This window comes from Corella eumyota, chromosome 4, assembly GCF_963082875.1.
Source record: "Corella eumyota chromosome 4, kaCorEumy4.1, whole genome shotgun sequence".
Classification (NCBI taxonomy): Eukaryota; Metazoa; Chordata; class Ascidiacea; order Phlebobranchia; family Corellidae; genus Corella; species Corella eumyota.
The window spans coordinates 3,012,331-3,076,860 of NC_137493.1; the positions used below are offsets into that span (position 1 = coordinate 3,012,331).

The window sequence follows — 64,530 nt, forward strand, 5'->3', positions numbered from 1 at the left end:
TATTTTTTTTACGCAACATTATTTTATTTCATTTTTTTTTCTTAAGTTGTCATATTTATTTTATCTATATACCTGTCGTTATTTTCAATTTTATTCACTATAAATTTTTTACGATATTGTGTGTATTTTTAAACCTAATTATATTGGCAGCAAAACAGAGTTAACAATAACCATAGAACTCGACTTTGCTACCCGCAAATATAGTTTAACAGTAAGCGAAATAAATCAAAAGAATTAACCACCTTTATTAAACTCACAACAAAAGAATTTCTGCGTTTGAAATAAAGGAAAAAAAATCACGAATATGCATTTAGGCGACTGAAAGCTATGTATATGTACACAGAGGTCGTAAATTGTGAAGTGATCAAACAATGTCGATTCACGAATTATTAAAGGGATGTTTGCTTTACAGACGACTTAGAAAGTTAAATCTGTAACTCGAAAACGTTTAAACATACCGTGGCGAGGTGACTGTAACAACAAACGTTATTAGACATATCATATAAAACTAATAGATAAAAGTTCACACAAGTAATATTTTTTTAGTGTTAATTTAACGAAGGTTTAGACTTAAAATATAAGATTGTTTTTTTCCTTGTAAAAGTTACAACTACAGACTCAGTTTCCAAGTAAAATTGCGATTTATATTTTTTAAGAACTTTGGCAGGCTTAATTTTAGACAAATTTTAAAAAGTTAGTATGACGTGAATTCTTTGCGATAGGGAGGCAAGAATGACGTCAAACATTTTTCTGCCGGAAATTACGTCATTGCGAACCTAAGTTGTGAATACTTTTTAATTGTGTAGAAATAGATGGATATAAAAATGTGGATTAAATAAAATTGTAATATCTAATAATTTAAAAATGAATCACAAACATAAAAACTCAATTTTGGAGTTAAAAAGCGGCGATGATGACGTCACTAGAAAATCAGATGACGTCACGAGCCTTTTTTCGACGGACGACGATGAACGAAAATCTGAAGATATCATATTGGATCCAGAGCACTTAGCTAACGCTACTGATCCTAATAGTGTATTGACCAACCCAGCTATTTTAAGTCATTTACAGTTGCTACACGACCGAGCAAGACGGAGGTAAATAATCATTAATTTTAAATTCGATAACTTCAGTTGCTTTTAAGTTGTGTTTTAGCGATGTTTGAGAACTTGTGTTCATTGATTGTTTTTTTTTTCAAATTAAATAAAGGCAACATGTATCGTGGTTAGACCACTTGATTTCACTACATGAGGTTCATGGTTCGAACCCTACTGCTCTCATGCTGTAGGTGAGGCGCTTTAAACAGTAAGTGAGAAGCTTTAAGCAGTAAGAACTTCTACTAAGCCAACACTTAATCAGCAGCTTGAAAATCAGACAATTATAATCAATAATATCCCAAACTGCCAAAGGCAACTTAAGACTGGGTCAGGGTAACTAATGTTACTCTATATTTAGGTTGTGAAAAAAACGCACTGAGTTTACGGTTTACACGGCATTTTCACTGGTTAAATATTTTTGTTTGAACTTTTTCAAGAAAACACCGGCGCTCAATGGACGATGACGTCAACGAAAGAAGAAAACAACTTAGAACAAAGGTTGATATATTTAACAGAAGAAGTCAAATAGGAGCGTTTAGAGTTAAACTTTTAGAGGTAAATTGTTAACATAGTACATAATAATTTTTTTTAATAATTGCTTATCCCCAACGTTGGAAAGTCGAATGCACGACCTAAACATAGAGTAACATCAGTTACCTTGACCCAGTCTTAAGTTGCCTTTGGCAGTTTGGAATAATATAGATTATAATTGCCCGATATTTAAACTGTCGATTAGTTGTATAAAAGTCATACCGTTTATAGCGCTTTACTCAAGGGCGCTACAGCATAAATGCTCTGAAAATCAAACCTGGGACCTCATGTAGTAAAGCCAAGTGTACTGATCACTACACCACGCTGCCGGTCCCAATATTTTCACATATCAAAAAGTGCAATTATCATTACAATCATAAGTATATTTCTTCAATTGTTTATTATTTCTTATTTAGGACTCGGACGAATTGGTATATTCCGGACCGGTCAGGTTTTATTACGTTTCACCAACAACCAAACACGAAAGTTTCCGCTTGGTGACGCTAAACGACCGTGATTCTGTGAGAAAAGTGCTTCCAATTTTACGCCAAAAATTCTCGATAGCAGAGACTACAAAATGTACGATTCGGGAAATAATAAATGGGGGTAAGTCAAAAAAATTTTTGCTAAAAATGCAGTTTGATTAAGTCCATTTTAAAACGCGATTAATATTTTGAAATTTAAAATACTGATAAAAAGTAGAAAGTCTGATAGTGTGGTATACCGGTTACGGCGTCGGATTACGAGCCGTAAGGTTTCAGGTTCGAGCCGCACCAATGCCACACTATTTGGGTCTGAGCCCGGCGTTTACGAATAGCACAAATACGCCCAAATATCACACCCTTACCCGATAAAAATATCAAAAATCTCTCCTCATAGGGGATAAAAAAAATATTTCTAAGTAGAATAATTGATTAGTATTGTGAAAAGGAAATTGCGATTTACCATTTCTCCTTTAGTAATATGTTGTATTAAATGGGCGATTTATGCTTTCTTGCTAATTTGGAACACATTTTGGTACCAGCTTGTCCGCTAGCAAATCGTGTTTAATTGTTTCCAAGTTTAGCAAACTGGCAATCTAATTTCTAGTTTGGCTCGGTCGATTTGAATTCTTACAAAATGTAATTGCTATGCCACAACGATCCAACAACTAGTAATCAAAATGCCTTAAAAAAATTTAAATAAATAGCTAACATGTTTTTGCGCTATTTTGGGTTTAAGTAAATAATTTGTCTTAACAGGACTTGTGGTTGTTAAATCTAACGATCTTGTTTTTGGTTTGGTTGATTATTTTAATTATGACGTAAAAGTCAATGTGTTCAACGAAGTGAATCTTTTATTTCCTGAGTGACGTCATTCTTAATTTGGAAATATTTGGTTGTAACAGTTTAAGGTGTGCCATTGTACAAAATACTTTGGTTTATCAGAAAAAAATTGCGCCACAAACATTAATCTGAAAACCTGGTTCTTAAATTCATTAAAAAAGGTGTTTTAGGCATCACGTTAATACGATTTATGTTCGGATAACTAGAGCAAAAATAAAATAATATTATTAAATTATCATTATTTTTTTTTTTTTAAATATATTTAAAAATTTACTATTTCAATTCTTTTACCTTTTTAAAAAAGCTACCGGTTAATAGTAATTCTAAACAAACGCTTCTAACTACAAATAATCAACTAAAAAGCATTTGTCTTAGCAGCGAAGCCCACTTCACATAAATACTTACGTACTGGTCGTCAATAAAAACACTAATTACGTTAAACTCCTTCTAAGTACGCGTGTGTTTAGTGAAGCGTAATTACGTTAAATGAAATATATCTAGTTAACTTTTTCCCTATTTGGCAATCGTAGCCGGTTATAGAAAATAGTTTTACGTTTTTTTGTCTAGCTAAAGTTACTATGAGTGATTTAATTAAAATAATAAACTAAATTTATATTGTTAATATTGATTTAAACGTTAAGGGTACAGGACTAAAATGACTGTAGTACAATAAATGTAGCTATAGAACGCTGATAACAAAGCGATATTATTGTTATTTTAAGAGAATGTTACGGAAAATTCAATCACGGATATCTATTAATACAATTATAAGAACCATTTTTACCCATCCAAATATTGAAATAAAAAATTGTTTGGCTGTCCAGAAGTTTAAGTACAGATGTAAACCTAAAAAAAAACTTATACAGTCTAAAATTCATTGTTTTTAGCTAGTATTGTGATCTATTATTATTCTGTTAGAGATTGGTATAAGTTTTAAGACCAGTTAGATCGTACTAGCTTAGTCATTAGCACCCTTTCAACAACTAAAATGTCGCTCAGCGCGCGCACATATTTTAAACAGATCGAGATTTAGTTCACATAATAATAAACCAGCACATAATCCTTACAAAGCTCTCATTATCGAATTACACGGAAAGGGCATACCTTTATACCCATACGTTTCACCACGTATTTAGTTTTGCTTTACGCCGTGGTTAAATCTATAGAAATTATGATTTATTTACGAGGGTTTTTAAACGTGGCATCATGTTTAAAATTTGAACTTCAGAAAGGGGAAATTTTGCATAATATGTCGTAATTTTGATAAGCTATTGATTAGTTTAAATCGCATTTAAAATTTTACCTCGAGGCTATGGACCTTTGTTGGTGTTTCAGATCACTTTAATATTTGTTTAAAACATGTGCAAGTATATTGGTTATAATTTTAGTATAGGTCTTTATTATAGAATAATCAGGAAAAAATATATCATAACATAACTTGAAGAAGAAGTATTTAAACTTGAACAAGAATAGGATGTAAGAAGTATTTAAACTTGAACAACAAATAGGATGTAGGTATAGTTGAATACGTTGTTATTTCCTGTAGAGGGCAGTTTTGTATGGTAGTCGAAAATTTGATTGTTTCTCATTATTGCTCAAAAATTTTTCTAGCCTACAATTTTCAAAATTTCCGCCCTCAAAGCTGGCATTTCCTATCAGAATGTATTGTTTGTAACAGAATAGTTTGTTCTGTAGTTTTTAACTGTTTTTTGGAACGTACAAATTTCATAAGAGAAATTTCTTTTGTTTATTGGTTTAATTCAAATAAAACGAAAGTGTTTAACACATTTGTGCATTAAAACAAAAGTAATAGACAGGTTATACGATTTATGATTCAGTAATAAAAATAATAACCTTTGTGTGTAAAAAGGGACCAGCCAATCATTAAGAATAACGTAAACTCATGTACTAGTCTGATTTGTATAATGTTAGGGTTTTATTAAGATATTGAGTCAAAATATATGTTAAAAGCTTTTGTACAGTTAGCCAGTAACCATCAATTATTTTTTTAATTTTATGTGTTAGCGGTCTGCAAATTACATAATTGCCACCTTTTCAACTTAATGCAGATATAGTCAAACAAGAGTATTTAAAAGTATAATCCACCTTTTTTAAAAATACAGACATTTAAAATTAAGTAAAATATAATGTCATGTTATAAGGAAAAGGCTAATCAAGTTATTAAGTTTACATCTAGTTTACTTAGAAACTTCTAAAAGCTTTCCAATAAAATATTGTTTATGTTTTATGCAGTGTTATAAATTGATCCCAAATGTCAATTAAACATTTGATATAAACTGTAGTTAGGTTAACTTATTATGAATGAGAGCACTTATCGCTCGTTTGAATCGGTGGATAATGATATTTATTTTCGTCATGCTCCGTCGCCATGTCCGTCAAGCGAATACGGGTGGATCCCCCGAGGTGAGAAACACTAACGTAACATTCTTAACGTATATATTGGTTTATATAAATATTCATGTACTAAAAAACTAACGAATAGAGTTTTTTCTAAAGTGATACTGATGATTTGGCAATCCTGTTTACACATCCCTTATGTAAACCAATTTTGCTTAAAGTTTATGAAGCATTTTTCATGATACTTTAATTTTTTAAAGGTAAATTTATGGTATGTCAGGTAATTACCACGACCTTAAAATCAATATATCATACATTACCAAAAAATTACAATTACACCTTCTCTCAGGCGCTGTAATTTTTTCACACAAGTAACCAAGTGTTGCATGTTATTTAACGTTTATATTAAACCCACAAATCAAGATTTATCGAGCAAACGTATCATTAGACGGATTAGTCGAGCTTACTAATTAATAGTTACGCTACATTGAACGTATCAAGTACCATACCTGGCTTGGGCACACCTGATATTCTAAACTTATAAATTTATTTGTTCTATTTGATTTTTTGTCGTTGTAAGATACAGCCGTTCTTTTGATATGTTAGTTTTATGGTTTAGGTAAGTTGCTGAAACATTAAAGATTGTGCTGTAAATATAAAAGTTATGGTAAAATAGTCGCATTTAAAATTGACATTGTAAGAGTGTACAGGTTTAAAATGTTAAATTAGAGTGTACTACTTAAAGTTTTAAGAATTGTTTAGCTTTATATATAAGTACAAATTACGAATTTTGTGAAAAAGTTTATCACAATTAAGGAAATAGTAAATTTATGTTGTTAAAAGCATTATCTTGTTAAATTCTTTGTGTTTATATGTACAGGGTTCTGCGTGGAACGAAGTTTTTTAAGACTGGCTCTAGTGTTTTTAGCAAATGCTAAACCAATATTTTTAAGGGCCGTGTTAACGAATCGTTTAAAATTTATTTTTTTAAGACGAAATTTTATTGGACCCCGACGATCGACCATTAGAGATAGCAGTCAACGCCAAATCACCTTTGACCTTTCACCTTATCACCGGAAGTGACCGAAATACTGAACTTCTACAGACTCTTAAGCACGAGGAATTTACGCCAAAGCAAAGAAAAAAGCTCATGGAAAAGTAATTTCAAAACAAATTTTAAAACTTTGTTCTTACAATATTTATTTAAAGCTAGACCTGTACTTTTTTAGCCCATCAAAGGTTTTCTTAATATTTAACAATTCATAATATTTGAAAATGGCAAACAAGAATTTTATTTAAAGGTTCAATCTCAGCAACGAAGAGAACAATAGCCCTGTGACGTCATCGCCAAGCACGCCGCGGAGGCAAACTAGTTTAAGCGATGGAAGCAACAATGAAAGTGTAATAATAAAAACAGACAAAAGAACTTCGACGCCAATTAGAGCAAATTCCAAATCAAATGGTAGGCAGATTTTTTATCAACAACACAATGACATTAATTTAACAACTATTAAGTTTGAATTTCCTTGTTTTAGGAGCCTTAAAGACAAATACAGAAACACAAAAGCCGCCCAATACAGGAATAAAGAAAACACCGTCGTTTCTAAAACTTCGACGGCCTTCTGAAACAAAATCAGTTAACCTCCTTGAGACATCTAGCGGTAAGGAAGAACCACATCGTCGTGGCCGCATGCGCAGTCTCAAGCATAAAAATAAAAACTCGTCACAACAACGGGAACCTAGGTCAGCGTCAGCGCGAAGACTGTTTTTTAGTTTAAGAAAATATCGGCCTCGATCTTCGTCACGTGACCGAGCCACAAAAAGCGCTTCGCAAATTCAAACCCCGTCGAACGCGGAGCCAACTACACCGAAGACCGAACTGTCATCTGATGCAAATTTACCTGGGATTTTAAAGATATTCGGTGACGCGGTGACACCAGGAGCCAACTATAAAAGTGTCATGGCAACAACTCAGTCAAGCGCACGCGAACTAATTAAAACTGCTCTGGAAAGATATGGTTTACCTCGACAGCAGGCAAAGTTTTATGCTTTATGTGAAGTGGTTGGGCAGTTTAAAAATAAGGAAGAAAAACCGAACTTGAAGGGATTAAAAATAAGAGCCAGAAAAAATAAAGGTAGGGTTCAATGTTATACCTAAACAAAACAAACCAACCTGAAGATAATAATCATGCAATTTGACCATGTTAATAATATCTAAAACTGGCAAAAACAACTCAGTATTAAGTAAAAGTACAAACGTTACCTTATACAAGCAAAAAAAATCTAAAAAGACATATCTTGTAGGACCTTATAATATTTATATTCATGATATAACATTTTTTATTTCTAAACAGATAAAAATGAAACTAAAACGAAAGAAAACTTAATGGGCGAAGAAGGCGGTGAATTTGTTGAAGATTATGTTCGACCTCTGAACGACCACGAAAAACCTCTCATTTTACAATCTTACTGGAAACCGATGGAGGGACATTGTAGAAGATTCGAAATTCGTCGAAGATCAAAGGTAAATTTGATACCAAAAAAATGCAGTTTTAGTGTTCAAATCTTTATCTAGAATAGCTGTCAGATTAACATTTTATTATTTTAAATAGAATTTTTTAGCTTGTAATTTTTACCACCTTGAAAAAGATTTTATAATACAAATTAAATCTAAATGTAATCATTTTTTTTAGGTTTTTACGAAGGTAGAAAAAGATCACTCTACCCGGGATATAAACTTACAAGCAAGAAGACTCGTAATGCAGAAATCCAGGTTATTTTTATGAACTGCTCAATAAATCATTTTTAAATTTTACCATACTGTTCATTATTAATGCTGTTTAATTGTCTTTAGAACAAATTTGTCCACGATTGATGTTGAAACAACCAATCAGCCACAAACTGAAAGCGAAGATTCTGATGACGACATAAAGAATGACATTACACCATTTAAAAATCGTCGTCCGGAACCAGAGGAAGTTGTAGAGCAAAAATCACCACCAATCTCTGATCCTAAGAACACAAGCTCGCCCGATGTTGAATTAAATGAAAAAGTAAAAGAAACTGAAACCTTGTCGAACCCCTACCTCATTACGTTACAAGGCAACAGTGGAGTCGGTGGTAGAGAGGGTGAACTTGTGTATTATTTAACTAAAGATGAAACACTGATAGGCAGCGAAGCCACTGACATCAAGTTGCAATCGTTTGACATTTTACCTCATCATTGCGTCATCAGACGAAGAGTCGAGATCCTTTTCTCCGAAACGGACGACTACCAACCAGTTCGACAATGGTCCGTCACCGTGTCACCTCTTAGCGCGGAAGCTGACGTCACAGTCAATGGTGTAAAAGTGACGTCAGAGCACGTGTTACAACAAGGAGAAATGTTGTCGATAGGAAGCCGTTATATGTTTATGTACAAAGATCCCTCATCCAACGTAAACCTATCCAGTGTTATAAACTTTTCAAAAAAATTCACTAGTGACGTCACAAGTTCTCCGAGTAATGACGTCACAGAGCCACTACCTCCAAAAAAGAAATCGGTGATCGAAACCGATCTTAACTACCTGTTCGAATTCGAAGACCAACTGTTGGAAGAAATATTAGGTGCAGTAAATAACGAAAGATGTGAAGAGTATGTGCTAGCTCCTGCAACTTTATTGTGCAAATCTATTATTCATTCGTGTCTCAACTTCAAACTTGAGCAGAAAAATGACTTTTTGTTGAAAATCGCAAGCAGTTTACAAACCCTGGTGCTTGTAAGTATTGTTAAGATTATCTTTTGATTTGGAACACGATGTAAATTTTTAAGATAAATATTTGGCCTTAGTTATTTTGTTTATAAATAAAACCATCTGTAACAGAATAAATTGTAAAGTTTTATTGTTTACAGAATGGTAAAATTATTTTTTTTTGTTTAACAGAATTCCACAAGAAATGTTTCTGTCCAAGAAATACAATCGTAAGTGTTAATAAAATGTGCTATGTTCATTGAAATGTAAAAAACTTAACATACAATAAACACGTTAATGTTTTTAGATCACCTGATCCAAACGAACCAATGCATAAAATCTTACCTTCACTAAGGCCTGTTGTATATTGGATGTCTAATTCGTTGGAGATTTTTGAATTTTTACAAAAAGACTTAGAACCGCTTTTGCAAGAAAGGTTAAAAATAGAAAGAGAAAAGTAAGAAAAATAATTTTAGTATAACATTTTTTTAGTTTTTTGATAGTCTAAAAATTTCATTTTATAAACATTTTTCTATGTTTTCCTAATAGATGCGAAGTGGAAGAACAATTGTTAAACGAGGCTGAGTCGTTTGTTGTAAACGAAGAAATTTTAGCGTTATTAGAAGAAGTTGTAATGTACGCGTTCCAGCAGATAGTTTACTACCTAACAAAGGTAAGTCAAATATTACTTGCGCAAAAATTACAAAACTAAAGTTGAAAATTTTACTTTAGACCTTGTATGGCTCGCTTCCCTCCATTCTGGATTCAAATCCATTTAATGAAGAATCAACTGGACATAACTCTGTGTCTCAAGTGACTAATGTGTATGAGTGTGCACGTGAGATGACCTTAACCTATGACGTCAACCATGATATAGTGGATCAGCTTTTCGCTTATTTATTTTTCTTCACAAATGTCTCGTTGTTTAACACGTTAATGGAAAACGGTAAGTTTATCGACAAGCCAACTTTTTAAAAATTTATTTCAAGTGCTATTAACTATCTTAAATAATGAAATATTATTTATTTTGCCATAGATTCAGTTGGGAAATATTTTAACTGGGAGATGGGGGTCAGAGTGCGGGGAAACTTAGAAGAAGTTGAATCTTGGGCAAATGAATGTGGATTCTCCGATCAATGTTCCAACTTTCTTGCTAAGATATCTGCCCTTGCTAACTTACTAGCAACACCTAGAACCCAAATCATGAAGGTAAAATAAATTTGAAAATTTAACTTAATAAATACCATTGTTAGTTTGGTACAGATTTTAACTTGAACTTGTTTTTAGGCGAATTGGGCTAGCCTGCGTGAAATGTTCCCTCAGCTTTGCCCTTCTCAGTTGAATCATGTGATCAGAGGGTATAAGACGAATCGACCTAAACCGCAAGCTTGGAACCCAACTGCTGACGAAGAGGAAGAAGCATTCGATAAAAGTAAATTGTATTTAAAAAAATACTTAATCAAAATAAAATACGTTTTAATTTCAGTAGCAACTTATATCATTATCACAAGTGTGGTACAATGTTTATAGATCTTGATTAAGTATTAACCACGCCTTCTTTAATCATTTACCATGTATTCTTTAAATTTACAATCCCTTTTTACAAAATCTTGTTTAATTTTAAAACACATGTTTTTTATTAAAGGTACTTTGATGGAGAGTTACGATAACCACCCTCCGTTGATGTTACCCGTCACTGGATCTCGCATCGACTTCCAAAATCCACCAAATAGCACGTGGTACGATGACGTAACTGCTCTTGTCATTAAAGCAGGCAATGTGAAAAATGACGTCACCAATCTCGGTGACGTAGGGATACGTGAGCAACCCGACGGGAGGGAAATACCCAACGTTGACACATCAGCGAACTGCACTGTACGTAAAAACACCCTCAACAACCAAAGTCCCAAAAAGAACAAACCCCGCGATGACGTCACTAGGGTGAAACAACTAAACGTGGCTTCATCTGGTGGCGAAGGCAGACTTGTTTCTTCATCATCGTGTTCGTCCGCGTCATCAGAACCTGAAGGCTACGTCATCAAAAAGCACTGCAGTCCGCACCAGCAAAGAAAAAACAGTGACGTCATCAATGATTTAAATCCTTCGCAGGCGATCAATAACATTGTGAACGCGCTGGAATCGAAATCAAAAGAAAGCGATCTAACAAAAGATTGCGATGACCTTATGTTACTTCCGGTTAGCGAAACAGCTTCTGTAGCTTCACAACTTTCATCAAGCAAAGGTAAATGGATACTGCACTTAAAAATATCAAGAAATAACACCTTACTGTAAATATACAAATTATTTTTTACCCATGACCACTGATACGTTTTTGTATTTAATTATAAGGTGTGTTATATTGTACGTGTTTGAGCTATCTGTAAACGCTGAGCTTAAGGGCGAATAGTGTGACATTGGTGCGGCTTAAACTCTCAACCTTTTGGCTCGTAGTCCGATACCATGACAACTGCTTAGCCACACTACCGTAAGAACACAAACCTGATTGTTTTTTGTTTGTAGTTAGTTCAAGACCGCCCTCTGCCCAATCCAGCACCACGTCGCTTGGTGGCGGGCAAGGGATGCCAAAGGAGGTTTTTATTGTCGACATCAAAAAAGGAAAGCATGGGCTTGGTGTTGGGTTCGTTGACGGGGTTGTAACGTCACTAGGGGTACCCGGGATTTATGTCAGGTCACTTGTGCCCGACGGACCGGGTGTTAAGGTTAGTAATTTTTTTAATGTAATTTTTGAACCTGTTTAACTATTTTCAAATAAACTAGTCGATAGCCTGTGGTCGGGATTTTAATTGTTGTAATATGGTCACAACTCTTAACTAATATTTACCTATAATAATTTACCCACGCACCATAAACCGCAGTTTTATATCCCTTGTAGGATATACATTGTACTATATATCGTCTACTTAGCTCTATATACATAGATGTTAACGTTGTTGTTGAACTTATAGCATGTTCACACTAAACACCATGACGTGATCAGATGCTGGCTTCAAGAAGGTAGATTACAACTCGGGGACCGTATACTAGCTGCCAATGGAGTCAGCCTTATACAGATGCAATATCACGAGTATGTACAAATATATAGAGATAATTATTAAAAGTTTATGAATTTTTAATTTAAATTTCTAATTTTAGGGCGATGCGAACTGTTCGTCAGGCTGGTGACAATATTCGCCTTCTAGTTGGACGATGTGGCTCTGATGTGGCCATGAAGATTACGTCATCAAGTTGCTGACGTCATATTTTTATTTTTATACTTAGTTTCATATTGCAGTATTCAACATATTTTATCACATGATCGTCGATTAAATAATTTAATTTTGTAAGTTCATCCGTTTCAGTATTGTCTGTGCCTTTTAAAGTACTGTTGTTATTATCAAAATCCTAATGATTTGTGTAAAAAACTTCTACCTTTTCCTTTTTTATTAATACATTTTGTTATAGGAAAATCAATCCTTTTTGCTTTACAAAATCGTATTAATTAGCTAATCTAATTGGATGTTACATTTGTAATGGAAGGATTACGTATCCACGTGTTAGTTATTAAGTCATGTTGTAATACTGAAAACATTATGATTGCCGAATTAGTTTTACAATATTAGCAGTTAAAGAGTAGAAAAGATTACAATATACATTGTTGTTGGATATACAACTTTTTAACAAATATATCTCGTAAAATTATCGTGGAAAAGCGAATAGTAAAGCGATACGTCATCAGCATTTGTCGTTTGCAAATTGACATTTAAATTTACGAGAAAAGTCGCATAAAAATGTATATGCATTGAGATAGGTGACGATGACAATGAAAAATGTCAATTGCCTTCGCATATAGCTCCAGGGTGCGCTTCATAGTGTTTTAGCCATGACCACAATTAGTTTACACTTTTTTTATTTAAAGACCAGCGTTTTTAAGTATACCAAAAAAAGCGAATTTATGAAAAAATGTGCAAGAAAAGGTTTTCCTAATACAATGGGCTAGAATTGGCGTTAGAAATTTTTTTTAAATTGAGCAAATACAAATTTAGGCTTTGCGAATAATAAAAGTAATGTTTACTAACAAACATAACTTAATTTACACACCAATTTTTGGTACCCAAGTTTCTAAATAACGGCTATGTTGTATTAAGAAGTTGTCTTAAATTGGCAAAAAACAGAAAAGTATTTGGTTAATTCAGGCAACTAGAGTATAACTTAAGCGTTTACATTTTTAGGTTAATAACAAAAATTTAAATGAAATAAAAATTTTATTTGTTTGTGATAAAATAGCAAAGACATAAAGTAGCCTAAACTGAATAAATTAATATTCTTAAATACCAACATGAAAAATACCCTTAACTGTTTGTTAAACATTAGGTTACTGTTGATATACTAGGCTTAAATAAACAAGCACAATATAGGTACAGCCTTTTTAGTTATTTACATACAGTTTAAAAATCGCAAGACTTTTTAGTTTTATTTTTTAAATCGTGATTAGTTTAAATAGAGTTTCGTTTTCTTAAACTAATTTACGAACAGATTAAAGTTTAATTAACATTGGGAAAAACTTAATACCCACAATAGACTAAAACAAACTTATAAAATTTTAACCCACAATCGCTTTACACTTTCAAAAATTGTAAGCACCTGGTATATAAGAAAATTCCAATTACTAAGAAACTATAGTTCATAACCAAAAATAAATAAAAAGGTCATATATTAAGCATCATATCTATTAGTGTATTAAAGTCGTGATATCAACACGTTTTTAATTATTTTTTTTCCATTTATTAGTTGCCCACGGCGCATTGTGCTATAACTGCTTAGTTTATGAGTAGGATGGTAATATATTGCGTTGTTAATTCGTTAATACCTAATAAGAATTATTTTCAAAAAGTAATCGGCATTTTTGCAGTTTTTTTGTTACGAAAAATTTAGTCAGTAAAATTCTAGAAACAAATTGAATTTTTTTAGGTTGTGTAAGTGGATAATTGTAGCGAATCACTCTGGTCGAAATCGTATGATATAATTAGAAAATTTCAACGTCAAATCAATTATTTTCAGTAGGCGGAAAGTGGAATTTATAATTAGAATAGTTTAGTGACTAATGAAAAAAAACGGTGATAGGGAATGAATTTTTAAAATGTGTGGGATGGTTTTAAAATACATAAAAGTTAATTTTAGAAACTTTACTGATGTGTATTAACATACAACCTAAACAAAGCGTCGGCGGCCCCCAGGAATTTACAAAATTCGTTAATTTTATAGAAAAAACTGGGTGGGTACAGCTAACTCGTTTTACATTCTTACGATAAAAAAAATTAGTTGTGCGAATTAGAAAAAATAATAAAAAGAAGAAAAAACAGCTTAAGTGATATTTAAACTGCAAATGCAAGCAATGTATGTTAGTTGTTATATTAAAACAAACAATTATAAAACAAGTTATTAACTTACAATAGTTGGCGATTTTTTATTTAAAACTAATATTTTAAAGAGAATTGTTTTTTTAGATGCATTAACGCTTATTTATATTAAGCCCGAATTGATGTTTTGTCAATTTTGTAACCAACTTGTACCAAAGTATTCAGAAAAATGTGGGCTTAATAGCGGCAAAAATGTCTGAAGTGTTTAACTCAATGCCCGGAGGCAAAGACAATTTGTAATTTAACGTAGTAATATGTAGGTAGCTCGCTGGATATTGACAATTTAAGCTGTCGTATTTAGAGAGACCGTGATTTTGATATATTGAATACAAATTAAATTGTTATTTTTTGTTACTTACGTTATTTACTTAGGAACAAATGTGTTTTTGGTTTAAAGAAAACTAGAAAAGTTTAGGAAAATATTGTCTTACAGAAGATTGTTTTAATATTAGGTTAACACAGTTTTTTTGTTTATTTTGTAGATAATATTTGTAGTAAATATGCTCGCATCATGGGTACCCACAGCGGTCATTTCTGCTTCAATGTTTGTCTGTGTTACTCTGTTTATGACGTCATGTCTGGCTTGCAAGAGATTTTTTAGGAAAAAAAGTAAGTTAAAATTATTTTTTTGCTAACAAAAATAGGCACTAATTTGGTTTACTGTAATTGATTTCGTTACTTTAGGTATAAAGGAGTATGTTTGATAATTTTTTTAAGTGTTTTTTTTTTTATTTATTTTTGTCTTAGAAAACCTTGACGAAGAAGAGGAAAAAGTGGATGGAGTGGTTTTAACGAAAATCACGGACGACAAAACGGAAACAAATGGTCTTACTAACATAGCATATGAGAACGAAAAAAGCGAGGAAAAGGAAGCAGAAGAGGACATACCGGAGCAAGAGGAGGACATCCCAAAATCCTCCGACATTGAGTCCGAGAGCAATGACATTACTCCGGATGAGTCGGAGAGCAGGTTGGAAGTTGCCTCGAAGGAGGACCCCCGAAAGTCAAGAAACTTAACTCCGTTGGATGTGTGTGAGCTTTCCGCGGAAAGTTGTCAAAAGGAGAAACTGGAAGAGGACTCCAGTTTAAAAGAAGATCAATGTGAAGCAGAGGTAATTTAATCTACTTTTCCATTAATTTCTGATACTAACGATTCAGTAAAACCAACTTGCAAATATTATACTGCATTTTACAGCGGTCTAATTTAAATTAGTTTTGTTTGATCTTCCAAAATAATCTTATCGCAGTTTATCTTAATTCTAATTCGAGCCAGTTTTGCAATATAATAAAGGATTGACCCTAAGTGAAATCCGACAAAGTTACAAGCCTGTAAAGTTTATTTATACAGTGGACTAATATCAAAGAACTGCTATTGATATTATCTCAGATAAGTCTCCGCGATGCAAAATATTTGGACATAATTGAAAATGCACAAAAAAGCTTTGTATCCACTTATTCTAGTGAGTTGCGAACGTTTACATGTAAAAAGATCGGTCGTGCGGCATGCTAGCGGTCTAAGATTACATTTTCGCCTTATCGCATAAAAATCAAAATCTTTTATTTCATTCACAAATCGCTGTCGGTTGAAATTAATGCGAATTTTGCGTTAAAATTCGACACCTAAATATGTAGTAAATGCGCATAGACACCTATTCCATTACAGTTTAAACTCAAAATGCTTTATTACATTTACTAATTTAGGACAATCAAGATGACCAAAAAGAGGACAAACAAGAAGAACAAATTGGCGGTGACAAAAATACGGACAAAACTGAACAAGGCGGGACAAATGAATTTGGTAAAGTAAAAAATTAAAGCACTTTTGACAAATTAATTAAAATAAAATTAATATTAACAAATTTATCTTACTTATGCAGACGAAGGTTCGGTAAAGACACCAGTAAATCAAAAGCGTTTTAAAGACTTTAGCACGTCAATAAGAAGTAATGATATCGACGATCTCTCCTTTGTTGTAAATGATATTTCCTTGCGACCTGCTTCTGCTAATGAGGAAAATTCAGCGCCTCCTATTAAGGCGGATTTTTCAAAATTTGACGACGTTTGTTTACAAGGAGGCTGGCGACAAGTTGTTAAAGTTACCGATCTACTTGAACTTGGTTTAATCGACACTACTACTGCAGATGAAATATCAGAAGTACTAAAAACCTCCGACGATACAAATAACGAGTTGGCATTACCAGATCAAGTTAAGCCTTACATATTTGGCAAAAGTCCTCTAGCTGGAATACTTTTATCTGAATCCGGGGAGAAAAGGTCAATTTTTCGCTCCGCTAAAGACGGAATTATTAGAAGGGGCACAGCTATTAGCTTGCTAGAAGCACAGGCCGCAACTGGAAATATCATTGACCCCATAACCGGTCGCAAAATGTCAGTCACAGAGGCATTCCAGCTTGGTTTACTTGACAAAGTTTATGAAACTGTTGTGTCAAGAGCCGAACGCGCTGTTGTCGGATACAAAACCAGAGTGACGGAAAATACTTTGTCGCTAGGTGAGGCTATGGAGAAAGGTTTGGTAATGGAGTCTCATGGTTACAGACTGTTAGAAGCTCAGCTTGCAACCGGGGGAATAATCGACCATAAAACTAACCTTCGACTTCCACTTAACCTGGCAATAGACAGAGGGTTACTTGGAAGCAAAATGGGTGACCAGCTGAAGACGGCTTGTGACGAAAGCGCCAATGCAGAAAAACCGGACGATTTAAAAACATTTTGTGACCCAAACACAGAAGAAAATGTAACATACAGTGAGCTTTTGCGGCGTAGTGTAGTCGACACCGACACAGGGATGCGACTATACCCCCTTGAGAAGATAGGAAGAAGAAGATACAGTTATGGGAGTTACTCCGGAAGATCAAGTTTGGCGTCTTCAAGAGCAAGCAGTAAGGAAAGTATTCCTGCTGCTGTCGCTGCTGCAACTAGCTCCTAACTTTTGTTTTAATTTTCGTATAACTATTACAACAAAAGGTACACAACATTGCCAAACTTGTTTTTATTATATCTGTAAGCTTGTAACAGGACTCCGGACGTGCCTTAATAATTATCCTGTTTCATACTTTTTATCTTACATTACAGCTTAGATGTACGTTTACTTGCAAAGTTTAATGTTGTTTTATATATTATTGATTATAGAGTTATATGATGCAAACAATTAATATTAGTTTTTAAAGCCTTTTTTACTATTATATTTGTGTTATTACTCATTTATTATTCTATCGCCAAATAAATATATGTAAGTAAAAATAATATATCAATGTCACTTTAAATATTATTAGGGCAATGAACAAACAAAAAATCGTAGGCAATTTTTTCTCTAAAATAAAGTCATGCTATTTCGCAATGAAAGGTTTGTTAATACACTTTAACGTGTTACTTCACACCATCACAAGCGTAACAAAATAAATTTTACACTTGACTTCGCAAATTTAATAAAACGCTAAAGTTTCACAAATTTAGAAAAAAAAAATTAATAAAATTGCTGGTAAACATTTAAAACATGCCAATACATGAGCACACTAGCATTTGTTTGCTATTCGTGAGAGTATTCAGGTTTAAAGGTTTTTGTTAGATTTTAATTTTTGCAAGCACAAAAAAAACAGATTAAAAGTCAAAAAGATTAATCGTATCAGGCAATGGCCTTACAACAGCTCAGGGCTTTAATAATTAAACTATACCAATCCTAAAGTGCGGAAATTATTAAAAATCATATGACGTTTGCAGATAAACGCAATCGACCTAGTTTTTTAATTGTTGCAGCAGTTTCCACAATAAAAGTTTACAACATACCGGCTTAAGTACACGACTATCCACGTTACATAAGGCTATAAAATTAGGTTAATGACACCACCCCGCTATAACAAATTATATTTTTTATATAAGAATACAGCAATATGTTACTAAGTGAACGTAATTAATGATGTGCACCGATCAACAGCAAATTATGATTCTATTCTGCACCTAACTGAACCTAGCAGCGCATGCGCTTTCAGGTGCTTACCGAACCATAACTTAAAAACAAAAACACAAGACCGAGTCATAAAACAGCTGATTTTGTGTTTACCAAAGTAAGGGCACAATTTCGTAATTTCGGCAGCGCATTGCAGTGTTTGTTAAGTAGGAGTAAATGATACGAATTATGTGGTTTGACGACGAGTGACTACCTAAAATCAAGTGAATTTCAAATAAAAATAGTTAGTTTGTAATAATAAATCACGCAAACGTACGAGATTAAAAAGGTGTTCTGTTTTATTAAGTAATTATTGACATTTTAAGATCAATATTTTGTTGCAATGCTTTTTTTTTTAAATCAAAATTACATAAACGCTCAAAAACGTAGAAGGTAAAAAGATAGTCACCTCGCTACAATATTTGAACAAAGAAACTCAAACGTCATGGGTTTTTAGTTTGTCATCGCGGCGAAATTTTAGTGCCGGTTTATTGAACAAATGTTGCAATTTTATAGTGTGAAATTGAAATACGGTTGCTAGGTTATTTCCCGGTGAAAAGTCAAGGTAATTTCGCAATAGATAGCGAAGGTTTTGCAAGCAGGTAAGGGCAAAAACAAGTCGTGTAGATATAGTTGTTGTTCGAATTTTGCGGCGACCAAAAACACCGAGACGAGTTCGGTTAAATTTTTGTTTGCTTCGATTACACACTCTAGCAAGAAGAACTCTGAAGTTTATTATCCGTGCAAACGCGAAGCTGTTCTGAAATAATGAAATTCAGACTGCACAAAGTGCAAACGTGGCTAAGGGAGAGGCATTTAAACAATCATTAATCTAAATAGATAGATCAATCAGATTGATATTAACAGAATAACTTTTTTAAATAGATTTAATTTTTTTGCAGGACATGGAAATAGGTATTAGATAACTAGAAGCTGATAAGAACAACAACAACAACAACGCCTAAACATGCCTAGGTAAGTTAACTTTCATAAATTTGTAAAAAGAATCTTACATAAATGGGCACTTTTATCAAATTTGAAATATTTTGCAGCGCGGATGATATAGAATCAAGTCCGATTATAAAAAGGCAGAGCTCTGTAAAGACAAACGGCAAAGATGCCCAGGACAGCAATGGAAAAAGACCGAAGTTGCGAGACCCACAACCTGTGGTTGTTAACAAAAAAACGTAAGATCAATCAATAAGTGTGCGTTTAATAACATATTTTTTGCGGGTGGTCTGTTATTGAACAAGTTTGTATTTTTTTAATAGATTAAATGTAAATTAAGTTATCTCCTTCGTGTTGTTTATTGTTTTTTAACGGACTTTGGTTCCGTTTGCTAGAAGTTCAAACACGGAACCTTAGTTAAACAGCAGGTTAAATATTCACAGCGCGACGCCCACAAATATTGTGCAATCAGCACTTTACAGCTCACATGTTCGCAATAACAACTAAAGAATTGGTTCCTATTGTAACAAAACAACAAAAGGCATACATAAAAATGCAGAATTTTCTTGTAAACAAGTTAACCTTAATTCTACAAATGTAATTTTATTAAAAATTTTGTTTATACATATCAAAGTAATGAACACATTAGTTTGAATATGTTATTTATTGTTGTTGTTAAGGTAAAAACCCAATTTCCCTTTTATTATATTACGCTTAAGTGTGTTTACATTTTAAACGTTCATTTCCTTCATTAACTATTAACACATTCTAGGTAACGTTATAGCAATAGCTGATTATATATACTTATGTAAAGAACCGGGACATTTTGCGTAACTTTCTTAAGAAGTACAATATTGTTAATTCCTTTATCTTTACAGTTATGTTGAGGCACCTGATGGTGGATGGGGCTGGGTGGTTGTTGGAGCTGTTTGGTTATGCAACGTTTTAGTCCTTGGAATGCTCAAATCGTTTGGAGTTTTATTTCCTGCATTTCGCAACTATTTTCAAGGCAGTGCGAGCGCCATCTCGTGGATCAATTCGATTTCGCTATCGATGCGTGCAACAGCAGGTAAGTCGTATTTAATGCTAGTCAGCAAACTTTTTAATTGAACAAACGACATACCGAACTCAAAAAGTTACCATGTGTCATTTTGTAAGTATTTGTTAAGCAAATATTTAATTTCAAGCGAAATTTTGTTTACAGCGCCGCTATCTGCTGCATTGAGCAACCGCTTTGGTGAACGAAGAGTTGTAGCTGTTGGTGGTTTTCTTACGTCACTCGGTTTAATTATTAGCGTGTTCGCGACTTCACCTTATTATCTTTATGGCACGATGGGGTGCATAGCAGGTAATTTTACGAGATAAAATTTGTTTATTGCGTAATGTCGCTGGCCCAAATTGTGATTCTAAATGAATATGTACAATTTTTTAGGTATTGGTTTTGCATTTGCGTCGTTGCCGGCGCTTACTATGATTGGCAGATATTTCAAAGTTCGTCGTTCGCTCGCAAACGGACTTTCGCGGTCGGGAGGTGGCGCCACGTTCTTTATTGCCCCACTTTTGCAATTTCTCGTGGATAAATACGACTGGCAAGGGTGTTTACTTATAATAGCCGGCCTGGAGTTGCATATAATTGCATGCGCATTACTGTTTCGACCTATCCACCTAAAAGAAGAATTGGAGTTTGATAAACAAAAAACTTTTCATCGACACAAAATGAATACATTGCCACAACAAAGCAATGGCGAAAACGGTGTCTATAAACCCACGGGAATAGTAGCCAAGCGGGCTATATCTGAACGACAAAGAGTTAAGCAACTACAACGAGAAGTTGAATTGAGGGTTAAAGAGTATGGCGTTACCGAATCACTTATCGTAGATCATTTTCCTACAATAGAACCTGTTTATCAACCGAAAAAGAAGAGGTTTCTGGATTTTTCGCTCTTAAAAAATCCGCTTTGGATTGTTATAACAAGCAATCTAGTCTTAACACAGTTTGGCTACTCTATAACACTAGTTCACATTGTTGCCCGAGCTAAATACCTTGACATAGGCGAATATGAATCAGCTATACTATTGTCAATTATTGGTCTCTGCGAAGTTGTCGCTATATTAGTAACTGGACCGATTGCTGACAAAGGCTACATTCGAAGGATCCACCTACACAAAATCTACATCACGATAATGGCAGTAGCAACCTTTTTTAGTCTGTTCGCGACAACTTTTCTTGCAATGTGTATATATTGTGTTGTTTTCGGCTGTGGGTCTGGCGGTTGGCAAGGCAATATTCTTCCAGTAACTGTTGATACGCTGGGGGTTCGTAAACTAAGAAGTGCTTACGGGTTTTGTCTCTTCTTTAGTGGTGCATGCGGTCAAATGATTGGACCTCCAGTCGCAGGTAAAGTTTTCGGTTATACAATAATGTCAGAATTTCCAAGTTTTTCTATCATTTTTGTGGTTTTAAATATTTTTTGTTCAGGTTACTAGTTATTGTGTAACATAACTGTTTTTATTAATACAGGGCTTTTATTCGACACATACGGATCCTATACCTCAAGTTTCATCTTGGTTACAGTTTGTTTGTGTGTCTCTTCCATCATCTTGTGGCTGGAAATTCCAGCCGCAAAATACGTCAAAAACAAAAATAAGGAAAAACTGGACAAAGAAAAGGGGGACGAAAAAGATTATGACATTTTATTGCAAGAAATGAACGGCATAATGTAGCTTTTGAATTTAAAGTTACCAAAAGCTTATAGAAGCGCAGTGCGAGAATGTACCATATTGGTATTCGATTATCCTTATGGCTTATATTCGCTCCAAGCGTTATTATGTGTTATATTTGCAATTCAGAGTATGTTATTGTTTTTTTTTGTTAAATGTTACAAACATATTCGATTTTGTTTTATAAATAAATGTACTACAATCAACAATATCCCCATTTAGTGTATGCTAAATAAATAACTTTTTAGAACTATAAAACCTACAGTTTTTTTAAACGATGCCTTTTCTTACAAAATATGTTCCCACCCTAGTATAACGTGTTACAATTCTTAAAAGTGACGTAATCTGCTGGTAACAGCAGCTGATGCATGCGCTACTTAACACAGGATTTTAAAAACTGTCATATCATTAAGAACATAATAGATAAACCTACTTTCTAGTGTACAGAATAAGTAATTAAAATCAGTTGTTATTACTTGAATAATGTACAGCGATTCATAGAGATATTATTTAAATTTACATTGTACGTTTAGGCATGCAGCCATTTTTAAAGACAATTGTTTAAAAGTGAAATTAGTATAGTACATAGAAACAACAATTTATCTTATTTCAAAACTAGACAGGCTAGGAAAAATTTTGCCAATAACTTTGGCAAAATCATTGTTTTTACATAAATATACTACACAGTCATTAGACACAACTTTAAGTTTTGCAGTATTTAGGCTACGCATATATTACCCAAAAGTTTAAAAATGTAATAAATAAGTAACTTACAGATTTTCGTTCTGCTTTTGATCTAAATAGTCGACTTCAGCATTCTCAAGACTTCGTTTTTGATTCTTTAACGTTACTTTTATAAAGTATATTTCTAATTCTTGTTTGATTGTTGCCAATAATCTGCCAATAATTTAGGCAAACTTATTGTTTTAAATAAACAAACTATACAGTTTTTAGACACAATTTTTAATAGGTTATATATAAAATTCAGAATATGTAGTCAATAAACTAAAGTTTAGTAATATAATAAAGTAACTTACACATTTTCGTTCCGCCTTTTGATCTAAAGGGTCGATTTCAGCATTCTCAGGACTTGTCGTTTTGAAACCTTTAATTTAACTTTCATAATAGTATATTACCAACTCTTGTTTAATTGCTACTAGCTCTACTAGTCTGTTTTAAAATAACGAACATCTGGTTTTGAAAAAATACAGGATAAAACACAAAAACGCCTGCCTAAGGTTTAAAATTCGCTACTAAAATGCTGATTTTTAACTTCGCGCGCTTTTTGTCTGCATTCCATCTCTAAGCATTGTTACGTCACTACACACGTGGATACTAAAAAACATTAAACATTGTGAACTAAATAATGCATTATGAGTTGTTAGTTCAATTGGTCCCAGCTAGATGATTAATTTCGTTTCAATTGTCACTTATAGATTATTTCTACATATTACAAATAAGTTATGTCTGAATTACGAAATGCAATCAGTTTGGGAATTAACGACGAGGAAGGAGCTATCCACCAGGAATGGGTTTTAATGTGGGGACTTAACAATTTAAGACAAGAAAATCTTCTTTGCGATGTTACTCTTATTGTGAATGGTAAAAAGTTACAACCTTGCCACAGGTTAGAAAATATCTGCTTCCTATTATGTTACAATATCTCATTATTCACTTGAAAATTATATTTTTCATAGTCAAGTTACATTACATGTTTAGTTTTAGTATACTATAGTTGTTTAAGTACTGGGTGTCTTAAGAATGTATATTTCCATTATTAACCCTGCCTTAACTGTATGAATTTGTTTGTCCTTACTGGATAAATAAATACATATTCCATTACTCTGCTTGCCTTAACTTTAGGTATCGCGTTAATATTAAGAAATATATACATTTCACTGTACTCTGTTAGCCTAGTATATATATTTAACATTTTTAACCTTTTAACAGGGCTGTGTTAGCTTCAAGCTCGCCCTACTTTCGTTCTATGTTCACTTTAAACGTGGTTGAACAAAACCAGGCAGAAGTCGAAATTAACGGGATCGACTTTGAAACGCTTAAGATAATAGTGGATTACCTATATAGTGGAAAAATTGATATCAACGTAGAAAACGTACAAGATTTGCTGACAGGCTGTAGTGTTTTACAAGTAAGTGTTTTTTATATGGTGAGATGGTATTATAATGATACAGTTAGTTTAAAACTAATTATTAAATTATATTTGCAACTAGATTCCGGGCCTTTATGGCAAGTCTCGTCGCTTTATGCAGCGACATCTGTCAATCAAAAATGCCGTCTCGGTTTACATTTTCGCCAAAAGACTTTGCTGCGTTGAGCTCCAAAACGATGCATTCTCGCTAATTGTACAGAGATTTAATGACGTCATAGCATCAGATGATTTTTTGCAATTGGAGAAGGACGACCTTATCGATTTTCTTTCGGCTGATGAACTATCGGTAAAAACACGATTTTACTGACCTTGAAATATTTAATATTTATGTAAAAAATTCTTACTTTTTTTATATTAAGATTGAAAAGGAAGAAACTGTATATGAGGCAACCTTATCGTGGCTGGCTCATGATATTGGTCAACGTGGTTTAGTAGTAGGAGAAATATTCTCCCATGTTCGGCTTCCATTGTTAGATGACAAGTATCTGAACGATTGCATTGCTAAGGTATTTAATTCGTTTAAATATGCTAAACCGTATCAATTAATTGTTGCATTTAAACAGCTACTTTTTATATTTGGAAAAATATTGTTATCTGTACAGGAAGAAGCTTTGATGGCCTTTCCTAAACTCAAAGCTCAAGTGGTATCTACCCAAAAGTATAAACGAGAAAAAGAACTGCAAAAAAACAATATTTCTGATGCAAAAGAAACCCCAGTAGCTAAAGATTTAGATGAAAATCAAAGTGTGGAAGATTTTGTTGAGTTTCCATTTTACTTAGTAAACGTTGGTGAAAGGGAAGTCCGGATACCTCTTAATACACGACCAAGAGCCGGCATGGTGGCCAAGAGCATTCTTCTTTTTACAAACGGTCGAAGAACAATCCTATTTGATCCAATCAAAAATATTTATTTTTGCGGAGTTGACACGCCAAAAAGTGACTCCAGTGACAATAATTTGTCATTTAATAAATCAGGAATAGATTCCGCGATGCCCGAAATGAAAAATCCAGAAGTTTATGCAACCCAAAACGGAACTGTATACTTAATAGGAGGTACTTTATAATTTATTTAGATTTTTATATACAGTATTTAAACTGTTAGGTCCTCTTTAAAATAACTTCCTATGCTTGTTTAGGTTTAGAGGTTATTCGTACAACACCAGACGCTATCCTTCGTTCCAAAGTTTTTGTTTTGGACATTGAACACTTAAAATGGAATGCAAAAGCTTCACTTTGTGAACCAAGGTGTATGACTGGAATTGGTGAGCTCGATGGTTATGTTTATGTAACAGGTATGCACACAAACCCTTGTTATTGCCGTATCCAACAACTATCTATAGCTATTTTAATTTTAATATAAAAAGTAAAGGTTTTAAGGGCTAATGCTATGGCATTGGTGCGGCTCGAACTCGAAGCCTTCATAGCTCGTTGTCTGTTGTCATTACCGCTATATCACACTATCGGGCCATTATAAATTTTTTAAACAATTTTATTGCTGATTAGGTGGTAAAGCACTTTCTAGCGGCAATGTTTTATCGTGTGTTCACAAATACGATGATGACGCAGATAAGTGGATCGAAACACAACCTATGTTGGTTTCTTTATATGGACATGTTTGCGCATCAACTACAGATAAACTATTTGTTTTTGGGGGAAAACTCGCATCTAAGGTACAGTATATTTTTTGAATGTTATAGATTGTAATTGCCTAATGATTAAACTGCAGATAGTGTTGGCTTAGCAAAAGTTCATACCGTTTTTAGCGCCTCACTTAAGGGCGCTACATCATGAGAGGGTAGGGATCAAACCAAGAACCTCATTTAGTAAAGCCAAAGGTTCTAACCACTACCTCATGCTGCCAGTTGTGAAAACAAAAAAATTGTTTAATTTTTAGGAGATTGTGAGCACAGTTTACTTTTTGGAAACATCCTCAAATCAATGGACAGAGGGGAAGAATGTAAATACCCCTCGTTTTTTATCATCTGCAACAACTCTTCGTACTCCTTTGTCGTCTAGAAAAGCCTCTTACTTGGAAACTATTTACATTGTCGGTGGAGTGAGCGACCTGGGCCTTATTGCAAGTGTTGAGGTAACGCAATGGAAATGAACGAATGATGTTTTAGCACAATAAAATAACGGTTCGGCTAAGAAAAATTCAACAAACATTGTTTTAAACACAGAATTACAATTCTTTTACGAACGAGAGTCGAAATGTAAAGCCAGAATTTCCAGAGGGAAGATGTGCTCAAACACTTACAACAGTCAATGGCAACCTAAGTTTAATAGGAGGTCACGTGACCGAGAGGTATGTGTACGAAATCAATTGGGTAAAATAGCCTCTTAGTTAGGCAGCCACAGCTTATCTTGCTTTTCTAGCATTTTTTTAATTTGTTTATCCTCGATGTGGAAAGGTTGACTTTACGACCTAAACATATAGTAATATTTTTTTAACCCGACCCAGTCTCGACTTGCCTTCGACAGTTTAGAATATTATATATTTTAATTGCACGTTAATTAAGCTCCCAATTTTATATTGGCATAAGAAAAGTGGGGATTAAACCCAGGACCTAATGTAATGAAGCCAAGTTTTACTACACGAAGTTGTCGGTAAATCTTCTGCTGTTCTGATTTTATTGCTATAACAAATATTTTTACAGAGGTGAAGATGGCAGATTTGAATCGAAGCAACGACATGACGTTTACTCTTTAGAAACAAATAACATAAACGGAGACATTCATACAGCGTGGAGAAGAGTGACCAATCAAATACGAGGACTTGAGGGTTTTCAATGCGCATGCGCAGGTTTTAGAGTCGACCAAACTAGAATTGGAGGGTCTTGCAAATAGAACATTTTACGTTAGTTTGCGAACTGTTTTTTCAATGGAAGTATTTTAAACGATTTTATAGTTACATGCAATTTATAATGGTATATTTTTTACTGAATTATTCTTACTGTTCTATGGTAAATCTTAAACCTAAAACGCTATAAATCTATTTAAATACAACAATAATGTCTCTTGAAATGTCTATGACTAATTCAAGCAATTTAAACACCAAAATCTTATTATATACATTTAAAAATTTAATATATTTTTAAATTTAACTAAAACAATTTAGAGCAATTGTAAGGTAGTTGATAAATTAAGAATATGTAGAATTAAGACAACACTAATTAAATTTAATTAAAATTATTTTGAATTTTACTTAAAAAACACTAAGCTTGATTAATAGAAAAATTACAAAAAAACAAAAATTTACAATGCATATATTAACGTTATTTACAAATCTAATCTAGCAGGATTAAAAAAAACAAAACATTTATAAACTTTTCCTATTATTATATACTGCAGTAACTTTTAAAGCATTATTGAGTTTTTGTACAAATTTATACACTTACATAATAAAAACAAACGTTGGCTAAAATCTCATTTAATGTTTTCCGTTTGCATTGATATCATTACTTTTGGGAATTGGTCGATTAGAGTCGAGCAAATGTTTTATGTCATCCACAGATTTCTGTAGTTCTTGGCCGAACTCGAATGCTGTGATTGTAGGTCCACTGTTAAAGCAACTGATCAGGCAATTGACTAAAAAAAATGTCAGCTATTTTTTTTTTGTATATATCTTTATCCTTGATGTGGGAAGGTTGAATGCGCGACCAAACATAGAGTAACATCAGTTACTCCGACCCAGTATCAAGTTGCCTTTAGTAGTTTAGGATATTATAGAGATGATAATTGCCAGTAATTATGCTGCTGATTAAGTGCTGGCTCAACAGGAGTTTATACGGTTAATAGCGCCTTACTCAAGGGCACTACAGCATGAGAGCAGCGGGAATTAAATCCTTGACCTTATTGTGGTGAAACGACCTTATTGTGGTGTAAGTATTCTTACAACTACACCACGCTGCCGGTGAACCAAAAAAACAAAATTTGTAAAAAAATAAATTTTAATGTCTCAGGTTTAAAGATCAATGCAATATCCAAGTACCAACAAAAAAGGTATAAAAAATTCACTAACCCTTATTTTCACACATAAAGTAGCTAACTCCATATCCATCCACCCTTTGTGCACCAAACCCTCCCCCAATAGGATCAGTTGTGGCACATTTACCCAACACTGGATCATAACGTAAAGGAGATTGCGAGGTAGAGAGGTGATCAGGTTCAGAAAGACACTTAAATATTAAAACAAAAATTTAAAAACAACAAAATTGTTAAAAAAAACACCTACTATATATTTTATTTTTATTAATTTTTAAATAATGTTACATTTTAAATTATAAACAACAATAAAAATCTGTAAAATTTGTATAATGGAGCTTATTGAACAATATACATATGTATGTTCAATTAATAGCCCTTTAAAATACACAAAACTATCGTTTGCGGTGCACGGGCAAATTATTTCTGCCAAATATCAGTTAAGAGTTGCAATCATATTTTAACAATTGAAATCCTGATTTTAGGGCTGATTATTGACTAGTGTATATAATGTACTAAATAGATAAACAAATAGAATTTACCTTAAATTTAAATATGTCCGGTAGTTTTCCAGTAAACTTGCCAGCCAAATAAAGCCCCAAAAGATGACGATCAACTGCTTTACCATCCATCACTTCAAACTTGTAATTAGTTTGATATTTGATTCCAGTTTTCAAATGGGATATTTTTACTACATCTTTTACTCCAGAATCATAAAAACTCTACAAAAGATTTTTTTTAAATTTAATTTCCAATTTTTAACACCAAGATGATTTAAATGACATTTACCTTTACAAAATCTATTGAGCTCTGAGAAACAGGTCGAATTGTCTCAGTTCTACCTTTCTTGAACAACCTTGATAAAAAAAATTTTTTATATAAAACTGACAACAGTTTAACAAATTTTAGTCAAGATTGTTTATTTTTGGCAACTCGTTAAAAATTTAAATAAATTGTTAATTTTTAAATGAGCACCTTGTTGCCCCAGTTTCATAAGTTTTAGGGATGCCTTTGTGTAGTCTGTAGTAAGTAAGTTGTAATGCCATCTGCATGTAACCATCTGGACTTACTCGGTTTTCTTTCATAAATTTTTTGCCTTTGTTAAGAAAGTAAACGCAAGTATCTATATCATCAGCCTTTTAACAAAAAAAAAATTATATTTCAAATAAAAAAAACTTTTATTTATAAAAAAAAACACTTTTATATATCAAATAAAAAAAACTTTTACATATCAAAAAAAAAATTTTGTGCATTTTAAACATGTTAAAATTTCCCATTAATTTTAATACCAACAAAACAAAATTTAAAATACTTACTAATATTTTCCAATCTTTTTCCGCTTTTTCAATATCACTTTTAAATTGGTCAATTTTCCAGGTTAATAGATCAGGTTTAGGTACTTGAGTATGCTGATTGTAACCACGATGTGTTGCATTTCCATTTGAATCAAACATTTTGTAGTGAAAAGCATATTCCCACATCCTTCCTGCAATCTGTAATTTAAAAAGTAAATATAGATTTTTTTATAATTATTAATAAAATATAAATAACCTATTCAAGCAGTTAGGGCACCAAACATTTACAGTTTTCTAAATGATAAAGTTACAAGTTTAGTATATATGCTTTTTTTAACTTTATGAGTTTTTTAATTTAAATACAATTAGAAAACAATCTTTAGTCATCTATAAATTGTGGCAAATAATATGACGTTTACAAATAAAAAGCCATCTTTAATAATTTAAATATATACAGAAGAACGTAAACACTAACTTTTTAAAACATGTTTAAACAAATATTTTTATAAAATTTAATCATGGACAATATAAATTGTTAAAAAGAAATACAAAGTTTAAACATACAGTTGCTTCAGCAGTAGTATGTTCAACATTGTAGCCATGAGCTCCATTTTTCTTTATAACTAGAGTCATTGATTTATCAAACCAGCGGTTATATCCATTTCCAGTCAAATATTCATGAAATTCTTCACTATTATTCTGCACAAAATCGTAGTCAATTAAAATCTTATTATAAAAATGAAAAAAGATAGGCCTATCCTATAGCCTGTATATAAGTAAGCATTTACTTTTGGAGAGTCCTCATCTAATGCAACACAAAACACAGCGGTTTCAACAATCTTCATACTTCTTGCATTTCCCTCATCTTTTATCATTTCTTCCCGAATCTGCATAATCATTAAATGTTTAATTAAACCTTAAATTTTTTTACATTTATTTATCCTTGATGTCGGAAAATCGACTTTACGACCCAAACATAAAGTAACATCTGTTAACCTGACCCAATCTTGAGTTGACCTTGTCAGCTTGGGACATTATATGATTTTATTGCCCAGTAATTAAGCTGCTGATTAAGTATTGGCTCAGCAGAAGTTTATACCATTTATAGCACCTTACAGGGTGCTACAGCATAAGAGCAGTCGGTGTCAAACCCAGGACCTTATGTAGTGAAAAAAACACAAGTGTATCACATTCAAGCTAACTGATTTACTGGTTTAAATATAACATATTGGATTTAAAAACTTACTTTGGCCCATTCTGTCCTGTTCATTGTGGTAAAAATGGCAGGAGTTGGGCAAGATGACGGATTTAACTCCGAATCTTTGACGATTAGTTCCAGTTGATCCTGGATTTCTCTGGGAGTCAGCAAGGATTCTTTTCCATTTTCTTCAGTGGAAAACAGGTCGAGTTTGTACATTTTACCTTTTCTAAACACACAAAAATATATTCAAAAATTTTAGAATTTAAACTTTTAAAGATATTGACAAAAATAATACAATTTTGTGTTTTATCTTTATTTAAATTTAGTTTTCAAGTCAAAATTAAAATAGCATGTTTTAAATAAATTTTTTTTTGGGTGAGGTATCATAAAAAACACTCACTTAAACACAACAATGTGTTTTCCCCCAGGATATCTCTTTAATTCATCAATTTCAACACCAGGAACTCGAGTTGTCGAACAAACATATTTGTAACGTTCACAACATAATGGAATAAAACCTTGAATCATCATGTTTCGAAGCTAAATAAAATTAAGTTCTAATTAAAAAAAAATAAATACACAATATTACAAATTTTTTAAGTGCATAATGAACCCTTGGATCTTTTAATAAAAATAAGTTTAAATTTTTAAAATAAAATGTTAAGGCCATATTAAAATATTAGTATGTTATAATTTACACTACATACATTTCCAGCTTCAAGTAAAGCCTTGTATTCCATAAAGCACTGAGTAATACCGGCAGCTTGACCTAGCTGATGATTGTCAGATTTACTGTAGACAAAGTCAGCATCTCCAAGACAAGCAAAATTCGAGTGCACTAAAATTATATAAAAACAAATCAAAATATATCAGACAAAATCATCAAATTGTATTAAATTTCCTTAAATAATATAGTTGGGCAAAGATCAATAAAAAATAAAGTAAACATTTAAAATACCTGGGATTGGGGAGCGGCCAGCTAAGTAAACATATTTGTCCCATAATTCGTCTAACCAGTTATCTTCAGTATCGTATCTAACATAAAAGTATTATGAATTTAACAGCGAACCAGAACAATTATATGTTTTATATTACTCTGTAAGGCAGGATGTTTAAACAAAGGTTAGGGTAACAATGCCATATGTTATAACAACTATAAATAATTTATAACAACAACAAAAATTAATCATTGCATTGTTAGATAAATGAATTTTGCAACATTTATTATTAAATACCGTATTGTAAATTATAAGTTAAAGTTTAAATTAAAAATAATTTTAAAAAAAATAATATTTTGAACTTTAAATACAATAATTAATGTACTTTGCACTAGAATTTAACCAACTTACACAAATATTTTTACAAAATATATATTGTGGTTATCTAGTAGTAGTTAAAAGTCCAAAGACCAATCTTTATCAAACATAAAAAACATTAAAGTTTACATATAGCCAATAAACAAACAGTTGTGACCTTCATTTAAACAAAACATATAAACTATATAGGTTATAAAAACCTTGAAAAAACATTAAAGGGGGCGGGTGTATTAACATGCTTTTCTCAAAGTGATTTAATAAATATTCATTGATTTTTTGACCTTCAGAGTAAGCATGAAGGGTAAAATACCAAACAATCCCTCAAACCAAACAATTCGTACACAACATGTTAGGCCTATAGTTATTACTGAACATTTAAAAATAATATATATATATGATATAATATAATATTCAAAAAAAAAAACCTTTGCTGTAGTATTTTTTGCAAAGCAGGTCCTTCATTAGATTGAAATTCTTTCATTGCTTCTTCAAAGGACAAAAATTCTTTAGGGCTCAAAAGAGGTTTGACCATTTTCAAAGTCCTGATAAATTTAACTGAAGTTAATATACAAATATACATCAATTCATTAAAAAAATGTGTTGATATGTTAATGTGATAATTTAATATTTAGGTACAGTATCACACTAACAAAACACTATTTAAAAGGGGTATTAGGCCTTTTTGAGTGCAAATGGTTTACTTTTTACAAGTGTCTTCCAATCTTGGTAATGGAAATCGGGGCAAATAATCCTGAAGTTCGAACAATTTGTTTTTCTTTGGCATCAGTGTAGAAAGTAACAGGCCCCATGCTTTAGATTTTTTGCTCTTTGGATTGAACAGCCACCCTCTATAAGTAAATACATTCAATTTTAAGGTGTGAAGTCTAATACACATATAAATGTCCACTACATCAGTACAGATATACACGATAACATCCTTTATAAAAAAGAATTTAGTAATAATTTATTTTTGGACAACTTCAAATGTACAAAAAATGGTTTTGAAATTATGACACTTTATTTGACCTTAATACTTTAATAAGTTATTTTTTGTTACCTGTATGTAAGCAAGGACTTTATCAATCTCCATCTTATCCATTGCGCCAACCCATACCCAGAAACTCCAACCAGTAAACCAAGTAGTGCAGCTGCAAGTTTATTGTCACCAATAACATCGCTTCTTGAAAAATAACTGGACAACAATTTTTCTATATTCGTGTTGCAAACACCAAATAAAACTGCAGTCGTTACACCCGTTATTCCAAACGGTAGCAATTTTTCCATGTTTTTTGTTTTTATTTAACCCACACTCTTTTTTGATTCTAAATCACAACACACAGAGGTATGTTACCTGACTGTAAGGTGAATAGGCGTCGCAGATATAAATGTTTAGTTTAAATTAACGCCGAAAACGTTAAGTCCAAAGTCCATAAGGGATAGAAGGGGGCGTTTTCGTACGACTCTTTTGTTAAATTTAGCTAGCTAACCGTCTAGTTACAAATCAAACGTAATCTTTGTAACTTTACGCTGCACTTCCTTTTATTTAAATCAGTTTTGTTGAAGCACTCGCACTACATAAGGTTATAAAAATTTATTTATTCTACTAAATTAACACGTAGATAAATTTTTATGGTTGGCTACTAAATAGAACAAGGCGGGCAGTTACTTGCAACAGGCTTATTTTAATGCGCTATTTCCTTCCTTATATAGAACTACCAAGTATCTTATGGAATATCTGAGAACACGTGGCGTATACTTTACAACTGCATTAGCTTGAGGGCATATTAACTGCCTGCTAGTTTCAAATTTTTATTTTTGTTATATATAAAACTATTTTTATTCAACGTGAAGAAATTTTACAAAGCATTTCACAAAAAAATTTTACAAAGCATTTTCACAAATTTCGTAAACAGAAAATCATCATTGCACTGTTTGCTATTTATTAATATGGCAGAGGTTGCAAATGTTCTTTTGTGCTGGGGACGGATAAATTTAAACCAGTCTTTTCCTCCAATTGGTTGGTTTAAAGACTTCATTTTGTTTGGAACTCTGTCTAGATTATTAAATTGATTGCCAACATAGCTGTGTTTATAAATTGAATCATTTTTTATTCTTGGTTGATAAAAGTTGTTCGCTTCACTTTCTACTTCAGAAAGTATGCCGCTGTTGTTATTTAAATAATTTCCACCATTTGGAATTTTGTCTCCAAACTTTATAATAGATTGAAATGAAGAAATAGTTTCAGGCAGTGGCAATTTTCTATCCATAAAAATGTCTTTAGGGTTAGATTCCCCTGTAGGTTTATCTTTTTTTTTACATTTATTTGAAGACTCTTGACCAGATCCAGAATTTGCTGAATACTGAAAGAAAATAGTTTTGGGTAAAACAAAATATTTCGTAAAATAATTTGTACTCCAATTAGAAAATTAACTCACTTTATCAAACACTGAAATTAAACTTGGCCTTCTTTTTAATAATTTTAACAACTGCCACCACATGAGGCCAGCTCCCATAAACATTGCTGATGTTACCGACCAAAATGCAACAGTGTTCTGTAGAAAAACTATTTTAAATACTGACAAAATTTTTTTAAATTTTTGATAGCTAATTTTTTTGCTCACCTCTTCCCAAGAGGACTCTAAATTCATTCCAAAAGCCATTCCCAGCATACCAAACAATGTACAAGAAAACATTCCCATTGTCAAGCGCAATTCCAATTGTAGCAGAAAATTACGATGACTAAAAACAAAAATATTTTTAAGGAAAATACAAACTTTTAAGGTTATATGAAATTTACCTGTCCAAATTAATAAGAATTGCAGTATTCGAGTTTTCTATTGCTTCTTTTAATTCGGATACTTGGTTGGCTATTTCTTCAGCCTAAACATTGTTTTATGAATTTTAAATTAATACTTAAAAAAACATTAAATTATAACTTATTACATACAATAATTTATTAAAGGTTAATAGGAATTTAAGCGTCATGCTTCCTATAGTTTTACTTTTTATTATCTTATTAATTTTTAGTGTCATTACCTTTCCTTAACTTATTTAAAAACTGTTGTAAATTAAAAAAATTATAAGCTTACATCCTTGAGAAAGGAATCCAAAAGTGTCTCCATTTCATCTTGTAAATTAAGTTTGTATTTTTGATGATGGTAAGTCTTGGTAGGATTCATGTTTAGGTTGAATCTTTTCTTGTTGTTTGAGAATTCTTTTACATCTTCTGATTGGTCAAATTCTTCTTCAAAGGGTTTAAAAATGAATGCATCATAATCACTTCTACAATAATAAAATCAGAACAATATTAAAACTTAAACAGCAAAAAAAATACGTATATACAAAACTTATTAAAATCTTTTTAACAAAAATATATCGTAAAAATATAACAAAAACTGGATATCTAGGACAATTAATTGTTTCCATTTTAAATTAGATTTAGAAAAAATGGAACATTTTTATTTATAATTTTAATACCTAGTAGTATTTTCTCCATTCACACTGATGCAAAGATCTCGTATTTCCTCTTCACTTTCTAAAATTTCTTCAATCATTTCACAGAATTCTCGCACATATGTAGAAAATGTGTTCAGACTAAAAAATAATTTAAACATTAGTGAATGCCAACTTAAGCTATTTTGGATCAATAATAGAAATAGTCCAGAGAATTAATTTAGTTTTTTTCAAAGAAAAATTGATTTGCCTTCTCTCCTTCTTTTTGTGCCTTTTTACATCAGGGATTATTAAAACATGTACGCAACAGTAAGATGTATTGGTTAAAACACTAGCATTTCTGCATAAGGATCCTGGGTTTAATTTCTGATAGTTTTATGGAATAGGACTTTATAACCAATACAACCCGAAAACTAATCGGTAATTATCAAGCAATTAATACAATAATTATCAAGCAATTAATACAATATTCCAAGTTAAGACTAGGCTGAGGTAATAAAATAAAAACCTTTTTTTTGATTTATATACCTTGCACTGTGTTTTAATAAAACATGAACTCTTGATCTATCTACTTCCATATTAGAGGGATCAGTTAACTCAGCCAGAAGTTTTCTTATGTCAGGTTCTAATTTTGCCAAATTGTAGGTTAGGTTGGCAAGCTAAAAAATTTCAAATGTTACCTGTCTTGTGTAGCCTATTAATTAGTAACTAAAAAATACAAGCAGTCTAGACTAGGTATTTTTTAAAAGAGTTAAAACACTTATAAGCCTTTCAGGTGTTTTAAAAATATTTTGAATCCAATATTTTTTTAGGACACGTAATATTTTACCGTTGAAGTTAGAATTCCCTCTAATGCTCTATACTCAAGTGGAAGATTGTGAGTGTAAAGAACAGATCCAGTTAAAAATATTGGAAGATCTTTCCAAAAAGTGGCCACCTCGTTTTCTTGTTCAACTATATCAATATTGGGATCAAGAGGTGGATCAATTAAGAGAACAACATCAGGACAAATAATTGCCTTTAGTTTCTTAAATGTAGAAATATGTAAACTTTATAAAATTTTATTGGAAACTAAACAATTATCTTTGGTAGTCTGAAAAACTACCCTTGGATAATTAAAATTCACAATTTTTTTATTATAACTGCCCTAGACAAGACAAACAGTCATACTTACAGGATAGCATTTTTTAAGTTTAAAATATATGGGGATTTAAGGTTAATATATAAGCACTTGTCCTAACACAGTGAATTTATAAATACTATAAGATGCAAACAAATGCAAATAAAATATATATATACCTGAAATCTGATTATAATAAGTCGATTTCTGGAAACAAGCATGTTACTATGCTGAAACCGCAGATCTTGAACAGTTAAGCCAAGTTCATTATATAAAGATGTTTTTGTTACATCTAAAAAAAAATAATTTAAAAGTAATTAAACAAAGTAGAATTTAAAATTAAAGCTAAATTTATTTCTGTTACCATAAATGTTTCTTGATCCAGTAGAATCCACACAAAACTAAAATTCAAAATAATTTTGAACTAAAAATTAACTTAAAGTAACTATTTAACTTAAGAAGGGAGTAAGTTATAAAATATAAAGTTACTTACAATCCGAAACTTTGACGATTTCTTTTGCATAACACTTTGGTATTTTAATCTATCAACTGAAAATGAAATAAAGTAAAAAAATTAAATATTTTTTGCCAGTCTTATTTAGATTATTGCATAATTTTGTTGCCAAAACCTGGTATGCATGTGCAAAACAACAGCAAATTAAAAGGTGATTTTTTTGTAAATGGCTAAATAATTAAAAAAATTTAAAATTAATTATTTTATCCTGTTTAGGCAAATAAGTTAAATAACATTACATAATAGCTTTGTTTTTAATTAAAAACAAAAAAATCAAGTTATATGCCATACCTTGTATTAGTCTTTTACATGTTTTTTGAATAACTTTTAATGTTGGACTATGAAACAAACAAAAACTTGTTTTAAGCATGTCTTTTCATTTAAATGCTAAAAACGTAAAATGTAAACAAAGTGTAAAATAAAATCTAACAACACATGTGTGACTTGACCACCAACGGCTCTCTTTGACAATTTCCTTATTAGGGGGTTTTATAAAGCTTATTTTATGTAAACTTTTTGTTAAAATAAACCCTTTTTATGAACTAGTAAACGGAGTTTTGAAAATGTTTTAATATCAAAGCATTAGTATTAAATGTTTGACAAATATTAAACAAGTATAAAAAATATTAAATCCTTAATAACATTGGCCGTAAGGGTGCACTAAAGAGCTAATAATTTAAATTGTATGTTGTGATAAATATTTCATTTGTATTATTGCTACCGCAGCCTGTCAGCGAGTTTCGTTGTCTATGCCTGTGCTCATTATTTACCTTTGTTTACCAACAAAAAAGCAAAAAAAGAACTAGTTTTGTATACATAGAGGAAGCATAAGTAAAACTAGTCTACTTTTAAAAACATTATGTTAGCTGTTTTATAGTTAATGAAAGGAAAATGGAATCTAAAGAAGAAACGATAGCTCGTTTAATGAGTGAATTGGAAGATGCTCATAACGAAAAAGTTCAAGTAAAATAGTTAATATTAACCAGTTAAGATAGAAAAAATTAAGCAATTCTAACTCATGTATTAAATATGAGTTGTTATACTTCTTTTATATTGGTTTATTATTGATGTTTTTACAATTTACAAAAAATTGTTGTTTTATAGGCAGCCGAATATGGGTTGCAATGTCTGGAAGAAAATCGTTTACTTCAGCAGCAATATAATGACTTGGAAGTTCAACTGGAAAATACACAACGAGAATTGGAAATTGCAAATCATGATATTGACTTGAGTACCAAGGTTTGTGTAATTATTAAAATTTTTTTATTCAAATTAAAAAAAAATGCTGTTACAATAGGCTACTATACATTCCTGGATGGTTGATTGTTCATTATTAAAATTTTTGTAATTTTATATTGAATTAATGTTGCTTTTTCAACAATGCAAAACATTTTTATTTAATTTTAAAATGATTACAGTAAAAAACAAATAGTAATTATCAAGTTTATTTTTTAAATTTTGTCGACATCCAGGCATTGGACTCAACCAAAAGCAAAACTAAAAAGCAATTTAGTGAAGGTGAACTAAGGGAGAATGATTTGGACAAATTATGGAAAGATGCCCAAGAAAAACTCATTATTGTTGAACGGGAACGAGAATTAGATTTGGCACAAAATAAAATAACTGTAACCAACGCTCTGTCTGAAGTGGATAGACTACTCAGCATAAACAGTGAACTTAATGCAGTAAATTTTTAAGAATATTGCATTTAATTTAATGCTTTAAAAAGTGTTTTTTTGTATAGTCATAATTTATATATTTTTTTTTTTTTTGTTGTTCAATATTTGTTTATTGTTTTTAAGCATTCACAACTTTTGGAAACTCAAAAAATGAATCTCAGAAAAGAACTGAAAGAAATAAAATCAGTTGAAGCACATTTAATGAATGATTATTCTGAACTAGAAGAAGAAAATTGCTCACTGCAAAAACAAGTAAATTTGACTAAAATTTAATGCAAAAACTCCTATTTATTTATTGTGAAAATACAAAAATCAAGTGTTATTGTTTTTATTATTATGTTTTCCCATAGGTTTCTGTGTTAAGGCAGTCTCAAGCTGAATTTGAGGGATTTAAACATGAAATAAAACGATTAGAAGAAGAAGCTGAGTTCCTTAACAGGTAAAATATATAGGCTATATATATTTACAATAAAATAATTTATAAACATAATAGTAATTGAATATTTTGTTATTTGCGTTATATATATTTTTTTAATCTAACTTTTATTTAAGTGTTTACATTTCTTTAGTCAATTGGAAGAAGCTTTAAAGCTTAAAGATTTACTAGAAAGGCAGCTTGATAATGCACATGAAACTATAGCAAAAGAAAGAGAGTTAAAACTAAGTCTCAAACGTGAATTGTCTCAGTACATCAACGTATGTGGATATCATTCTGTAAGTGAATACTTTTCCTGTTTTTGATTAAATCAACTTGTAAAACATGCTTCTGACCAATAACATGCTTTATTTAAATTTAAGGAACTGACAGTTTAGAATATGTTAAATATACAAAGTCTTGTTGTATTAATAGAAATGTTTAAACTTGCGTGTAATATAAAGTTTGGTTAAAATTTGACATGCTTGATAATTACTGTATAAAAAATCTCACACCTTGATTTAAAGGCTTAACTTGTCACCAGTTATTTAAATAAGGTCACCCAACTTCTAATTACCAATTCCAACTGTTAAATAAACTTTGCTTGGTTTTATTTTTAACCTAATTTTTTATAGATTTACAATTGCATTACTTTATTGCTATTTATTTTTAATAAAATTTAAATGTTAACCTACATGATTGCTAATGAGGTGAGAAAATGGCCCCTTAATACAATTAAAATTATTTATTGTTTTAATAGACAAGTTTAAAAAATAAAATGGTGTTTTTTTAATATATTTTGGATTTATTTTTTTTAGTTTGATATTAATGGAGATAACTTTCACGAAAATCTCACAAGATTAAATGACAACAACCAAACATCAAGAAATGATCTAGATAACAAAAAGAAAACAAGGTACCCAATATTATTCATTAAAATCTTGTCGATTTTACAGAAATTCAAACATTAATAATCATGTAAAAATGGTATTGCAGAGTTACATAAAGTTAAAAACCTTTGATCACTTAATTCTTAAATTATTTATGTTATGGCACTAAAATTGCATTATCCTTTATGGGAAAAGAAAATCTTTAAAATAGCATTTATTACTTTTATTAATAATTGATTTATGAGTTGGCATTCCCTTAGAGATTTCCTAATATCTCTAGGGTAAAATTGTTTTATTTTATATAAAAGATGTTGCGGTTTCATTGTTTCTTTATTCTCTTTATATTTTAATCTGACAAATGGTGTTAATTAAGGCTTCCTGCTGTTTAAAGCATAAGCCACAATATGTGTGTATTGGTAAACCAAACATTAAGTGTTATGTACTAATGCCATGAAGTTTGTTTACCTGTTATTTTTTTAATTATTAAACAACTATTTGTGGCTAATGACCACAATTTACTAAAAAAGCATTTTATAAATATATTTTTAGAGATAAATTCAGCTAAATTAATTTACTCTAAAAAAGCTATTTTATTTTAAATCTTGATTTTAATTAATGGATTTAACAGTGAGATTAATCACTTTGATGACGACATTGACCTGGATCACCCTCTTATTCGACATATAACCTCTGACCTTTTGCACTCAACCCCGACCAAGAACCCAAGCTCACCACCCGGTGACAGGGGTGATGACCTTTTAAGTGAACTGAACTTATCCGAAGTAAATTTTTGTAAAAAAAAAAAAAAAATTTAACTTTTTTTTATTTAATTTGTTGTAAATAACAGGTTACAAAATTAAAACAACAACTATCACAAGTTGAAACAGAGAAATTAAAGTTAATAAAGAATTTACATGAACATCAAAAATTATTGGAAAATGCTAAAGGAGAACTCAATGAAAAAACAGAAGTGGTGAGTACATATTTAAAGCTTATTAAATCGTATTTTGATTAAGAAAATTCATGTTTTACTAGTCAATAGCCCGCCCTGCATCAGGCTTTTAAATTGTCGTAAAATGATCACAACTCTAAATTAAAAGTTGTCTTAAACAATTTAACCGAGCACCACAAATGCACAACATAATAGTATTATATATTTTATATTGTGGGCTAATGAATTAAACAAAAGCCCATTATGTATAGAAATTTGAGTAGCCACTATCTTTTTTTATTAGAAAAAGGTTTTTTTTTTCTATATTTAAATTGGATTAGATTTTTTTCTGCACAAAGTCATTTTTAAAGTTAATCAAGTTAAAGATATATTTCATGAGAAACCTAAAAAAAAAATTGCGGTCTGTTAAATATTTTACAGCAATATTACAAAAAAAATTACAGTAATTCATGTTTTTGTGATTTTAAGTTATGCCAATATTTTGATAATGTTTCTTTTGAGCCATAATGTGAAAACTTAGTACTCTTGCACATGCTAAGTTGTTGGCCAGTAATTACAGTACAGTGTTTGTCGTGATAAATATGAGTTAAATCTGGATCTGGACATTTAAAAACTTCTAGATTAGCTTCAGTTATAACCTGATAAAAAATTATAATTTTGAATTAGTAATAACATAATTTATATACTAAAAGAAAGACATTTAATTTTAATAGCTGGTGTTAGATTGTATAGCACTACTAGTTATAAAATACACACCCTTTGTCATATATGGGCCTATTTTGATATAAACATTTTAGTTATAAAACTTTAATGTTGTTAAAAAAAGTTATTGTTTTCCTAGCATTTAAGAAAACAAACTATCGATTTTGCTTGTAAAATTTTTTTTATATGAATTTATAATAATCCTTACCGATTGGCAAAATTGAACGTCCTCCAGTCCCCACCCTTCTATTGATAAATCAAACCCTTTTGTTCGCTTGAAATCACTTGCATATAAGGAAATCATTCCATAACTAAAATGCCTCCAAAAACCACAGTTATTTTGGTAATCTTTCAGTTTTAAGGTTTGACCTGTTGCTTCACTTAATATTTTTGGATCGAATTGGCTTAAAAATGTAGGATAGTAAACCTAAAATTATATAGATTTAAAACACCTATTACTAGGGTAATTTAAATTTTTACTTTTTATATATTAAAAATTGATTTTGTCTTACACATCATAACTAATGTAAATAGTTAGTATTCAGTTTAAGCTAGTGTGTTGACTTGTTCAGTTGTGTATTTTAAATTTTTGTTTTATGAAATTTGTTATTTTTGTTTTTAAAACCCTATCTTGATTAAAAGGAGTTTTTTTATACATTACCTGCATTCCCTTTTTTGTATTTTTTCTTATTCTTTGGAGCAAACCTTTGCTTATTTTTAAATCAATATCACATAAGAATAAAATAGGATCTCCAGTTTTTATTGAATTTATCCCCTCCTGTAACCCCTTCCCCCTTGAAAACTTATCATCAATCATGTATATCGTGGTAATAAGTTCTTTTCCATGCTCAAGGGTGAACTTAAATAAAGAAAGGATCATTAAAATTTTAAAGTTAGGGGAAAAATATATCAATTGTTACCTTTCTTTACTATGGCACATTGGTTTAAAATTTTATAATTTTTATTTATCATACGACTTTATTAAATGATATGTAAAATACTGTTAATTTAAAAACTATATAAATAATAGGTTTATATTATTAAAACCTGATTTAGAACATTTTGTATCTCAATTGCTTCTTTTATTTTTTTTTCTGACAAACCTTGAAAAACCACAAAAATAATGCGGACATTCAAATGTTTGTCTCTTAAAATTTCTTTTTCAAAATTCCTGCAAAATGTTTTTAAAGTTTCTACTCTTCCACTGACTGTAGTTATCAACACAACCTAAAAAAAATAAAATACAGTTTGTAGTTTTTTAAAAATATTTTTTACTTGTTTAAAATATTTGTGTAAGTACCCGAGGTTTAAATTCTTGGTGATTTTTGATTTTTTTGTTGATATCAATGTCATCTTCTCTTATCATTGGATCCCAAAATACTTGTTTAGTTTTAAGTCTGTTGGTTTTCTGGTATTTAACTTCTTCATATTGTGTAAACAGACCAATAAATTCGACTGCTTTTATTGGAGAGATTTTGTAATATACCCCCTAATTAAATTCGTTAAGTTTATGTTATTTTAAAACATTATATTGTTTATTATCTTTATTTATAACATCTTAGTTCTTATTTACCCTTAATGTGGTCGGAATAAATTACAGCCTAAATGTAGGGTAACATATTTTACATTTGTTACCATTACCTTCTGCCATAATTTTTATAGAAGTTTATATAAATTAATTAAAAAACATTTTCGAAACATAGGCAGCTAGTTTACCTTTATTGAAATTTGTTGTTTAGAATCCACGTCCATATTTAGATAATTATACATTAATTTTTTAACAGTTTTAAGTGTAGGCTGCCATTTTTTGTGCATTTGTCTCATATTAAGAGAGCTTTCATCAAGTGTAAAAACTCTGTTCATCACAATTGGAGATAACCATAAGTTGTCTTTTATTTGGTTTAAAGTTGAGGTTTCTGTAATAATGTAGAGTCAAATTTAAAGTTTTATTTATCTTCGATGTGGGAAGGTCAACTTCACAACCCAAACATGGAGTAACATCCGTTACTTTAACCCAGTCTTGAGTTGCCTTTTGTGGTCTTGGATATTATAAATTATAATTGCCCGATAAAGATGCTGATTTAGAGTTGGCTTAGCATCAGTTCATACCGTTTATAGCGCCTTACTTAAGGGTGCTACAGCATGAGAGCAGTGAGGATCGAACTCAGGACCTCATGAAGTGTTTTTGACCACTGCCGGTTTTTTTATCACTACTACTTTTACTGATGTAGTATTTAAAAAAATTTATTACAGATAAACTTTTCTAATTTTTTGTGTATACATACCATTCAGATTAGGTGGTTTCCTGATGTGCTTTTTAATTTGTTGTTCAATAAGATGTATTTGATCTAGTTTATCTTTTATTTGTTGTTTTAACAAAACAATGTGCAGTCTTACAAGGTACAAATCATTCGGAATTGGAAAATAAGTTAATTTGTCTAAAATAGAAATATTACATTAAAAAAAATGAATGTTTAATTATCAGATTTATTTTGTATTATTAGAACTGGTATGAACACTTTTGTTAAATAAAGTTTTTTGATTTTCATACCAATGAAGTTGTTTTGTATTTCGTTGATATCTGGCAAAGTATTTTTGCCCTCAATTTGCCCAACAACACCCTCAGTATAATGTTGAGATCTTCGGAAAAATTCTTGCGTAGTTTGATGTGATTTTGTACATTCAACTTTTGTGTATCTTAAAACAATGTTTTAGTTCAAAATTTTGTTTATACAGTTAATTTTTGGTAATATAATTTTGGGGGTTTGTTGAATTATATCTTTTTTATTGAAAAAGATAAAAAAACGTATATGATATACACAGCACAAGTGTTATATTTGTACTATTATAGTCTTAACTTTGAGGTTTCATTATTTAGTGATCAAAAAAGTTTGAGTAAATTTACTTTTTAATACATCTTCCCAGTTCAACTCCATATTCAAATGTGATTAGGTTTTCTAGGCAATCTTTTATCGAAACAATCTTTTTTAATAACCCGTTTGAAATGACAATACCACTTCCTTCCTGAATCATAAATGCAATTTAAACAGCTGTTATCTAAATGTAAATACTAATTATATGGAAATTTGTTCAACAGAAATATAAATAATTGTATGTAAAACCTTGGTCACAAGTTTGCAATAGTTGTATATACAAAATAATTTTTTTTTACAAATTTTTAACAAAGTTTTGTATGCTAAATTGTAAATAAAAATCAGCTTTTTATTTATGTACTTCACAAAATATATCCATATTCCTTGTTTGTGAGTTCAAGGTTTTGTATTGAATCAGTTGTGGTCTTCCAAGATATATTTCTTTTTCATAATCCATTGTTTTCAACATTTTTGTAAGTTTAGGGATGTGAGTATAAGTCTCATCATTCGTGATAACAAACCATTTAAATCTAAATGTTTAAAAAGTTTTAATAAGTTGAAAAACCTAAAAATTTGGATTACTTGTCCTTTATGATTTTTGGAAAAACTTTAGACCATAGAGTCTGAGAGAGAATTAGCGAAAACTGCGAAGTACAAAAAGAAATTAGCTGACCGTAAAGAAATAGGGTTTTTCTGAAAACCATAAAGTACAAGTGATCCAATACAGAATAAATAAATTTGGTTTAAGTTTTGACAACTGTTATTCATACCTGTTAATATAATTTTTCCTGATGTGATTCAAAATCAGAAACTTCTTTACAAAAATTGGTCGGGGTATTTTTTGTTTAAACAAAACAATGTCCTGGTTTGCAAAATATTTTAATTCCTCCTTGTGATCTTTCATATCATAAAAAGCAATATTTCCATAATAACTATTAATGTTGACTGGTTTTAGTTGAGAGCCCCAGGTTTCTTTGATGATTGAAATTTTTTTGTCGTTTTCATATGCTTGGTTGTTGTTTAATGTGACAGAAACCAACAAAAAATCTGATTTTGTTGAATCATTTGGCTTGCTGAGAATGCATTTACTAGCTCTGGATTCAGAAGTAAAATAGTCCACCTAAAATAGTTTTTTTAATCAAAATTAAGTCTGTAGTTGAATAGAAATAGCCATAGTCTTGGGTTGATTTTTTTATTAGTAAAAATAAACTTTAGCTTTTTAATATTAACTGATTGTTAATTTAATAAATTGTGTCTATGGATTGGCCGTTACATTAATGAATTATCTTAGTCATTACATCAATCAAAACTATTACTGAAAATTAAAAACAATTACTTGCAAAATTTGGATAAAATTTTATTTAATTATACTTACAATACTACCTAATACCATTCCAAACAGCAAACTAATAAATAACTTACACATAGTCATACTCAATTTACAAATTTGTTTCTTATTAAAGCAACTCATTTTTTCTGCTTATTCTTAGACAAAGTTTAAACTAATATAAGTTAGATTTCTTTATGATAGTCTGGCATATTTGAATTGTTTTAATACAATTAAATAAAGGATGTTTTCATTGTATTGTTTATAAAGAAATATAAGAAGACAGTATGGCATGTATGCACATATGTTGTTTAATAAATAATAAGCATATAAATCTTTAATTTCAAAACAAATTAAAAAATCAGCTATTTTAAACCTAATTAATTTTGTTTATATTTTAAAGGTTGATGGAAAATATGTGGCTGCAGTGTCAGAGTTAGAGAGATTGAAAGAAGAAATGAAATTGTTAAGAGAAGAGAGTACTGAAAGAAAGGAAACTTACAAAAAAATCGAACAAAATTCCAGAGAATCAAAATCACAACATTCTGCACTGAAAGCGAAAAATCACAGTCTAGAATGTGAATTAAAGGTAAACTATTTGAAAAAATTTTTTAAACAAATTTGAATTTTTTTTATCTTTGCAATAGCCTACCCTACAGCCAGCATTTTAATTGTCGTAATTTTCAATTTTTAATTAATCTATGCATTATATTATCAGTACATACAGTTTAAAAAATTGTTTTTGGGGTTTTTAAAAAAACTGAAAAAAAAATATTATAAAAACTTGATAAATTTGTTATTTGTATATTTTGGACATAATGGTATAATTTTATTGTGCCCATTTTTAAATAAACTTTTACTTTTTATTATTTAGACGCTGTCAGAATCTTTAAATTCTCGTCTAAAAGAGTCGAGACAATCTTCCGAAGACCTGGCTCGAGTGAGTGACAACTTATCACAACTGTATCATCACTCCTGTCTTACAGCAGGGGAAACACCGCAGAGGCTAGTCCTTGATTCGATTCGTAACAAGGTAAATTTTGAGTTTTTCAATTTTAGAGTTTCCATTGTCAGCTTTCTAAAAAAAACATAAATTTTTGGATTAAATTTTTCTTAGTTAATAAGAAATTGTTTTTATAATGACTTTAAGTATTTTGTGTAACAACTTTATCAAATTGTAATAGAAAATTAGATGTATAGTGGATATATATATATTTTTTTGCAGACTGAAGCTGAACAAAATTTTGTTGAAGAAGAGAGAGCAAATAGTTCCACAGATTCAGAAGGTAAACTATTAATAATTCATCTTTACATATTTTAATCTAATCTAAAGCATTTACCCTTTATATATATCTGTGTTATTAATTTTCTATCTTAACTCCTATTAGGCAAAGAAAATATGGGAGCTAAGCCTTTCACAAATGATCATGCCTTGCCAAGTACCTTAATTATGAACATGAACGGTCAAATAGAATATTTACGAGGAATTATTGAAAAATTGGCCACCAATAAAGAAGATGGGTTGAAATTGAATGCTAATGTTAGTCATACATCATTAGCAGAAAGCCAAGAACAGGTAAAATATATATAGATAAAATGATTTTTAATTTCACTAAAAAAAGTAATTTTATATTAGTGTCTATTACATTTTTGGTTAGGTTACATCCAATTCTATGTTTTTAGATTTTTTGCTTAATATTATGATGGTTAAAATTTTGACATATAAAAACTATTGAATTTTTTTTTGAAATTGATTAAATTTAGGTTCGAGTCTTGGAAGAAGAAGTTTTGAGATTGCGATCTTTGCTCAGTTCAAAGAGGGAACAAATAGCAACTTTAAGAACTGTGCTTAAAGCTAACAAGCATACTGCTGAAGTATGTAGAACATAAATATCTTTTCTGTTTTATCCTTATCACCTTAAGAGTGTCTTTATATTTTTATTAGAATGTGGTGTGAAGTTGTTAAATGTTAAAAAAATTTAAAAATATTTATTTTTGTGATTGATAGATTGCCATACAAAACTTGAAGAGCAAATATCAACATGAGAAATTGTTCGTGTCTGAAACTATGTTAAAATTGAGAGGAGAATTAAAAGCATTAAAGGTATGTAGTTGGTTGTATTAATATACAATTTATAGATAATTGCTCATTTTTCTATCTTTATCAGTCTTTTATTTGAAGCTTTTTTATGAGTGTTATTTTTAATGCTGCAAGAAGTATTTTCCACTACTCTCATGCTGTAGTCCTCGAGTAAGGCACTTTATACGATATAAACTCTGCTAAGCTAACACTTATTCAGCAGCTTATAATTACCGAACAATTACATTCAATTATGTCTCTGCCAAAGCTTACTCGGGACTTTGTTGGGGTAACTGATGTTACTTTGAGTTTAGGGTCATAAAGTTGACCCTCCCCCATTGAGGATAAAGAAATGTAAAAAAAATTTAATTTATTTTTTATTTAACTTCAGGAGGATGCTGTTACCTTTGCCCAGCTTCGTATGATGTTTGCAGCCAGGTGCGACGAATATGTCGCACAACTTGATGCCATGCAACGACATCTCGTGAATGCTGAAGAAGAAAAAAGAACTTTGAATGGTTTGTTGAGGAAAACTATTACACAAAAACTTGCCATTACACAAGTAAGTTGTTTTTTCCTTAATTGTGTTAAATTAGTAGCAATATCTCAGTTTTAACTTACTTTGTTTTAGGGTTTAAACTTCTCCTAATAACTTACCTTTAATAAAAGTTGTCCTTAACATATTTTATTTTTAATTTTAGAGCTTGTTATATTTTTTTTAAATATTTTTTTAACTTTTTTTTCTCCCCTTTTTTATTTTGTTATTTTTTGAATATTTTTTTTTATTTTGTTATTTTTTGAATAAACTTTTTTATTTTGTTATTTTTATTAAACCATACAGAGATTGGAGGATTTAGAATTTGATCGCGAACAGCAAAAGCGTCACCCAAAAGAATCTTATGCTTCCATTGTTACCCAGGGCACTGGATCGAGACAAAAAACTGTCGTACAACAAAAACCAAAGTCAAGTGGTCGACGATCTTTTGTGTAGCCGGGTATATTGAACCATTGCTATAAATAAATTAAAAATGAATAGAAAATTCAAGTGGTACTGTAAATGGATAAGCACCAAATAGATTTATTAGAAATCATGATTATTCACCGATGCAGTTTTAACTGCTGCTATTTTGAGTCTTGGTCTTGAAGCGATAACAAACAAAATACTAAAGATTTTTTTTTTTTGAATCATAGTTACCCTTTTTCTTTTTCTTTATTTTTTAGATTGCTACTCGAGCTGTTTTTTTTTTATATATTTGCTGCTAAAAAGCCTTCAACAAAATTGTAATACACAGGATGACTAGTTTATCATACCAGAAAATAATTTTTAAAAGAAATTACTGCATACTTGTAAACTACCTTTAAATTACAAAACTTTGTGTTAAAAATAGTTTATATTCATAGATGTTTCTGTCAATCATTATCAAATTTTCTAATGTTTTATTTTATTTCTTATCTAGAAAAATATGACATGCCTAAATTTTAACATTATCTTATATTGCCATAAATTGTACGGTACAATGCTTGCCTTGTTTATTTTACTTTAGTTTTTTGTTGTGTTTGTTTAATGCAGTATTTAGTATATAGTCAAGTGCAAGATTTAACAATATTTAAGTATGCTGCACTATATTTGTTACACAAAAAAGTATTAGTACTTAATGCATTTAATAACGTTCATTTAAAAACACCTAAATATAGATTTCACATAGTAACCATCATCATCTATACTTAGTTAAAATTGTGGTGCTAATGTTATTTTATGTTTTAAAAGCTATATAAAATACCTTTTTGTATTCTATTTACTATCAAGTAACTTTAAGATCAATCTTCTGGTTATCTATATAAGTACCAATAATAATTGTGTTGTTTGTTTTCACATATTATGTTTGTTAGTGCATGCAAGTTTCTTTTTTCAATGTTTTTTTCTTCTATCAAGTATTTTTAAATTTGCTAATAATATAAATTGTAAACAATTTTGAGATTTTTTTTGTTAGTTTCTTGACCTAATATTTTTTGAAGTTTTTTTATACTTATATTCATTTTCTTTAGTTTTTCTTACTCAACTAAATACCCAAATTGTTATTTTTAGAAAAAACACAAGTTTAACAATTGCAAAAACAAAATTTAATGAAAAAAAAACAACAACATGATTTTTACAATCCAAAGACAAGTCAAAAAATATACATATTTGAATTTTCGAAGCTCTGTAAGAAATTCTATTTTTAACATAAACGAATGGTGTCTCCCGTACGGACCAAAAACTCGTCATCTTGTAGAGCATGTATTGTTTCATCAAACATTGCTTGTGTAATGATCTGGTCTGTCTGTGCTCTCCATCGGTCAAGTAATGGTCTGCATCTGATTGTTGGCCCAGCTTTGCCAGCACCTTGACCACCTCTCTTGTCCTGGTCGATTAACTGCTTAAGAGCTCCCTTTAGTTCTTCCTGGCGTTTTCGTGCAGTGGCACTCATTCCTAAAAAAAGCCAAAATTTTTGTAAAAGGTTGGATTTTTATAACTTAACATTGTCCTGAACTTATATTTTTGATTACTTTTGTTTGGGTACACAGAAAAAACCTGAGCTACCTAATTTTAGCGAAAATCTAAACGCTAGAACTATTTTTTTCCAAACTTTCTTTGCTTATTTAAAAATTTTAGGAAATGTTAACAATGTAAAAAATAATACCTGTAGTCAAAATTGAAATATCGACAATTCCAGTTCTTGGATCAGTAGCAGATTGCTTCAGTGCTTCTCTATAAAGTCTCAATCCTTCCCTTACATCGGCTCTTTCAACTTTATTGGATAGTCTGGTCTTAGCATGAGCTTCTGAGAGTCGAATAAGGGATTCAAGTTGACGTGGGTATGCTGTTACCCCACCCTGCCTACCAGACCCCCCACCTTTTCTCATTTCAACATATGCCTAAATTGAAGGTTGGATTTTAATAATTCAGAATTAAAAGTCAATTAAACAAGGTTTTACGTTTTTTTTCTTACTTGTACAAGTTCTTGGCCAGCCTCTTCTGACAATCTTGGTTTAATAAAAGCTCTGGCATATGCCAAGTAGTCTTTTAGGACCTCAGAATCGAGAATATCCAACTCTGCATCTTCCTTAGATCGATGATAAAGTGACACCAAGTGACCAGCTAATCTACGATCATAAGCTTCATCCTAAATAAAATTAAAATATTTAATATTGATCAAATACTGACAAATATCTTTTTTGAAAATGCTTTTTTACTTTTAAGGTTCAACCTTTACCTGTGGATCTAGCATTAAGAAAATAAGATCAAATCTGGACATTAGTGTATGTGGAAGCATAATATTTTCCACGATGGTTTTTCTTGCATTCCACTGCGATTCACATGGATTAGCGGCAGCCAATACTGAAGTCCTAGCATTCAACTGACAAATAATCCCAGCTTTAGCTATCGATAGAGTTTGTTGTTCCATAACTTCATGAAGAATCGATCTAATTTATTCAAAACCCAATATTAGTTTAATTAAGTTATGAATTTCTATGAGATAAAACACGATAAATCCCTGGTATGATTTGCCATACCTTGTACTGTCATTCATCTTATCGAATTCATCAATACAACAGACTCCATTGTCAGATAACACCAATGCACCTGGTTGCATCATCAACTGTTTAGTTTCTTGTTCTTTAGTGATGTAAGCTGTTAAACCAACTGCACTTGAACCCTAAACAAAAGAAGGTTATTATATGGGTTCGGATCAAACATAGCCTAAGTAACTCTAGTTTTAAAATTGTAATACCAAACTGATTTTGCATTTCAAGTTGTTTAGCCCACAAATTAATAAGGGTTTATTATTTAAAATGGTTACCTTTCCATTAGTATATTGTCCTCTAGGAGCCAATTTTTCATGAACATATCTCAGAAGTTGTGATTTACTTGTACCTGGATCACCACAAAGTAGAACATGGACCTCTGCCCTCATTCCTGCCTTTCCACCGTGCTTTCCTGCAGTTTTAAGCTCTTTTCTTGATCCTCCGAATAACTAAAACAATGATAAATTAAATTTGCTGTAAAAAGAAACCTTTAGTTAGCCTGGTCCTTATATTACCTGTAGTAAAATTCCCTTTTTAATGTCCTCATGTTCGTATACACTTGGTGCAACAGCACGAGCTAATCTATCATAAACATCGGGTGTTTTTGATAAAGAGCGGATTGTATCAATTCTTTCCTTGCTAAATTGAATCTAAAAAACAAACAAAAGAGTAACTAACAATTTCAGAAATCTTTTATTTTGACAAAAAATAAGGTAACAGAATGTACCTGGCTGTCATCGTCATCTGCCGTTTCATAAAGCTGTTGTCTTTTTCCATCTTCCCTGTCGAAATGCAAAACATCCACGTGAGTGCGATAGACCGCCTTTACATTCCTCATTTTGGGGTTCGCTCGAAGTGGTTGAGCCCGATACACCCCAGTCACGATGACCCGATCTCCAGGCTGCACAGAGTCTACTAAATCACCATATGTGTGAAGTGAGACGGAGTGCGGTGTTTGGCCAGCGGGCATGTCATCAGGAGATTCTTGAAGTTTAATTAACTGCCTAAATAATATGAAAATCGGGTGAAGTTTACAAAATTGCAATCGCAAATTATTGAAGGTAATATATTAATAAAAATGTACTCAGTTTAAATTGATGAGTTAAAAGACTTCAAATTCTATCTCTTTAGCACCCTCTACCTGTCAGTAAACAATGATCGGTTATGTATAAGTAACAGTGAGTGAGTTGTTTTGCAGCGGTCACATAATCCCGGCTCAGCAATTCGTCCTCTTTCGATCTCAACCGTGACCTCATGGTTACAGACGTTGCATCGGAAAAATCCTTCTCTCATTTCAGGGATCAGTGATGAAGATCGAATCACCATCCCACATATCGTGATTAACTGATCAATGTCCTCCGGATTTAAAGATCTCATGTTTTTCGTTCTTTCCGCATTGAATGGTTTTACCTACAACAAACAAAATAGTAAAATAAAAATATTTTTTTAAATTGTGTTTTTATAGGTAGGAAACTACCTGTATTTGGTGTTCAAGTGCAATATCTGGATACCTTCCAAAGAACATTTCATTTACCGCCATGTCGAAGGTTGGAATAACTTCCTAAAATATAATTTTTTCAGAAAAAATTAATTGAAAAAATACCAATCTTTATTGATCACTAAATTTTTTTATGTGAACTATCAAACAAATAAAATAATCTACCAAGACGAAAAGATTTATTATTTTAACCCAGCCCTAACCCTTCTAAAAAGGTCATTTCTACAGTTATAAACACAAGAAACCCACCTGTGGATAGCATACTAGTTGTCTATACAAATCTCCATCAAATGTTCTTAAATGACAACAATCCACCTCCAAATATGGTTCCTCAGTTACACTTATCTCTTCCAACTTCCTCAGATAAAGAGGCTCATTTGTATCCATACCATCATCAGCTTCCACAGCATCTGAATCCGCAGTAAACCTAAATAAGATAAAAGTTTAGTTTATTTATATATTATAAATATATATACAATTTGTTAAGCAAATTATTAAAAATAACACAAACCTGTTAACAAATTGGGTAAAGCGAGCCTTGCAATGACTCACAACCACATCAGTCCCCCAAATAACAAGTTGATTTCCAGGGTCTGCAGCTGGAAGTTCATCTTCATTTTCTTCAAGAATTGTTTCAGGTTGATCTGAGTTGAGGTTTACAGTTCGTACTCGACTGCTGCTACCTAAGTCAGCTCTCTGACGAACCTAAAATAAAAACAATATATTTGTTATAACAAACCTAGTCCAATCAGTTTTATGACGCAAAGAAATTGAATAATATAAAAAAAGGAGCGGAAAAGTTAATAAATTTTAATTTTACTTTTAGGTTTCCAAAATATTATTTTACCGGAGTTTGAGCTCCTCTTGGTGTCCTCCCTGGGGTCAAAGCTGAACCTCCAGGAGTTCTAGCCATAACACTTCCCGGGGTTCCATAAAACAGAGGTGAACTTAAATCAATTTCACTCATATTAGCTGGAGTCTGAGGGTTAAGCATGGAGTCGGAAGTTGCATCGAGAAGACCAGGCTCCACTGCTGGAGAAGTTGGAGGCATCATCGCCAGGTCACTGCTCATATCTGCAACAGAATCGTTGCCACGACGATTTCGTCCACTTCTTCTTGATGATGGTGATGACATTATATTATTTATTTTCAAGTGTATTCAAAAAAAACTAAAAATTGATTCAACCTAAACTCAATTTAAAACAAACAATTTATAAAAAAAATATGTAGATTGTAGACTATTGAAAATATATATAACAACATCATAAAAAGCAATAACATTTTTAAATATCAAAAAAAATAAAATAGGAGATATTTTAATTAAAAATTTTATTTTTTACGTGTTCCTCCAAGGTTTTTGTTATTCGCATTTCAGTTTGGGCAAAAGCACTCAAGATTTCATTCTCTTTTGTTTGTAGAAGTTCCATTTTCTTTTCATGTTGTTGGATTCTATCTTTCTTAAGACTTTGTAGTTTTTCAAGTTTAGTTGTTATTTGCTCATCTTTATTTTTCATTTTGTCTCTGCAAACTTCAATTTCATTTTTATGGTCCTTAAGTTTTTGATCATTTGAGCCCTTCTTTTTTTGTTGGCGAATTTTAAATCGATGTAGTTGCTGTCTGTGGGACGAGATATTTTCTTTTAGCGTGTTAATTTCTTGCTTAGACTTTTGCAAATCCAGCATTGTCGACTGGCTTTGACATTGCATTTTTAGTTTTGCATCTTCCTGGTTCTTAACTTTGGTTAAAAAAGACATACTTTCACTTGTTTGGTCCAAAGTGTATTGAACTAAATCCATGGTTTGGTTCATGTTGTTTGCATTTCTTTCCAAATCACTAAGATTATCTTGAACTTTTAGGTGATCATCCTTGGCCAGTTCCAATTTTTCACTTAAGGTCTTATGCTCAGAGAGTTGTCTTCCAGGACTGCTTACAACTCCTTCCTTTATTTTTGCCTCCTCTTCTAGATATTGTTGGTGCTGTACATCATATGAATCAAGTTTTTGAATGGTTTCCATTAGGGTCTGTTTTACTTCTTCTTTTTTAGCAAATTTTTCTTCTTTTAATCTTTGATTTTGCTCGAAGACCTCTTGAAGGGTACCCAGAGCTTGTTTTTGCTTCTCATAATGTTCGCTGTTCTTTTCCATTTCTACATCTATATCACAAATCACTCTCTCGAGGTTGACATTTTCATTCTGTAAAGCATTTATCGATGCAACTAGCTCCTCCGATTTAGTCATACTATCAGTAAGAAGTGTATGATAACGATTCCAAAATCGACAAAAGTTTATTGTCCAGCTTAAAAAGCTTCGTACGCTTGACCATTTTGGATATAAAATGTTGCTGCACACTAGGGGGTGTGTTAATCCTGGGATCAGTTGACTTGTTACTTGAGCTAAAACTACAGCCGAGGAAAAAAAAGAATTACAGATTTCTGGGAATTCTGTTGGACCACCTGCTAATAGATGATCCACATCAAAATCTATTTTTTGAAGAAAACTTTTACAAATCTGGACCATCAAGGTAGGCGTGAGGTTTTTAAGTTGATCTGTGGTAATGTTTTGAACATTTTCCCCAAGAATTCCCTCTTGAATAGCTTCTCTTACACTTTCCAACGAGAATCGAGGAACATCAAAAGTAGGTTCTGATGCCATTTTATTAAAAACTTATATAATAGTTTAAATATTAATGGAGATATGCTTTTAAATTGACCACGCCAAATAAAAAAACCACAATACCTAGTTAAGCAAAATAAAAATTTGTACTTTGGTTTTTATTTTGCAATGTTATACAAAAGTTTTTTTTTCTTTTTACTACGAAGAAGTTAGGTTAGAGAAATTGTTCAAAATTACTGTTTAATATATAATTTATTAATATAAAAACACTTACAAGACACATAAATCAATAAATATTCTGACATTTTACCCAATATTGATATTTTTCTTTCTTAATTTCCCGCGTAATTATGATTTGGCGCCAAATAAGACATGTTTAGAGGGTTGCCAGACTTTTTCTTAATTTATATTTCTTGCTTTAATAATTAACATGTTTTTTCTATTTTGTTTTAAATTTTATTTACAACTTTACCATTTATTTAAATTTATTTTTAAAAGTTTAATTTTTTGTATTAATAAAATAGTATTAAGTTTGTAATCGTACTTCAGTTGTGGGTATTTCCCTAAACCAATGCCATGTGGATCTTAATAGTTTATAACTTTAGTTTATAACTTTACTTTGCTTAGCTGTTTAATATTCACCTGTTAAATAAACTAATAGTTTTGTCTGATAAATAAAAAGCATATGAATGAGGGTAAAGGTTTGTCATTAGTTTTTTTAGCTTAGATTTGAATTAAAGCATGTACAATCTACAAGAGCACGTCAGACGTGCCACGTGCAGACGTGGGACTTCATAAGATTTTTTTCGCGTCTATTTAACCTTGATATGTCTGAGTTAATAATGTCGGTTTGAAATATTATACATAACTAATTTTCTAATTTTTTTTTGTTTGGTAAAAGTCAGTTACATAACCTTTATTGATTACTACTTATAAAATTTAATTAAGTGGGTCTTAAGAAGATATTTATCGTCTTGTCAGTCTATGAAATATAAATTCAAAGCCAACAATAAATAGTTTCTTATTTAAAATAGATGTCTAACATTTCACCTGAGTTTGTGTTAAAACAATCTGCTGAAGCAGTGACTGATTTAAACTTTTGGATTCCACAAATTGGTCATTTCAAGGATTTAAATTTGCTGATAGCCTCATATGGAGACAAAGGTGGGGTTAATATTTGGGACCTCAAAACCCGAAGAATAATTTCAAACTTAGAAATTGAGAATCCGAAAAACATGTTGTCTGGTTTTGGTGTAGAAAATGGTTTAGTTGTGACTTTAGATAAACAAGGAATTTTAAGAGTTGTAGATTTGAAATTTAAAACTCCTAAAATCAAAACCTGTTTGTCTCTTTCTAGTACTGGGTTCTGTAAACCTAGTGTTGTATTATCTAAGGAAAATCACATTATTGTAGCTGTGCCTGGTGAAGAAAAATCCTCTTGTAATATTTGGGATTTAACCGAGGGCAAATTACTGAAAAGATTTATACCACCACCAACATTTACCCTTGGAATGTTAATGTGTATACAATTATTTTTGAAACATGGAAAATTTGTGTTTGTTGGGTATGAAGATGGATCTATTTTATGTTGGGATTTTAAGAATGAAAAAATTGTGGGAAAAGCTGAAAGAATATTCACAGAACCTGTTATGTGCTTTGATATCATTACGGAAAATGAAAACAATTTTATTGGAATATCAGGTTCTGCAACGAACGATTTAATCAAATGGAAAATTGATATTTCTAAAATTAGTGATAATGACAAAATATCTGATTTTGAAATTGTAAAAACTGCCAAAATTTTAAACCCTGGAATAGCAAGTGTTAAAATTAGACTCGATAAAAAAATTGTAGCTACCGGAGGATGGGATTACAAAGTTCGGATATTCAGTTGGAAAACTTTAAAACCACTTGCAGTTTTAGAATATCATACTGGTACAATTCAATCTTTGGCATTTTCTGATTTCCAAGACAAATCTGATAATTTATTAGCTTGTGGATCCACTGACCATAAAATAAGTGTGTGGAAACTTTTTAACTAGTTTAATTATTTTATGCATTTAAAAATTACACAATACTGAAAATTGTATTTAATTTAGTTGATGTTTAAAAATAGTATTGTTCAAATTGGAATTAGGCGAAAATTATTATTGTACATCCGTCAGTGGGCGCTCGCGAGTCGTGTTTTCAATTTAAACACGCGGCGAAATTTTTTATTTTTATTTCTGTCAATAAATATTGATTATATAATAAGTTTTTCTTTTAAATATTTTAAATTGAATAATTTTCTAAATTGGAAATGTTTCTATATATGTAAAGCAGTTTGCACATAACTTAATAAGCCATTGCCCCTGTCTCGAAATGTTTTTACTTTAAATACATTTCACAAAGGCCTATGCTACCAACAATTAACAAATGCAAGTTTTATGCCAATTTCTAAAAATAACCAATAAGAGAACTGGACTTTATTTTTTAATTCTTTACCACCCTATAGCGTGGGAAATGTAGAATTTAAAACACAAACTTTAGCGTTTGTTGCCAATAATTCGCACGATTCGAATTTTTTGATTGTGGCGTAATTGACACGAGAGTGTAAACAATTAATAGGGAAAAATTACAATTTTTTTTAACAACATTTTTCTAACTTTATTGTTAGTTAAAAGTTATTATTTTGCACAAAAAAATTGTAAAATTTTAATTAATTTTGAGTAACTTAATTGTTGTATCGTCGTTTTTCTTTTTAAACAATTGGTTTTTATTCTAAATCTTAATTTTTTGTCCGTCGCATCTAATGGATCAAATGGTAGAAGATTAGATTCGCCAAATCCTCTTTTGTGACGTCACAAAGCTGGTACTAAATAAGATTTCCGCTTTGAAATGTAACCAGTTATCAAGTGTGACAATCGTGTCAATATTAAACGTTATTAGCCCAAACCGCACCTGGAACTAGTTTTTTGTGGTAATTAAACCGTTATATGTTGGTAAATTTAATCAATTTGGCCTTGTTAGGAATTATCTTTTTTAATTCTTACAAGGTCAATTTATTAGCCAATTAACCTTATACAATAGAGTTTAAAAATTGACCTAACATTGCCAATAAGCAATAATTTTGCTGTAAAACTTAAATTTTAACGCGGAGTTTATTTATTTAAACATGAAACCTATCTCTTTTTATTAAGGCGGTAACTTGAAAGTGAATTTTTACGAATTCCACAATTTTATTGACCTCTTTCATATCTAAATCAACAATAACTTGGTTCATAAATTTGAAATAACTTAACTTATTCTTTTTTTTTGTAATTTTGTCCTACTAAAATAGCGATCGTCACGGAAATGTTAGCATGTATATAAACTTGTCTTATAAAACTCAACACTATTTTAATTCAAGTCCATCTTTGAACACTTTATTTACAATTTGGATTCACTTATTGTAAAGGCTAGAAAATAATGACATTAAAGGAACTTGAATTTAAGTAACTCTTTACTTACCTATTTTAAGTTATTAAAGTTGTGTTTATGCATACCAGGCAGTGCTATACCCATATAAAGAAAAAAACTGCTGGTAACAATAGAAATGAATATTTTTCGTAGTATACCTTTACAAAACAAGTGCATAAAATACATATCCTTTAAATTTGGAATATAATTTACGTTATGGTATGGTTATTCGAGCGATTGCACGCAAGAGAAAGTTGTATTCAAATGCATATCATTTATTTCCTATCTATTATGTTTTGTTATGTGGGTTAACCTGATCATGGGTTGTTGTTATAACTATACTAAACATATCTTCAGCCTGTCTTGCTCAATCGAAAAGTTAAGAAACAAAAATCTAAAAATAAGTGTAAAAATTGTAAGGGATTTTTAAACTGTATTATATGAAAAAGTTTGATATTCACATTAAGTACATCGTTTGACTAATCAATTAACTATACTTCTGTACAGTTTATTTAAGTAATTCAGAACACAAATAAAAGGATTAATTGTCCAAACAAAAAAGAACAAAAATTCAGTTTTAAAACATTTAAATTAAACTTGATAATGGGAACTATAAACAAGCTTTTTCCATTAAATAATTGGCACACATACTTTTTATAAAATTGACAATGTTTTGGGGATTAGAGCAATTCGTTTGGGTAAATTAAACTCATGCAACCACAATGAAATGGTATAACTATTTTACAAAAATAAAATTTTATGTATTTCAAACTTTATTATAATATTTTTTAGACGATGAAAATTAAAAATCTTTATAAAAATATGTTTGTAATGATACACGTATTTTTAATACACGATAAATAAACTTTTATAAAATAGTGCGTGCCTAACTTATTAAACCTCGGTTTAAAATTATTTTGTCACGCAATATTCTTAAACCGCTTCTAAAGTTATTGTTTAAATATTATCAGGGGGTAAATCTATCATATTTATGATGTATTTGTACGTGATTTTACCTCTAGTTTAACCTTTTCCTAACAGATCTTTGTGAAAAATTGTGAAAAAAATGTTTACTATAGAATTTTATTATATCTTTATTTCGTTTTAAATGCGCTCAAGCTAAATTATAAAGTTAATTTTTTTATTATAAGAAGCTTTAATTTTTGTTTAAAAAAAACTTAAAATTTCCCTATAAGATTTTTTTAATTATTTAAATTTTAAGTTGTGTTTTGAATAATTTTTGAGTTGAATATTAAGATAAATTACTATGTTATTGTTGTTGTATGGTTAATTTGTATAAATAGAAACTCGACCACCCAAAGGAAGAGATTTAGAGATAAAAATTAAAGCTTGTTATACCAAATATATCATAACAACAACACAATAAAAATTCCTTGAGATTAGATTTGTTTTAAAAACGTAAAGCTTCGTATTGAAAATTGATTGATTGGCGTTTTTAAAACGGAGATAGGTATTGTTATAGTAAGAAATATACATTAATTATAATAACATAAACATTACAAAAGCGTAATCGTTTTAGCGAAATGGCCACTAGTGGATGCTATTGCTTTAATTGTTTATAAATTGTCATTTATTGTTGTATAGAATATATATGTAGCGACTTTTTGTTTTATTTTTGTACCAAAAAAATTTCCTTTTTTTATATTTTACGATTTATAATTAAATTTAAATTTTACATCATTTTTTATTTAAAAAGTGACAAGTAAAACTAAATTCTTTTATTACGTCATTTTTGGTGGAATAACTAAAAATAGATCACAGCCCTACACCGCTATCAGATTACAGGTATTACTTAAATCCTTTAAAACTGCATGAAACTACTGCAACGGCTTAAAAAGTGTTTTTTTTCTAAATAATGATGGTTTTTGATTGTTTTTTCCTTGTAGACTTCCGACAATTTTCTTGCCCCCCCACCGAGAATTATATAAGACTTTGTATTAAATATTTATACATCATGGATTATATTAACTATAACCCCTGTATGATCGCCTATCATGTTTTTTTCAGTAAAATTTTTTTTTAATTTAAAAACCAGCAATATACTACATTTGATTTTTACAATAAAATTTTTAAAATAAACGTTTTTTTTTCTACTATATTTTGGTTGATATTAGTAACGTCTGTAGGTGTAATGTTTGGTTATATTTGGCTTATATGGAAACAGCAAACACATACACTCATATGACGTGTTCTTACGGTTTCCTAACTTTCGATCTTTACTCGATCACTTTTCAGTAATTTGTGTCCAAAAATAAAATTGGATTTCGAAAAAAATGTGCTTGGTCTGTGTATGTAGAGTTGGGTTAAATATGGTGCCAATAATATCACGAACTGTTTTTTTCTTCTTTTAAAATTCAAAAAAGTATAAAGGAGGTAAATTAAATCATATACTGGCTGGTAAAGTACTTATTCTTCTTTTTTTGAATATTTAAAGAGCCTGTTTGCTGTTTGGGCATTAACGCAGGTCATACAATTGGTCAGCCAGTTTAAATATTAAGTTTGCAAATTGACTTTAAGCAAGCAGTAATATAACGTGCTTATTAACACAACGATTCATGTAGAACATGTGTAAAACAAATTTAATCTTGTTTCAAATGTAATCTGAGTTTTCTTTTATTTAAAATAGTCGCAATCTTTTTTTTGCGAAGCTAAAGGTCAATGTGTTATTTAACTTATATAAAACTTGCATAAAATTTTTCTAAATTAAATAAAAAATATTTTTGGCATATTGGGAAAATGTGTTTTGTTTTTATTTAGATAAAAAATGTGGTTAATTTTAAATTATTTACTTTTTTAAGCCGTTGGCATACAAATCATTTTCAAAACAAATTTAAATTTTTGGGAGGTATAAAATTATATCAAAACATATTTTGTATCGCATTAGACTGTTTCCAGCATTTAAAAATAATGTTCCTTGTAGGATTATATTGCTTTTAAAATAATTTTTTTAGTTTACAATTTTAATTAAGAGTTTATCAAAATTTGCTAATAGATTATTTATTTATTTATGAACAACATTTTTACAATTTGTTTATTTTAAAAACAATAATGTTCTATTGTTACATATGAGTGTATGTTAATTGAAAACTGTAAACAACAAAACTGTATTGTTTGACTAATACAATCAGTTAACTGTCTATTGTCTGTTGTCGGTCATAAACTACACATAATTAGGTTTTATTTACATTTTAAGGTTTTTTAAAATAGCTTGGTAAAAATTTTACCAAATAAAAGTTTTCTTGTGTGGCCTTATGCTAGTATAAATAATTAAAATATTAATAAAGAAGTAAAAAATTGTGGATAGCAACATGAGAATCGAACCTTAGACCCTGCGGTCTAAAAAAATTTGTGATTTAGTTTAAGCAAATAAAAACTGGATGTTATAAACCACATCACATTAATATTCTGTGAAAATACATATTAAAAAACACCATTAAAATTTGTTAATGATTTTACAAAAAATCAATTCCGTTTTACCCAAACATTAGGTCATCGGAAATTTGATTATTTTTAAATTTTATTTATCTTGAAAGTTAAATAACTGGTACAAGGGTGAATATCAATTATTCTTCTTACCTTTCATATTTTTAAATACGACTTTTAATGTTTTCTAGTTCCGTATTAAAAATGAAAGGGTTCTCTTTGAATTTTTAACTACAAAGTGGTTTCCTTCATAAAAACTGACTTTGTGTATATTGATTCATGCAATAACAACAAATAATAAAACTGTTAAAACCGTATATGTCGATGTTTTAAGCCGTAACTGTCAACTATATATACATTCTATTTTAGTAACATGATTTAACCCTATGATATAAAAAACTGGGTGATATTTTATAGAAATCACTTTGTTAAAGTTTTTTGGTTTCCCAATATTAAATTTGTATCTGAGTAACTATTAGATTTATGAAGACAATATTGAAACCGATAAGTTCTCTTCAACATATGATTACTAATATTAAATTGATTTTGAAAGTAAACAAGCAAAGTGAAATAGATTTGTTTATTTTCCGAGCAAATTGGGTGCACACTTTAAAGAACTGAGTGTTTGGAAATATCATATTTATCATAAATGTTCCTAAAAGCAATGACAAGAAATATATTACTAGTCACACCCAAGACGCTGAATAAACTTTGTACATAACCCTCCTAAACGAGAACTTAAATTAATTGAAATTTGAGGTAAGATATTGATTTTAATAAACAAGATTTTTTTACCAGAAAAGTTATATTTATTTTAAACACTTTGATGTTCAACTTAAAAGGCGGAAGGAATTGAAAAAAGCTTTATGACAAAATGTTGTTTTTATTTCCAAGCCCATATTAAAACTGGTTAAATAATTTTAAGTTACCAGTTGTTGTGGTTTTAGTAATAATAAAGAAGTATTTGAAGTTTAAATTTTATTTAAAATAAATAAAAATTTTAAAAAAGTTTTTAAAAAATTTTCATTTGAGCAGTTCGTCCAGACGTTGTTATTTGTTGTCAGACATTTTTAATCATTTTGAAGGTGACACATTTCAAAGGCGTCATAATAATATTAGTCAATTAAATATGGTCAATGATTTTTCTTATTGCCTTTTGCTGACATCATATTTCAGAATGTAATACATATATGCCATCAGGCAGTCCAGACAGCGATGGACCCGCGTTAAGTTTTCGGGTCCGAGTGATTTTAACAATCGACTTTTAGGGTGCGGCGACCGGCACTTTTGAGAGAAACAAAAGAGAGTGGACCGCACAGAAGAGAGAATATGAAAAAGGGGGCTGCAAATTTTGACGGCGAATCTTATGAAGTAACTTGAAGTGAAATAGTGAATTACTCAAGAATTTTTTGAAAAAAATGTGGTAGATCCACTTTGGATTGTACGGGAGGGTTTTTGAACGGGTATTAAAATACTATACCAGCGTAAATTGTAAGTGAGTAGCTCAAAAAATCGAAGAGGTAATTTAGGCTGCCTAAAGGTTTAGAATTAAGTAAAATATTAGCAGAACGAACGTTATTTAAAAAACCCCCCTAAAATATTATTTAAATACTGAAAACATAAATACAAAAATTAGAACTAGCAGTTAGTTCAGTTAACAGCACACGTGAAGAAGGAAGCACACCGGTAAAACTCGTAACGTTTACCGGAAAATTATAACTGTTTTCCCGCGGAGTCTTATAAAAATATCCCGGCCTTTGTAATACACAACTTCGTCAATGGGAATGTTGTTTAAGTAAATAATATCGAAAACTGATTTTATTTATTTAAAGTGCAATGTTTATTGTAAAAAGATAACGGTAAAAAATTAAACAGTTTTTTATACATAATAGCATAAGATAGTCTGAT

The 64,530-nt window shown here is 30.6% G+C and overlaps 9 protein-coding genes across 11 annotated transcripts; 5 read left to right on the plus strand and 4 right to left on the minus strand.

Annotated features, from left to right (window-relative positions):
* Window positions 1–1,060: 1,060 nt before the first annotated feature.
* LOC145751455 (ras-associating and dilute domain-containing protein-like) lies at window positions 1,061–22,392 on the plus strand. 2 transcript variants are annotated; one of them, XM_082567607.1, is made up of 21 exons: window positions 1,061–1,097; window positions 1,535–1,652; window positions 2,045–2,234; window positions 6,304–6,469; window positions 6,613–6,773; window positions 6,847–7,446; window positions 7,666–7,835; window positions 8,005–8,084; window positions 8,166–9,069; window positions 9,235–9,272; window positions 9,350–9,499; window positions 9,592–9,715; window positions 9,775–9,988; window positions 10,079–10,251; window positions 10,330–10,474; window positions 10,688–11,284; window positions 11,563–11,762; window positions 20,260–20,440; window positions 20,576–20,719; window positions 20,804–21,769; window positions 21,893–22,392. In XM_082567607.1, the coding sequence occupies exons 2-21, from the start codon at window positions 1,551–1,553 to the stop codon at window positions 22,093–22,095; spliced, it is 5,508 nt and encodes a 1,835-aa protein (XP_082423733.1). In that variant the 5' UTR covers window positions 1,061–1,097; window positions 1,535–1,550; the 3' UTR covers window positions 22,096–22,392. The 2 variants fall into 2 exon arrangements, with proteins under 2 accessions (XP_082423733.1, XP_082423735.1); XM_082567609.1 differs by lacking the exons at window positions 1,061–1,097; window positions 1,535–1,652; window positions 2,045–2,234; ... (2 more) ...; window positions 20,804–21,769; window positions 21,893–22,392 and adding exons at window positions 5,215–5,377; window positions 12,009–12,127; window positions 12,196–12,459.
* LOC145751456 (uncharacterized) lies at window positions 14,949–17,689 on the plus strand. Its single transcript, XM_082567610.1, has 4 exons — window positions 14,949–15,068; window positions 15,207–15,571; window positions 16,161–16,257; window positions 16,337–17,689. The coding sequence occupies exons 1-4, from the start codon at window positions 14,960–14,962 to the stop codon at window positions 17,404–17,406; spliced, it is 1,641 nt and encodes a 546-aa protein (XP_082423736.1). The 5' UTR covers window positions 14,949–14,959; the 3' UTR covers window positions 17,407–17,689.
* Window positions 22,393–23,555: 1,163 nt separating the features above from the next.
* On the plus strand, window positions 23,556–27,109 carry LOC145749810 (kelch-like protein 41). Its single transcript, XM_082565673.1, has 11 exons — window positions 23,556–23,719; window positions 24,043–24,241; window positions 24,324–24,548; window positions 24,622–24,768; window positions 24,865–25,207; window positions 25,238–25,315; window positions 25,399–25,554; window positions 25,766–25,932; window positions 26,157–26,351; window positions 26,443–26,567; window positions 26,920–27,109. Exons 1-11 carry the CDS (start codon window positions 23,556–23,558, stop codon window positions 27,107–27,109), a joined length of 1,989 nt encoding a protein of 662 aa, XP_082421799.1.
* A 288-nt stretch (window positions 27,110–27,397) lies between these two features.
* LOC145751186 (carnitine O-palmitoyltransferase 1, muscle isoform-like) lies at window positions 27,398–33,379 on the minus strand. The gene is made up of 15 exons (XM_082567290.1): window positions 33,116–33,379; window positions 32,760–32,906; window positions 32,484–32,600; window positions 31,701–31,777; window positions 31,450–31,580; window positions 31,143–31,282; window positions 30,788–30,968; window positions 30,330–30,428; window positions 30,106–30,240; window positions 29,563–29,739; window positions 29,222–29,382; window positions 29,036–29,102; window positions 28,789–28,968; window positions 28,284–28,440; window positions 27,398–27,850 (listed from the first exon to the last, which is right to left on the minus strand). The coding sequence occupies exons 1-15, from the start codon at window positions 33,340–33,342 to the stop codon at window positions 27,693–27,695; spliced, it is 2,154 nt and encodes a 717-aa protein (XP_082423416.1). The 5' UTR covers window positions 33,343–33,379; the 3' UTR covers window positions 27,398–27,692.
* A 547-nt stretch (window positions 33,380–33,926) lies between these two features.
* Window positions 33,927–37,515, minus strand: LOC145749814 (magnesium transporter MRS2 homolog, mitochondrial-like). Its single transcript, XM_082565676.1, has 12 exons — window positions 37,437–37,515; window positions 37,125–37,180; window positions 36,996–37,032; window positions 36,811–36,923; window positions 36,341–36,538; window positions 36,040–36,170; window positions 35,536–35,652; window positions 35,148–35,340; window positions 34,856–34,938; window positions 34,680–34,797; window positions 34,494–34,610; window positions 33,927–34,418 (listed from the first exon to the last, which is right to left on the minus strand). The coding sequence occupies exons 1-12, from the start codon at window positions 37,513–37,515 to the stop codon at window positions 33,927–33,929; spliced, it is 1,734 nt and encodes a 577-aa protein (XP_082421802.1).
* A 369-nt stretch (window positions 37,516–37,884) lies between these two features.
* On the plus strand, window positions 37,885–49,957 carry LOC145751185 (protein bicaudal D homolog 1-like). 2 transcript variants are annotated; one of them, XM_082567289.1, is made up of 18 exons: window positions 37,885–38,108; window positions 38,250–38,384; window positions 38,618–38,830; window positions 38,948–39,076; window positions 39,175–39,263; window positions 39,394–39,538; window positions 40,058–40,155; window positions 40,758–40,911; window positions 40,977–41,102; window positions 46,387–46,572; window positions 46,858–47,016; window positions 47,209–47,269; window positions 47,372–47,559; window positions 47,748–47,858; window positions 47,992–48,087; window positions 48,455–48,625; window positions 48,905–49,058; window positions 49,285–49,957. In XM_082567289.1, the coding sequence occupies exons 1-17, from the start codon at window positions 38,037–38,039 to the stop codon at window positions 49,052–49,054; spliced, it is 2,283 nt and encodes a 760-aa protein (XP_082423415.1). In that variant the 5' UTR covers window positions 37,885–38,036; the 3' UTR covers window positions 49,055–49,058; window positions 49,285–49,957. The 2 variants fall into 2 exon arrangements, with proteins under 2 accessions (XP_082423415.1, XP_082423414.1); XM_082567288.1 differs by having other exon boundaries at window positions 48,905–49,957.
* A 325-nt stretch (window positions 49,958–50,282) lies between these two features.
* On the minus strand, window positions 50,283–54,263 carry LOC145749307 (DNA replication licensing factor mcm4-A-like). The gene is made up of 13 exons (XM_082565034.1): window positions 53,976–54,263; window positions 53,640–53,833; window positions 53,378–53,555; window positions 53,108–53,191; window positions 52,772–53,040; window positions 52,358–52,634; window positions 52,146–52,280; window positions 51,906–52,079; window positions 51,619–51,761; window positions 51,318–51,528; window positions 51,054–51,227; window positions 50,745–50,979; window positions 50,283–50,533 (listed from the first exon to the last, which is right to left on the minus strand). Exons 1-13 carry the CDS (start codon window positions 54,261–54,263, stop codon window positions 50,283–50,285), a joined length of 2,613 nt encoding a protein of 870 aa, XP_082421160.1.
* A 181-nt stretch (window positions 54,264–54,444) lies between these two features.
* On the minus strand, window positions 54,445–56,045 carry LOC145749815 (uncharacterized). Its single transcript, XM_082565677.1, has 2 exons — window positions 56,015–56,045; window positions 54,445–55,790 (listed from the first exon to the last, which is right to left on the minus strand). Exons 1-2 carry the CDS (start codon window positions 56,043–56,045, stop codon window positions 54,445–54,447), a joined length of 1,377 nt encoding a protein of 458 aa, XP_082421803.1.
* Window positions 56,046–56,774: 729 nt separating this feature from the next.
* Window positions 56,775–57,782, plus strand: LOC145751090 (guanine nucleotide-binding protein subunit beta-like protein 1). Its single transcript, XM_082567172.1, has one exon. The coding sequence runs from the start codon at window positions 56,775–56,777 to the stop codon at window positions 57,780–57,782; it is 1,008 nt and encodes a 335-aa protein (XP_082423298.1).
* Window positions 57,783–64,530: the final 6,748 nt, after the last annotated feature.

What these genes read in the sequence shown, in the direction of transcription:
- LOC145751455 (XM_082567607.1), top strand. Translation starts at nt 1,551, where the DNA reads ATGGACGATGACGTCAACGAAAGAAGAAAACAACTTAGAACAAAGGTT. An exon ending in TTAAAAATAGAAAGAGAAAA is followed by an intron (nt 9,500 to 9,591) that starts GTAAGAAAAATA and finishes TTTTCCTAATAG; the next exon opens with ATGCGAAGTGGAAGAACAAT. An exon ending in CACGATGGGGTGCATAGCAG is followed by an intron (nt 20,720 to 20,803) that starts GTAATTTTACGA and finishes ACAATTTTTTAG; the next exon opens with GTATTGGTTTTGCATTTGCG.
- LOC145751456 (XM_082567610.1), top strand. Translation starts at nt 14,960, where the DNA reads ATGCTCGCATCATGGGTACCCACAGCGGTCATTTCTGCTTCAATGTTT. An exon ending in GAGATTTTTTAGGAAAAAAA is followed by an intron (nt 15,069 to 15,206) that starts GTAAGTTAAAAT and finishes TTTTTGTCTTAG; the next exon opens with AAAACCTTGACGAAGAAGAG. An exon ending in AAGATCAATGTGAAGCAGAG is followed by an intron (nt 15,572 to 16,160) that starts GTAATTTAATCT and finishes TTACTAATTTAG; the next exon opens with GACAATCAAGATGACCAAAA.
- LOC145749810 (XM_082565673.1), top strand. Translation starts at nt 23,556, where the DNA reads ATGTCTGAATTACGAAATGCAATCAGTTTGGGAATTAACGACGAGGAA. An exon ending in TTTCGGCTGATGAACTATCG is followed by an intron (nt 24,549 to 24,621) that starts GTAAAAACACGA and finishes TTTTATATTAAG; the next exon opens with ATTGAAAAGGAAGAAACTGT. An exon ending in TGAACGATTGCATTGCTAAG is followed by an intron (nt 24,769 to 24,864) that starts GTATTTAATTCG and finishes TTATCTGTACAG; the next exon opens with GAAGAAGCTTTGATGGCCTT.
- LOC145751186 (XM_082567290.1), bottom strand. Translation starts at nt 33,342, where the DNA reads ATGGAAAAATTGCTACCGTTTGGAATAACGGGTGTAACGACTGCAGTT. An exon ending in ATACTACTGCTGAAGCAACT is followed by an intron (nt 29,740 to 30,105) that starts GTATGTTTAAAC and finishes TTTAAATTACAG; the next exon opens with ATTGCAGGAAGGATGTGGGA. An exon ending in CGGACATATTTAAATTTAAG is followed by an intron (nt 28,441 to 28,788) that starts GTAAATTCTATT and finishes TTAATATTTAAG; the next exon opens with TGTCTTTCTGAACCTGATCA.
- LOC145749814 (XM_082565676.1), bottom strand. Translation starts at nt 37,515, where the DNA reads ATGCTTAAAACAAGTTTTTGTTTGTTTCATAGTCCAACATTAAAAGTT. An exon ending in AATCGTCAAAGTTTCGGATT is followed by an intron (nt 37,033 to 37,124) that starts GTAAGTAACTTT and finishes TTTGAATTTTAG; the next exon opens with TTTTGTGTGGATTCTACTGG. An exon ending in TTATTAAAACACAGTGCAAG is followed by an intron (nt 35,653 to 36,039) that starts GTATATAAATCA and finishes ATTATTTTTTAG; the next exon opens with TCTGAACACATTTTCTACAT.
- LOC145751185 (XM_082567288.1), top strand. Translation starts at nt 38,037, where the DNA reads ATGGAATCTAAAGAAGAAACGATAGCTCGTTTAATGAGTGAATTGGAA. An exon ending in TAAACAGTGAACTTAATGCA is followed by an intron (nt 38,831 to 38,947) that starts GTAAATTTTTAA and finishes ATTGTTTTTAAG; the next exon opens with CATTCACAACTTTTGGAAAC. An exon ending in AAAAACTTGCCATTACACAA is followed by an intron (nt 48,626 to 48,904) that starts GTAAGTTGTTTT and finishes TAAACCATACAG; the next exon opens with AGATTGGAGGATTTAGAATT.
- LOC145749307 (XM_082565034.1), bottom strand. Translation starts at nt 54,263, where the DNA reads ATGTCATCACCATCATCAAGAAGAAGTGGACGAAATCGTCGTGGCAAC. An exon ending in CAAGAGGAGCTCAAACTCCG is followed by an intron (nt 53,834 to 53,975) that starts GTAAAATAATAT and finishes TTTTTATTTTAG; the next exon opens with GTTCGTCAGAGAGCTGACTT. An exon ending in CACTTGAACACCAAATACAG is followed by an intron (nt 53,041 to 53,107) that starts GTAGTTTCCTAC and finishes TGTTTGTTGTAG; the next exon opens with GTAAAACCATTCAATGCGGA.
- LOC145749815 (XM_082565677.1), bottom strand. Translation starts at nt 56,045, where the DNA reads ATGTCAGAATATTTATTGATTTATGTGTCTT. An exon ending in TTTATTGATTTATGTGTCTT is followed by an intron (nt 55,791 to 56,014) that starts GTAAGTGTTTTT and finishes CTATTATATAAG; the next exon opens with TTTTTAATAAAATGGCATCA.
- LOC145751090 (XM_082567172.1), top strand. Translation starts at nt 56,775, where the DNA reads ATGTCTAACATTTCACCTGAGTTTGTGTTAAAACAATCTGCTGAAGCA.